The sequence below is a fragment of the Perna viridis genome, chromosome 9 (genome assembly GCF_037379345.1).
Source record: "Perna viridis isolate PV_CMFRI_1.1 ecotype Kerala chromosome 9, ASM3737934v1, whole genome shotgun sequence".
In the NCBI taxonomy this organism is placed as follows: Eukaryota; Metazoa; Mollusca; class Bivalvia; order Mytilida; family Mytilidae; genus Perna; species Perna viridis.
Genome location: NC_142453.1, coordinates 38,267,552 through 38,331,001, shown reverse-complemented (window position 1 = coordinate 38,331,001; position 63,450 = coordinate 38,267,552). Strand labels below are relative to the sequence as shown.

General features: G+C 32.5%; 1 protein-coding gene across 1 annotated transcript; it reads right to left on the bottom strand.

Annotated features, from left to right (window-relative positions):
• Nucleotides 1–14,906: 14,906 nt before the first annotated feature.
• LOC148608394 (BCAS3 microtubule associated cell migration factor-like) lies at nt 14,907–49,899 on the bottom strand. The gene is made up of 22 exons (XM_088544028.1): nt 49,742–49,899; nt 47,485–47,539; nt 46,197–46,272; nt 45,741–45,841; nt 44,515–44,596; nt 43,836–43,899; nt 41,058–41,168; nt 40,465–40,541; nt 39,642–39,718; nt 39,106–39,189; nt 38,406–38,570; nt 37,316–37,546; nt 35,718–35,811; nt 33,596–33,742; nt 32,563–32,838; nt 32,054–32,213; nt 30,197–30,297; nt 25,729–25,826; nt 24,606–24,799; nt 24,164–24,297; nt 23,465–23,635; nt 14,907–16,664 (listed from the first exon to the last, which is right to left on the bottom strand). Exons 1-22 carry the CDS (start codon nt 49,807–49,809, stop codon nt 16,534–16,536), a joined length of 2,697 nt encoding a protein of 898 aa, XP_088400154.1. The 5' UTR covers nt 49,810–49,899; the 3' UTR covers nt 14,907–16,533.
• Between the last annotated feature and the right edge of the window lie 13,551 nt (nt 49,900–63,450).

The window sequence follows — 63,450 nt, the reverse complement described above, 5'->3', positions numbered from 1 at the left end:
GTTCCACTATATATATATGCATGCACTCTTCTTAACCGTGTCCTTGTCCGTATTTATGCAAACTTAAACAAATCCAACATTTTTTTCCTGTAAAAAGTATATATTTTAACAAACCTTACATCATGGAGATCCATGAAAAAAAAGATAGATATCATTTTCTATTTTGTCATGAAAATATGAAGCCATGGTAACATAATAAAAATATATATCAGTTTCCATAACAAATTTTGGGTGCCTTCCCAAAATTAAATGTCAAAAAACAGGTTTTCTAAAATATCAGGCACTTTAAAACTGCCAGAAAAAGTAAGCGGGCCTGGTATTATTGACAAAAAAAACCCAAATAAATAGTGTACCTTTTTCTGATCATTTGTTGATGATTTTAAGTCTTAAAAGTTCGTGCGAAGTTTTGCATTTTTTGAAAAACAGCCAGTTGATACAGGGAAAAGAACCCAATCGGGTGAGGACCTGAATCTTTCCGAATAGCTTGATGCATGCATTTTACACCTCTTTACCTTCACAAGTATTGCATCTATTTAGGTAAGAATGCTCTACTATCCGCAATCAATATTTCCACCAAGTTTCACCTTTTAATTTTAATTTTTACATAATTATGCCGGTCAGTTTTGTGTACGAAACAGTGCACCTCAGTCCCATCTGTATAGTGCAACCTATGTTTAATCTGGAAGCCCAAAATAATAGTTTCGTTCCACAAGTTTCTCTCAAATATAACCCCGGGTCATCAGTGACGTCTTCTGTCTTTTGATTGGCTGAGCGAATGTGACGTTATTTTATTTACTTTCATACGTTCTAATATTCAAATTTAAAGAAAAATACGTTTAAATATTTTTTTCTTCGAATTACTTATATTATCTTTCGATATAAATGCACTATTAGAAATCTCATCTTTGTTTTTTATTTTATTTCATAAGCGGCAAGTCACTCATATTTTGTGCACATCCGTCGCTGGTGACCTGAGTCTATATTTTCAGTGATCCTTGGGTGGCTTATTATATTGACCAGGGAATCAGATTAAACCTATGTTCTGCATTGGTAAAACCAGAATAAATGATCAAGCTCCTAAACAGCGTCTGACGTTCAACATTCACTCTAGACGCTACCACCAGTCCCCTCAGAAAATGCTAGAATCTTGCCAAGTCGGGGAAAGGTGAATGATTTTGCGCGACATTATCCTATTGTCAAACGACGTATGATTTGAATATCGCCCGAGAATTTCGAAAGGCCCGTCTGCAACGTTTAATAAGAGAGGAAACGAACGTCTGCCGCTGCGTGGAGCTTGGTAAATGATATACAAAATTATCGGTCTCACCGGTGTGTGTGTTTTTTTTATCAAGATTTATTGTTTATGCTAAAGTCATGCTTTGTGAACAATTTTGTTTACTTAAATTTGAATCTTATTTTTTTTATTGCACATTTCTTTCTCTAATACAAGTTTAACCATTATGGTTGTGTTGTCATCCAAAAAATCCATATAAAATGTTAATCCTGTGCGTTTCTTTGTGGAATCTAGGCGTTTAAAGAATTTGTTAACGCCAGAGCCATAGTGCATGTAGTTGGTCGATCTAAACACTTTGTACTCAACAGGCTTTAACCTTGTGACATTAACGACCAATTTAGCATCTAAGAAGTCTTTTACTCTCACTTAAAACTGCGGTGATTGCTGACAACATGAAGTTTAGTTCAAAAATGTGTGTAATGATCTGTTAAATAATAGTTACGGGGAACGATAATGACGCCCTCGATTTGAGATTTACTTCCGGTATTGACTACCAGATATACCTAATGGCCGGAATCAGAAAAGCAAAAGTCTTTGTTTCCAGGTAACATTTACGCTTGGTTGGACCACATAGCATCTTAAAATGCATTAAATCACATCCATTTTTTCCAGGTTATCCGGGTTTTAGAACCAAGAAAAGATTATTTAGTCGTTCTTACGCCTGATTTGTCATTTCTAAAACGTTCTTAAAATTTCACGTCACGTGAATATCAGATATATGATATACATATTTTATACACACGAAAAAACTTGGTTTCTGTGATTTTAAAGACATGTTACATGAATTTTTTTTTCATTTTTTCCCCTTCGCTCTTCCCCCTTATTAAACGTCGTGCTATATATTTGCAATGTAATAATAAGTAACGACTTCTTTTTAAATTTTAGCAACGTAGACGAGGTATGGTTAAGGCAGATAATAGATTTGTACAAATCAGCGACAATTCTGTAGCATCTAAGTCACTAACAAGTAACCAGGTACCCTCATGCCAGTGTCAGCTTTCCCAACAGGTTTGTATTTCACAACTTTACACGCTTTCAAACAAAACATTCAAACATTGAAGATATCTACTTACCTGTAACATACCCGTAATTATCACACGCAGGTAACAGCAGCCGTTAATTATTTCAATAAATCTTCATTGGTCATACATACCTTAACACATACCTTACAATGGAAGGTGTTAAACACAGCTTTGGGTATTAGTAAAAGTTTCAGTAACACTCCTCGTGTTGAGTCGAAATTTTAGCTCCCGTAAAGAACATTTGAAACGAGTTCAGGTGGTGGTTATTACCATTTCATGTGTTTCTCACACGATAACCCACTGTTCACCAGTATTTTACTTAGAGACAGGATTGGATTTTATCGGTTGGGTAAAAAGTCACGGTGGTATGTCATAATTATGACGTTTTCCACATGGACATTTCTGGACCAATGTCTCTTTGGTTTGAGATATTTAAAAAGATTACAAAAGAGATGCGTCTTTCTCATGTCATTGTGCTGAGGGACTTAGCCAAGTAGATATGAAATCAATGATGCTATAAATAATATTTCTTCCTCAAGACTCGAGTGGGTTATATCCATAGGGATGCCTCCAATAAAAATAGCCGGTATCTACCCATTTATATAATAGTCGATTTAAATCTAGGTTATACCATGAACCGGGAATAATTCCTCGATATTTGAAGCTTTTTATTGTCTACCATAAAAATTGTGGTAGACAATAAAAAGATGGTTATTATGGTTTCCATGGTTATATTGAGGCCTAAACCGCTGAACTTTCTGATAAATATATGCTATTTTGTGATACTTCAAACCCTATTTGTTTAGTATAAATCATCCTTGGTGATCACATGTATGCAGTGAATGTAGTATGTGATGAAGTTTACAGGATAAAAACGTTGATTCTCATCATGCTGTTCTTCTCATGTCAAAAATCACAATCAATCGTACGCCCATTGTACCCTAGAACCCTGGTACTGGGTACACACATATTAAAATCATTCTCCGCAGTCAGCTACCCAAACCTAAACACTGCAATTTCGGTCAAGTTAAGATGTTAAAATTTGACACTTAGTCGTTTAAAATGTCATAAAACATGGTTTATGAAACAATTATCTACTAGAATTATTACTCTCTTAGTTATGGATGGTAAGCAAGCTTAAATGGAAACAATCACGAATTTGACAACAATAAAATAAATTTTAGAATGACCCGACAGAAGTATTTATTTTCGCCAGTGATATCTCAATAGATCCCCCTGACCCTATCAGTTCACAGTCTGAAATATTTGCTGTTATAATGATTTAACTAACAAACCTGTCTTCGATCTAAGTAAATTAATGAACCCTAATATTAGGAAACAGATAAAGCATTGGCGAATCTCGGATTGGGGTTCCGGATCTTAATCCCCTTCTTTAGATTTTTTGGAGACAAAAATGTCTGTATAAAGCTTCGAACCCCCTTTCCATTACATCACTGGATTAGTGCCTGTAATAGCATCGCTATAAACATGACTCTACCCGCCCACAAAATAAAAACAAAACAACTCAAGCATCCAAAACACAACAAACCAGTAACCCACTCACACACATAGATAATGTGAAATGTATCTTATCATTAATTTGTAACTTTGTTTAGAACGAACAAAACGCATTTCTCAATATTTACATTAATACCAGCAAAATAACCCTGCATAAGAAACAAAACACAAACAACAACAAAAAGAAAACCAAACAAACAGACAGACGAATCAAACAAACAAAACCAATGCAACAGAAATGGAAAACAACCAAAAGGGAAACGACAAAACAAAAATGACGAAAAAAAAACAACAAACAAACAAACAAAAACAAGACAAAATTAAACCAAAGCAAAAATAAAATAAAAGAAACCAAACAAAAACAAATTACATACACAATTATACACACCCCCAACTTATGACAAGAATGAAAAACCGCGAACGAAGACTTCTTTACAAAGGAGATTTTTGGTGTCATGCTGTAATGGATTTTTTCTGTGGGATTCAATTTTTATATTGTTAATGTATGTATTTATCAATTGTAATTTTGTACTGCCTCGTTATTTTACTCCACACACATATACAACAGTCAGATGTTAACCGTATAAACAATATTGTTTAAAACTGACACTCATTTGAAAATATTTTATGGCAGTAAGCAACAGACTCTAATGAACACATCGTCTTTATTTTTTAAATAGAAAATAACAGAAGATCACGAAACGAACTGAGTTGTACTGTTATATAACAGTTTAACATGCAACAGGAAAATTAAAATCTAAATTTGTGGTGCCAAATAATTGAAAAGAAATAAATAGCTTAACTCATTGTACAGAAGTTGACAATTTAAACATGATGAATTAATACAGACGATCTTTGATGAATTGTATGTAAGTGTCGTTTTGTAAACTTGTGTAGTCAAACGTGACGAAAACAGTGCGAACATTTACACATTCCAAAAATGTAAAAGAAGGGAAACGCAAAATTGAATACAATCGGCGAAACAAAAAACAACACACACACACCAAACGAACAAACAAAATAAACACAACACAGGCAAAATTATTTTACATGATTTTCACCTGAATTGAGCAAATAAACTAAGTGGAAGAGTTCACGTGAAATTCACACGAAATGTTCACAAAAAAATCGTGTTTAGTGAATTTCACATGAAAATCATGTTAATTTCATGTGAAATTCACATGAATTTCATGTGAAGCTCAATTAACATGAATTTCACGTGAAAAATATTTGCTTGTGAACAACAAAACAAAGAACAAACACCCAAAAACAAAAAAAAACAAAAACAAAACAAAACAAAACAAAACAAAAACATAAACATAAACAAAAACAAAAACAAAAACAAAAACAAAAACAAAAACAAAAATACAAAAACAAAACAACGATAATTAGAGTCATATGCGAAATTATAAATAAAAAAAATTGAAAGAATCCTCTTAAATTTTGGAACATTGACCTGACGCATTGTTTCTAACTTATGTGTTAAAAATTTCATGTCTGCTACATTACTTCTGTCATGTTTATTGGCCTTTATGCTGAATAGAATTTGGTAAATTAAAAGATATAATATAATATTCTTCTTACCCCGCACGAATTGAAAATAATGGAAAGAGAAATCGTGTGTTTTAGTTCTCAATGTTCTGTAAAAGAATATTACTAACTGACGGAGCTCCGATAAGGACATGAAAAGAAAGAGAAATGTGGGCTCAAATATATATTGTACTCACATCATATACATTGAGCTCACATTATGATATCTTGCGTGCATATGGTATTATAGTGTGTATACAGCACAATTACCATGTGCACACAATATAATTATTTTGTGAATACCGTGATGTGTGCACACTATTAACACATTAGCATTCTATATTTTTGTGAGAAGAAATATGTGTTCTTGGCACGTCTCTTTCAGAACTCCGTAGTAACTTGATTTCTAACTTTTATGTAACGGGTGAGAACTAAATTATACTTCAACTACCGAGGATCGAATACTTGACTCCTTGGTGACATGCTGATGGCAAACTTTCGCGGCTAACGACCAAACCCGTGAACAAATTAGCTGGTGAAAATTTTTATTATAAATATCGTATAATTTGTTGTGATACATCTAATAACCGGAAACATAGCTTCTAAAAATATTACGCGTCTTTTGCAACGATACGCTTAATATCAACAATCAAATAAAACGAAATGTTTGGCCAAACATGATGTATTTTCTTGCGTATGACAAACAACTGATGTTTTATCAGAGAAAAAGCACGATTGTACATATTGTTCATATGGCAAGGGAAGTGTTTGTTTTCAACACAAACATTTTGGTCAGACCAAGTTAAACCTACTACAAATATATTATAGAGAAAATCAAAGAGATTCTCTCACTGATTTCCATGTATGATATTGCGACAGTTCGTTTGTTTTTACCAACCGATTCACTGAAACTTGTTTTCTCGCTGTCTTTGATCATATTAGATGCAAAACAGAAAGTCCACCATGTTTAACTTGTGAGAACCTTGTGTGATGTACGTGTCATTGTTTTTGAAGATTGTGATTATCACCCCCACGTCAATTGTCCTTGAAAAGAGACCACAAAGTGGACATAATACTGCCATCCGATAAATAGTGTGTATTAACTTAATTAGAGGATTGTTTACGGATCTTCGACCATTATTTATCCCGACCATGTTCACATGACAACTTATGTTTATCACCAGTGTTCGACAATATCATTTTGACAAAATACAAGTTGTTTCGTGATCTATAGCGGTGTACTATGTCAAATTTTCTTTACAATTTATTGTTTTATACGGGATTTGCAGTAAAAATGCGTCAAATAGAGCGCCGACATTACTACTAAGTTCGAAAGTCATAAGTTTAAAAACGACACGGCTCAAGAAAGTGGCGCCATTTTACTTGAAATAGTCTGTTTTCAAATTCTGCCCCAATTTATCATACGGAATGGGAACCCGGACTGTTCCAATTCATCATGGTTGTTGAGTGCAGTTTAAGTTCATAAACAAGTAAAAAAATCTAAATTGTTCTCAAGTACTCTAATATACATTAAGATTTGTCTTTGTACTTGAAAATTTAATGGGCAACGAAATTCATTTCCATAATGTATTCTTTTGATGCTGTCATCCTGAATGAAGTTCAACCTTGCTTTGTGAAAACACAATTAAGAATCAGAAGCCATGTTTACATGATGAATTTTAAGGACAATTCAATTCAGTCTTATGAAACCGGTATCAGATTGTCTTCCTGGCATCTTTTTAACTCTGCCAGAAAGTTGTCAATTTCTGTTGGTGTGTTAATATGATGGGCTTACCTGTGGTAAGGGATGAACCCTAAACCCTTTACGTTACATTGAATAGAAAGGCATTTACTTGACCAATCAAATATTTACCTTTTTTCTGGATAAACAAGAGCAGACAGACGTCCACTACTTTTAATAGCCAAAACCTGCTGATGCAATTTAAGACAATCATATTATATTCTAATTTTACCAACAGCATGCTAGAGAGAAAAATATCGCCCTAATTGCTATATTTCACTCGTAAAAAAGAAAACTATAATTTACAAAATGGATAAATATGCCAACTCACTGTGAAAGAAGATGGATTTAACTGATTAGCTCAAAATGATGTAAACTTGAATGACAGACGCTAGACCAGTAGTCCCCAGAAAAAGCAGGTGACGGGACAAAAATTTACTTTTAGCGACACACGACTATGGCCTATGGGCAGCTTTATAAAATGTCCATGTACGTTTTTACGCTACATTTACTAAGAATAACACCTTAAGTCCATGATAATCTAATCTTTTCATTTAAAGCCAATTTTTGGATTTATATGAATTGAAACTCTGATGAAATTCGTGCCTTCATAACACACTGATCGTAAAAGGTGATAAAGGTTTTGTCAGGAGTCTGGGATATTAAGTAGTAAACAGACACTGATTTAAACTTTACACAGTAAGGACAATCTTGTAAATACTTTTACTTAAGTGGTCAAATCTTATTAAATAGGTATGAAAATAAAACTTTAAAGCGTTCATGTTAAGAGAGATCATATCTGTCAACAACATCGAGCTGTCCGAAAGCATGAGAGAGAACAGGGTGTTAAATGGTCAGTACAAAAAGGCATATACACAGTACAAACAAAATAAGCAAAATTAAGGACAAATATGTTTCAAAGGACAAATCTGACAGCACATGCTAAAAGACAAAGGCAAAATCAATTATGAGAAACAGCAGAAAACAAAAATAACCAAACATATCAAGTTAAAACAAACACACAGAGAACTAAAATTGAATACGCAACTCGGAACCTACCAAAAATTAGTATTCAGTATCGCATACGCCAGTAAGAACACACGATTTGTAGTCGGCCATGAAGACTTTCGATGTAGTAAAGTACATAGAAATGGTTCGTAGACAAATTTCCTGTAACACTTGAAAACATCGCCGATTTTGTTTATTACTTCTCATATTTTGAAAAAGGAAAACAAAGGCAAGCAATTTTTCCATATCATATTCACCGACAGATGAACAACAACAAACACCGAGCCCCACCCCTTAAAACATTAGAACAATAGACATTTAGATAAAATTGACAGATAACACACACTCAAAACCAAAACCAAAACAAAAACCAAAATAACTGGCATTGAAATACAATTTTACTTATTGGCCAATAGAAGATACATGAAATTACACCCCTAGAAAAAGCAATTTTCGGAGAGGGTCTTTTAGAAAAGCTACGGTAAACGGGGATTATCTGATTCTTTGCATACGTAGAATTTTAATTCATTTCAACGATTTACATTTTGAGTTAATTGTTCAATTAAAGATTTAACTTGATTAATGATACACAATAATTTATACACAAGTTTCTAAAATTAAGTAATGAATTACAGTTATGGTATAATATATAAGGTCATACTTCTCCTGTATGTTTATAATTAGACATGTTGGCAGACGATAAACCACAAAACTGACCAAGTTATAATAATTCGAAAGAAATGGCGACAAAGTATCGCTACCGGGTCATGTTTGACGCCCCTAGTATGATTTAATGAACAGATTAACTTATTCTATAAAATATTTCTTGTTGACATACGGGAGAGTTTTATTGTTTTCTACACCACAACGAAAACGTTACCACAAATGACACATGTACTTAGCAAGTCCTTGAAGTAGTTTGGATCCATACGAGTTCATTTACAATGCTTTGCAAGATAGAACAACTGCTTTATAAATAGACTGAAAAAATGACAATTCCTTTCGTAGTGAAGACATTCGAATTGGTGAACTAGCCGATATTTTAAAGTAATCATTTTCATATTTATAATATCATGAAAATGACATTCAGCAAAGGTTTTGAGAACACTATGTACAGTGGTACAACAAATGCGTGATTAACCATGATCAACGTCATAGACAATAGACTGACGTCATTTACTAAGCAGATTCAATAACGTCACAAATGGGTTCTGCTTTAGTAAAAGCATCTGTAAGAATCAGGCAGTGGGTGAAACATGGTATGAAAAAAACCCACCATTTTGATAGTTTAATTTGACTTTTTTCACCATCAGAATAAAGGAAAAACAGGCAAGATTTTCTATGTCATGTTGCACCATTGAGTTACAATTTTTTTTAAATGCACTGAAAACGAACATTTCAAAGGCAGATAACTCTGTCTAAAACTTCAATTTTCAAAGAAAGACATAATAATATGAATATTATGTGTAACTAATAAAAAAAACCCAAATCAACTGATATTATACAATAATAATAATAATAATAATAAATAAATAAAATAAACAGTATAACAAAGAAAAATAATTTTACACACACAACAACAACAGCAGAACAGAACAACCCAAATTTATTTAAAAAAAAATAATAAGCAAAAAGAAAAATATATTAACTGTTTAAGTAAAGATATTAAACTTTTGAACCAACTCTACCTAAGGAATTGAATAAATATAGTTCTGATTCTATTTTAATTTTACCTCTAAATAATTCCTCTTGTTGGTGGTAGATGTATACAGATAAGGTCAAAATAAATATTTCTGAGTGCTTTGATGTTTGTTGCAACATGTCTTTGATTATAATATACATGTATACATTCTGTTGGGCTGAAGCAGTTTTCATTTGTAAGAGCCCATTAAAAGCTAATGGAAAATCTTTGACAAATATATCCCAGTGAAACAAAAAAGACAAACACGTTGTATTTGATAAACACAAACCCGTATACTTACATCCGTACTATACCCACAACACATCGCAGAAATTTCAATATTTAAATACTGTAGATATATCTTACACGGAGATATTTTTTTAAAAAAATATTTTTGTGTGTATATTTGAATGAAAGACTACGATATTTTCGTTGATATTTGAATGCATATAACACACAAGCAGAACAATTAAGTAGCAGTCTTTGTAAGAATCATGCAAAATCTTAAAAATGTGATACACCCCAAAAAAGGCTACATATTTTTATTTTTGTAATTAGGTTGTTTTATTGGACTATACTACGAAATGTGTAAATATTCATTCAAATCTGGCTGCTCTTAGGAGATAATCCACATTGAAAATCCAGTATATTCTATTGTATTTAAGTGCCACTTACAGAGTTATCTCTCTTAATTTTGAAATCTACAGTGCATTCTATATAATTCTTATCTCATATGAGCACCGGTTATATGAAAAACCACATGTTAATTTCTGTTTACTATGACATTTCAAACAAAATATCCAAAATAAAAATATGTAGGCTTTTTACCCATGAATCACATTTTGCATGTTCCTTAGCTGGAGTGCTACTTAAAAACAAACAACAAAAACCTACCACAATATACATCTAAAGGGAATTGTAGTAGAAAAAAAATCTAAAAAAACGGACTTTATAATTTAGTACAAAACATCGTGATATGACATGCAAACCATATGGACATATAGGTGCAGCATTTTGAGATAAGCATTTGTTTGCACTTTCGCCATGTTTTGTTGATTTTTTTCTTGATAAATGACAACAGAATGTGACATATATAAGAAACTAAACAAGTAAGAAACATGGATATAAACGCTCAATGTCGTAGGCTTTGTGTCAAATCATCACCTCATTGTATGAAAAATATCTACAATTCGTACGATGAAATATTTTTGTCATACTAAAAAATGGCATGTACATGTTTTCTACCACCGTGAAATATTGACTGACCGAGCGACCTGAACAACACAGAAAATTATCAAATTTATTTGTTTAGTAAATGTTCTATTTAGTATTCTTTATTATTTACACAAAGCTATTATACAAACGATATTAAAATTAAGCGTACGATGATTTCCAATATTAAATTAAAGAAATCAATATGATTTCATGGCTTAAAACCAAAATAATTAATGATAATGATAAAAGTGCATTTCAAAATATTATCAACAAAGTTGTACCAAACATGCAAATTGAGAAATAGTATCTCTTGAGTAGATATTGTACATTATAATCTCAAGTTCAAAAGAAACTATGCTGAATGTTATTTTCGTTATATCCATGAAGTTACCGTGTTATGATGACAAATGTATAAAATCATGAAAGGAAAATCATGGTTTCGCCTCTTTCCGTGAGACTATGGACTAAATTGAGCAAATAAATCCATTAGAAAGATTGTAACAAATACACAATCATTACATGAATAACCATGATCATATTGAGCGTACATATGTAAAACAGACGTGTACCATAATCTATGAAATAAGATGTGATTGTTCATAGCTAAATATGTAGCATGTTATCAACTCCGTAGCATAGATTTGATAGATATATTGAAATAAATCAAACACATTTGACAATGTATCAATGATATTACAGTTACAGCAAATGACACAATGCAACCAAATAAAACCAACAGATGACTGAGTGGGCAAAGTAGCATGTATAGTTATTGATACTCTACACTCACTTACCCTATCGGTGCACCTGGTCCATGCTCCAATTTTCAGAGGAGCCCGAGTTGCTCATTTAGTTTATTTGTACGGGTCATTTTGGCTATTTCATGTTCTTTGTTGTGTGTGTATGTGTGTCTATTTTCCTTCCTAGTATTCATCTTTGGTATATATTCTTTTGATTTACGTTCGAATCTTAGTTCCTTTGTTCACTGTTTCATGTATATTGTTCATTACTCCTTTCTCTAGTGCACTATACAACTACAACTTACACTAAAAAGGGATTTTTTTACGATATTTGAAATGTTAAAGAGTAATTAAGGGAACCAAGATTCTAGCGGAAATCAAAAGTATGTAATCCAGAGACAAAGACTAGACATGGGAAACAGACACACAAAACAGTTATTATTTTCATTTAGGAAAATATTTTACGGGAAAAGAAAAAATATCCAATCCATCATCCGAACGTCATTCTCCAATTTTAAGGGTCTAGGGTAAATTCAGTAACAGAAATAAGAACAGATATAGTGAAACGAAACAAATTCACTGACGAATAACCTTAAAACAAATATAATTATAACTTTCAGAAATCACCAAAATGGATTCAACAAGTGTAAACACACCTTTAAGCAAGCCCTGAAAAGCACCGAAAACAAAAGTAATAAAATCCATTCTAGCAGAACGATGACACTTCTTCAAAATAAACTAAAAAAGAAAATAACGACACGACTCTTTGGTTCATTTAAAAAAAATGTGAATATAAACTTCTAGTATAAGAAAGACTTCTCATATAAGTAATTGGTTCAGACCTTCATCTCAGTTTTAAATGCAGAAAACAGAAACAAAATGCCAATTGCACTTCTTCCTTTATTAGTCAAGATCTACTATAAAATCAGACGAAACAAGAGTGCAGGAAACAAAACGCGTGAAGGTTGACACACACAACTTTATTAAGTGTCCGATGTTTGTTGAACAGAGATGATGGGAACATTTGGCAACCAAGAGGCTTTGAAAATTATTTTTAATTTATCACAAAACAAGTACAAAATTGTGTACGAGTGTTTTTCAAGTGTTTATATTTTGGCCGACTTTTGCAATTCTGAGAAAAGCAAATCTGACATTTTTATAAACAAATTTGACTCAAGTATTTTGCTATATGACATTACAAATAAAATATAAATGACATGTTAGAAAAATCTAACCAACCCAATAAAGCTGAACACAAAAAAGAGGCCGTTGGGATTTTTCGGCTTGACAATTAGTTTACTTCCTGGCGATTTAAAAGATTTTTGCATAATGACAATGCAAGTATAAGCTCAGAAAACTGACCATAAACGTTTAACCTTCAAACTTTCAACCACAAAATTGATAAGGAGCATTTTTCAAAAAAGTATTTTCGAAACGTCATCAGAATAAATAAAGAAAAGTCTGAATTCATCCTTCTAACTTCTTAATGTCATCCAAGGCTGAATACTTCAAAAGAAACCTAATTAATTAAGACCAGAGAAATTAACAGCAAAAATTGTTGGAATTGGAATGACAGGTTCAAAGGTAACGATTAGAGATCACGGAAAACGGGCACCTTATTAATAAGTATTTGGTTTCACCGTCTTAAAACCATTTAAAGAAAAAAAATAAAAAGGACCCGTATTCCTTTGAAAGGTACTGTAGCAATTACACAAGCAGGATTCTAAACCACACTAAATGAGCTAAATTTCCAATTAAAGTAACGAACAAAAAGTAAAATAATTCGATTTACTACCCTTTGGTGGTATTAACCATCATCTGTAGTAACTAGGACTAACAAGGAGAATTATAAACCGTATCATATATCGCATGTTCTGGAGAGCACTATCAGGTCTTTCATCGTAAACGTTTTATCGTTAATAATAGCTACTCTTTTTTTATATTGATATGCTTTTATGATATGGATTCTATTTGAAGTAATTTCTGCAATGTATGACCTTTTGGGGGCCTCTAATATCCTAATACCCACAAAAGAATGACTTTAATGAAAATGACATAATATGTTCTTTCACTAATCAAATACTGCAGGATTCGAATTGGAAATAATGCGATGCGCGTTTTCTCTTCCATTAGCAGGGCCAGAATTACCATATTAGTTTCCATTAGAAGTGGTCCATGCCTCGTTTTTAATGATGTATTTAGAAGCAGTAATCACATTTAGACCATAACCACAAATCAAGTTGTGAATGTTAGGACTGCGATTAATCCATACTTCAATAAGTTTTAGCGTGTATAACTGTAGTTTACGTATAAAACGGAAAAATAAAGAAAATCTTAGTGAAAAATATAATGAACTCCTCTTAAAATTGGCACTGTGAAACTACGCTCTGTTTCAGCGTTTACAATAAATGTAGTTAATTCGATAGTTTCCTACGAATTAAATCAGAATCTTCACAAAACACAACTTACACTGAACATACATCAAACAAATGACTTCAAAATAAAGAAATGATAGCATTAGAAAACATCGGCTTTGATCAAACCTTGATTAGAGGCAATTAGAACGAGAATTCGTACACCATAACGACAGAGTTTGACTCAAGACCGGAAGTTTGTCTCTAGACCGGAAGTCAATTGTCTAAAGCATTGAACACTAAGTGTGTAATTCGTTATAACTAGCGTTTCTAATGGCACAAATTGCGTCGAAAGTTAGACTATTGACTCCTACATAAGAATTGTAATGAAAGCCTTTGGTTTAAAGGCATGGCTCTTTTAAAAGATGAAATTTCTCCAGCAGTGATCAAGTCTCACCTGTCTACCGCTAATTACTTGCTTACCTGTAAATATGACAGGAAAATTGACAGGTAAAAAAGAACTATAGGAAACTACCCCGTAATTTTCCCGACCGATGTTCTTTTAACTAATGGATTTACCAGAATACAGCATCCATTGAACATTTCTTATTTCTAACAAAGCACAATAAAGAGTATGAAGAACTTTCACTTTTAGCTTGAATTCAAAATTTTAATTTAGAAAAGTACCATGTTTCGATCAGTCTATGTTCTCGGTCAGTTATTTTTGAAGTCATCACACATATAAAAAAATTGTGTACATATTAATTGTTGTGTAAATGGCATAATTGATACAAAACACTACGTGTCATAGTCATCTTTTAATGTTCAAATAATCATATATTATCATATTCATAACAATAAATTCAACACAAAACTATAAATCTTACAGAATAAATTTACGATTAACAATAAAATTACTATGTTAAGCCAAAATGAAATATTCATGCACTGCATTCAAACAAATACCATATAAAACCACACTAATTAAGCTATCACCATATATTGCGATGCTACAATCTCCCACTATAACACAATAAAGCCGCTCTATCATCAACAAGGTTAACAGTTTTAATGGACAGTATCAAATAAAAATCTGCATACAACGACCACTTCATAGGCTACCATACAATTGTATGAACACGAATATCAAGTGAACGATAACAAGCCAATTATACGGTCAGCTAAGCCCATGAAGGAAAGCAGTAGTGGTCTCTTCAGTACCTATTGAAGTCCTAAATGTTTTCAAAAATACACAATAAAATCATAATTACTTTGTTTTATACATTTGTTTTCAAACACATATTTAGACATTATTTTATAAATACACTGAATTTGATAAGGTAAAACCAAAGCCATGCATTTTTTCGTACATCATTACCTGATATTCTTTGCAAATCTCTTCTTTAAATTGATGAAAATGGAGCATTCAATTAAAACTAACATAAAACATATTTTAGCAGAAGTTTTCAATTCTTTGAAAAAAAAATAATGATGATATAGGTATAACATTTGTATATTTCAGCCATGCAATGATTTTATTCACATGTATCAAGAATTCAAATGTTTGACCAAATCCTGCATTTACCAGTACATTGTAATGAAGATAAGACAGACCTGGAAGTGACCAGTCATAAGTTTAAAATTAGTCGCAATTAAGACGTCACAATAATTTGATCTATTATGACGTCAGAGCTTACGACTTTACTTACGATTTTTTTTGTGGAAAGGACTGCTCATGCTCACTACGAATTTTAATTAGCATATCTACACATGAAGCTGACAATAGTTATTATAACATTGCCTTTTAATACATTGATTTGTTGAGTCAGATTTACACTAAAATTCTAAGCAAGACATAATGATGTAAATGTTATACGCATATGCATAAAGTTGTTCAGGACTACTCTTTAATATAGACCAGGGCATGATATATATGTATAGGTTGATAACTTGAAAATGCTGACGGTCATGAAAATTGACAAATAAATCGACAGATCAACATGCTTGTAAAGTGGAGAAGTTACAATTTTCATTTCAGTAATGCTGATTAACAATAAACATAGTTTTCAAACTTATAGACATTTTACAGATTTAACCAAGAAATCACAAACAAAAAGAGCTAAAACAAGAAATAGAAAAAACATTTAACAATACCAATAGTTTTGTGCCTATGTAACTAAAGCATGTGTACCACAGAAATATCAGGTTTATACACATTTCAATGCTACATATGGCCATTAAAATAGCATCTCCCAAATTGCAAATATTAAATTGAAATCATTTACATATTTTAAAAGTAATTTTAAGATTCGTTTAGTGCTAATAACTGCAGAACTTGGAGATATCTTTTATTTAACGAAGTCGTTTGTATCACCAAGCGGACTGGAGACGTCCTCCATGAAAGCCCTCATAATTTCAAACAACATGTATTCAGCCTGATGAGTCCTGAGATCCCGTGGAGAAAACATTGTCCAGAATATGTTCTGCATTCCGAGGTATAGATACACTAGTACTGGAGCTAGAACTGGTACTCAGATTCTCATTACTACCATCAAATACTTCTGAAACACAGAAACACAATTACTAGCACTATACATGTAACATTACTATTCGAATTTATAAGATAGAGAAAACTCCATGAATGCAATGAAACAAATAAATTAATACAGTATACTTTCAAAAGGCATTCCAACATTTAATGCGCGAAATTTCCAACATTAATTTGTTTTTGTAAAAAAAATCACATAATTTAAATTGATTTTTGGTCTTCTTACACTGAAACTTGGTTTATATGTGAAAAAAATATGATTAAATTCCCATAACAGGAAGAAATCTTTTGTGAACATTTTGGATTTTTATAACCCATAACGAACAAGTTTCTAAAAATTTGTGTTTACTAAAACAATACAGAATCATCGTTTAATAATGCACGATGTATTACCATCCACTAGAAGACTTGTGTTATTTTATAAGTTGCAGCAAAAAGATAAAATCACCATGAAATAAAATGACTTTTATCATCGATTATGGCGGAATAATACCACACCGAAATATGAAATAAAGAATAATTCTTTACAATTTACGGGTACGTTCGGGCATACAACATCCCATGATTTATTATTAATACAGTTCAGCGTGAACAATTTGTTTGCAGAAATTCCAATTAAAAGCTAATTTGAACCTATTATATCTAAAAGCAAAAGTGTTGTACAATTGTTGTGTAAACTTGCAGCAATATAATACATGAATGGGTCAATTGAAAGTGTCGCCTCTATAAATTTGATAAGGCAGTCAGCAGAATCATTATAACAGTTGAAAACGGGAGCGGTCCTACCTATTATGGGCTATTATGGTGTAACAACTGAATTTTGACACCTGAAAACTGCACTGAATGCTCGAGAAAATAATTTGAATTCATAAAACCAGTGACTTGTTTTGTTTGACGTGTTTTCTCTGTCAGACCTACGACTTCATCAAGTGTGAGAATCAAGCATATTAACTTATTACCGAAAAATTATGAATGAATATTTTCAAATAACTGGTGTGATTTATTAGTCCTTAAATCAAAATTATAAACACTTGTCACCTACTTTTCATAATCAAAATAATTATGGGTATCGGTAATTCTAAAAATGAAGCTAAAATTAACTCGACACGAGAGTTACCAAGTACGAAAAAGTCCATTTAATTCATAAATCAATCACACAAGTTGCTATTTCCTTTATCAGAAATGTCATCTATGATTCTCAGATAAGATGCCACTTCTATCAATCTTCTAAACTTTTATGCCTATTTTTATATAAAATAATCAAAACTTCGACTAAATCAAAGACTGGATTGGCAACTCACTAGGTCCAAATATCAACGGTAAGGTTATTGATTTGCGGTTTTATTACTGCAAATCACCGTGACACTTGGGAAACAGAAAAACTGCTCACACGGACAGATCATAGATTTCTAAAAATAAATGGTCCATGTGAGCACCCACGAGTAGTTCAATTGACAATTATTAGCTTCTGATCTCCACACAAACAGCCAGCAGACTTTCTCTTTTTAATTAAACTATTAAATCCATAGTATTCGAAACGCTTTAAATGCTCTTTAATTAAAAAAAATCTTGTCTAACGCACTTATTCAGGAACAGGTAAACATACTACCATCTAAACTTCTATACGATATAACTGTTAACTCAAAAAGCAGAGAAACTGAACTCATCTAACGATGTAACAGACGAGAAAATCCAAAACTATTTAAAGCAATCAAGGAACAAACTGATACCTCGCATTATTTTAGACTTTATGTTTGGATACATGTTATGCATTTTAAAAACATGTGACCTTGACAAATTCGATCCCTATCATGATTCTCTGCCCTGAGGACATTGTCTTTATATCATAGACCAAGACTCAGGAGATAAATGTATTGTATTTAAAGGTTTTGAAGCGTCACTCGAGAATTCGAGTTTACATGCGACGCATCAGTTAAAGATTATTTGCGACAATCAAAGTAAGATTAACGACGACAAATATAGTCAAGAATATCGCCATACAAAATAATTCAGCCAACCAGGTTTATGACGTACTTTTGAGAAATTATTACTTTTAAACTACTAAATCTAAACTACATGGATTCTTATTATTAATGTTTCAAGACGGTATCAATATGAAAAAAGAATTGGATTTGTTTTTATTTTATTTTTCTACATATTGATAAGGTTACAAATAAGCTGGGTCATTAAATTAAAAAAATCACCCATATTGGAATTAAATAGGTCTAAATATCTTTTTTTGTTAAAAATGATAAAAGTAGTATTTTATTTCTCCCTTGAGTCAGGTTCTAATATTTAGTCTAGTTTCAGGTAAGCTGATATGTATAGAATCCACGATGTAATACCCAATTTTAATTACTAGCGTTGATAATAAACCGCTATTTCATTCCAGATTTTGATGGCCTTAAGATAATGACTGTGCTATATGGTATATATTGTACCTAAGGGTGGCAATTCTCCACGTCGTTCAATCTCCTTTATTCTGCCTGATCTGTTAATTCTTTACATATAGTTACTTTGTAATTAGAGGAGCTATGAAGCCGGGTATTAAAATGTAATAGTTAGAGAAGAGAATCTGTGAGTCTTTACATCAGTTCCTGATTTAATGGCTGCCAATCATAGTCCATACACCTGGGCATCCATAGATTATAATGGTTTTTAATGTTAACTAACTTTCTATCCATGTTTATGGCCAAAGATGGAATTTCCTAATCAGGACATGGTAATATGCTCTATACCAGTCCATACAAAACTCAGGTAAATGACCAATGTCTCCAGTTCTATTATTTTTTTGATTGATAAACAAGTAATATACAATTGAAAAAAATACTGGTATCTAAGCAATAACTAGAAAGCAGATATTTTTCATATGAAAAATACACCCTTGATCACTTTTTTGTCTTTTAGATACTGAATGAAGTCTACCATCTTTTTGTTAAGGGGAAATCTAAATAATAAATCTGAATGTATCTTCCACATTTACACATTGCACTGAATATCTGCATGAAGTTTCACTTTCTATCCACTTTGGCTAGCCATACATTACTGCTTTCAGTTTTATAAAAAAAACAAAATGCTTGTATGCTCACAATGTTATGACAACTATTAATGAATTTATTTCTTATAACAAAATTTATCATTTCATAACATATTGATGTGAAGTTCTATGTTATATGTTTCCATTGCATTTCCAAAGTTTGGAAGGATTGAACAAGCATGAAGCAAGTTCATTTGTTCATTACATGACAGTCACATGACTTTGGTCATGCCGCTGCCTGTATTCTAAGAAGAGATATAATTACATGCCTCATCATCAAGGCATAATGCTTCCATAATGGACAAGCTTTTTAATGTCTATTTTCCCCTTAAAGACATGCTTATAAAAATCTAATGACTTTTTTCTAGTAATCTGAGAAATATTTTAATATCTTGGATTTTTCTTTTACAAACATTTTCAATAGACATTTGATTTCAGAGGCATGTGACACTTGTTGTTACAAATTATTTCTTTTTTGTTTAACACAAAACCTCAATTCATAAATGGAAGAAGAAAGTTGTAAACGAAAAGAAACACTAATTGAGAGAAGAAAATTATGGTTTGCCTAATGTTAAAATGTTCTTGATCTATTAACAAGCATTTGGTTTGTTGAATGTTGTTGCTTTGAATTCATTTTAATGAAGTGAACTTTTTTTACATAAATCAATGTAAACAGAAAAGCTAGCTGATTCATTTTTAAAAGAAATTTGTAAAAGTAATTAAAATAAACATCTCTTTCAAGGTACTAAAGTCATCTTCCATTTCCAGTAAAATCCTGAGGAACATTGATTATAACATAGGGGTAATAATATATGACTAAAAATAAAGTACAAAAATCATGTTCAATGGAAAAAGAACAGTTCAGTCTCGAGAAAATACAACAAATTCACTGATTTTTTTTTTTACAAAACTAGAATAACTTGATACTCCCATTCTCCCATTTGATAACATGCCCTTTGATATTGTAAAAAGGAGGTACATAATGGGAATATGTAATAAAGGTTTAGTGAAAGTTTCATTCAATTCCATTCAGTTGTGTAGGAGGTGTAACAGATAAGAGATGGCCCCCACATGTCCCCATATTCATAAATGAGAAGTTCCATGCTAAACTGTTAACCCCAAATTGATTACGATTGTAATCTAAAATATGAAGTGCACAATATGAAAAAGAACATATGAATTTAGTGCATGGAAGGGCAATATGTCAGCTGAGTTGACAATAACGAAAAATCAAATGTCGTACTCTAGTTAAATGTGGAAAATTAAGAAAAAAAATCATTAAAAAGAAAAGAGTTGTTTAATAAAAGTTACAAAATCACTACTATGATGTAACAGATTTAAACCACTAACTTAATACATGTAGATTGTAAACAGAAAATAAGTAGCTCCATGGAGCCTGAATCCCAAATCTACAATATTTTTAATCATATTTGAACTTAAAAAACACATTTTCAATTTCAATGAACATGGTTGTAAAAAGATATATATGTAGGCATAATAAAAAAAAAAGTCATTTCACAAATTGATATATCTTTCTATTCTTTATGATTTAAATACAAGAAAGAAACAAAAAGGTAAAAAAAATAAATACTGGTAAAAACAGCCAATCTAATTAGAACTAGCTCTACGTTGGGCAAATTACAAGAGCTAATTTTAATTAGATTGGTGAAATCAGCCAAGTTGGATTTTTAAAAAGACTGAATACCTGTTCATCTCTGAAAGAGGATAAGAATAATGAGACTCTTTCCATGAAAAAAGTCCATATTTGAACCTTCACCCAAGTACAAAAATTCTTCTGAATACTTTATAACAGGTGAACCTGGTGTACACCCAACCTTAAATTAGGATTTTTTGTTGGTTTGTTTTTGTTTTTGTTTTTGGTTTTGTTTTGTTTTGTTTTGTTTTTTTTTTTTTTTTTTTTGGGGGGGGGGGAGCATTGAATCATTATTTAATACAAATTTTCCTCACATTGCTTTGTTTAATTTTACTTCCCCCTCCATCCCCCCCAACACACACACCTCCAATCCTGGATCTGCCTGTGTAAAATGATATATAATCATTAGTCATGACATTAATATCTTAAGTTCAGCAAGTATTGATGTTTTAAGCTATCATTCTATTCTATAAATTTCAATTAACTAAAATTTCTGAGGGGATTTTCAAAAAAAAAAAATTATGACAACAGTTCTGTTCAACAATGGAAATAGTTCATAGTTGTATTTCTTCAAAGTCTGTGGTAATTATTTTGTTCTTTTTCACATTCCTTGTTGTGTATGTTTATTTTTCCTGTCTATTCGTTATCCTTGCAATATGTTCTTTTGATTACAGCTAAAATCTTGGTTGCCTTGATTACTCTTTAAATATATCCTACTTGTATTCTTTACAATGTCATGAACTGGTGCATGTTAAACTTCAATTTTAGTGCAATATATTTGAATAAATAAATAATAAACCAAGACATTTTTGTGTTGTCTTTTTTTCATAGTTTTCTATTCAATATATGTTTTCACATTCTTCAATTTGCAAAATTGTTTTCAAATTGCATGAAATCTTTTATGAAGAAAACATTCACAACAGTGGAAATAGGGAAAATGCATCTGCTGTAAAACTTTCCAGTTTACAATGTAAACCTCTGTAGACATAATGTTTATCATGAGGCAACAGGACTACCAAGGTTACTATAGATGTATATCACATCAGTGTTATGTCTGTACAGGTACATATTTTTTTGTTAGTAAGAAGATAAGAAAACGAATTGTAACTGAATGTTGAAAATTAATCACAAAGGGAATTTCTTTATCATAAATATTCAAGTAATAATTAACATGTGGAAAACTCAAATCCAAAAACTGAGTAACATCATATATAAATACTATTATGTACAGTGGTAATTAAAAAATTCAATAATCTAACATTTTATTCTACAGACAAAAAACAATGTCAAAATTTTTTTATTCATTACTTTTTCTTTTACAAATTATTCTCAAGTTTTCAGTGTCTATGTATAGTATTTTGCACGATAAGACAACATTCCCATATGGTTTAACTCCTTTAAAAAATTGGTAATAATTGTAAGTATGATCGACTGTATCTTACAATTTCGATTAAAGTCAATTGAACAATTTACTACAATTTAAAATTTTTAATTGTTAATCAAATACAACAAGAATTTTGTGAAGTCTTATCACAAATTCAGATTTAAAAAACTTAGTCCACCGACCAAAGGGAGGTAACACAGGGTCAATATTTATTTATTCTAGAATCCACTGCATTAGTCTAAAAGAATCTGAATTTTTCATTGTTATCATGTGGCTGTTTAATTTTTACTAATGAAGAACTACATGAAGGTCCCCATATTTGTTGCAATTCATTTTTTTTTATTTGCCTAGTCCCTTGTTGTTCACAAGTTTGATAAACTCTTGTTTACATTAAATTTTCTAGTTTTACCATCAATTCATTACTGAACATAAGACAATGTTAAATGTAGTGAGTAGTTTTCTACAGCTCATTTAAACACAGCTTTTACAATTTATTAAATTTAACCTTTTCAAAAATTGTAAAATTGTTGTCAGTCAAAAAAATTAAGGTCTTTTCCTAACCAAATGTCTAACATTTTTTGTGTCTGGTTTATCATTATTTATTTTTGGGCATGGGCAATTACAATAAAATACTGATCAAATTTCAATTTTCACCTCAAGTACATTCAGGGGGTCATCGATCATAGTTCAAGCCATTAATCAATACACGAAGTAGTACTAAGTTTCCCCATCACTTACCATTTAACATACTAGAAGGTCCACTCTCCTTAGCAGGTGATTCTAACATTGCCTCAGCCAGTGTTTCTTTGATTCTGTCATCATCATCTTCACTACTGCGAGGTTTGGTGATGGGAGACTCTGCCCAGCTACTGTATACATCACATAGGTTAGGAGACTGGTCAAAACTTCCTACAATAATCAATACTGTATACAACTGATAAAATAATATTGTTTGTTTATCTCTGTTTCCAGTTTCTGTTTTGTCTATATACTTGGGTTTTGATGTCTATGCATTGTCCATTCATTTTGATGCTTTTTTTGTTGTTGCCAATATTAGTAAGATAAATCAGAACAAACTAAACAGTCCATGTACCTCTATAAAGTGAAAGAACATGTCGATCTAATTAATAAACTATTTCTTTGTCATTTTCATTTAAAAAATACGCTCAAAGTCAAATGGCAAAATAACCTTTGTCATTTTGATGGTGACAGCTATTCTCTGGCTAGTGCTTGTACTAAAACATTCAACTTACAAATTACAAGGCCTTATCAAATAGCTGTTTCAACAAGAACATGTGGTTTTAAAAGACACAGTGAATGACTTTGCTTCAGTATGGTTATACATAAGATTTTGTTCAGAAACATTTAAAAAATAAACAAAAATTTTATCAATGAACATCATCTAATTCTTTGTACTATTTTCTCTATATAGCTTACCAGCTTCAATCAACAGGGGACTGATATTCTGTCCAGATTTGCCTGTAGGTGGAGTACTGTCACTTCCTGAAAGTCTCCTGTATGCTGGTCTAGCATTCGGCATAGCTACAGGACTTGATCTATTAGGCTGTATTCTACAGAGAAAACAAATGTTTCTATTTAATTACAAATATAGGAAATATACACAGTTTATACTAAAAAGACAAAAGACTGCCTAATTCAAACTTTCCTGGTTGATGACCATTGGGTCCAATCTCAGGAGAAAAAAAGATATCCATGGTAACATTGTCATGGGGTACATTTTCCAGATTGACATCATCATTGGTGACATCTATGCCCTGTATATTATAGCCTGGTGTCAGCGTATTAGACATATTTCAGACTTTCTAGGTTGACATCATGGAGACATCTATACCCTGTTGTCTGTGGATTAAACACTTACTTAAGACTTTCCAGGTTGACATCATCGATGGTGATATCCATGCCCTGTATATTGGGATCTGGTGTCTGTGACAAGAGTGAAGAGGACTGGGCTGATAAAACAGTTGTATTCTGTACATTCTGGTATGTTTTGAAGGAGAATTGTGGTCCCATCCACAGTCTTCTATGTGGTCCTATATGTGTTATCATCTCTACCTATAATACAAACAATACAGTAACTGAACACATGACAGTAAACATTGAAATATTCACTACATTTGTGATAGTGAACTACTCACGAAAATAACCCCCACTCTAAATTTCCTTGTTTAATTTGTTTCAGACATTAAGATTTTTGAGTACAAGATGTTTAACCATGTGAAATGTTTGACCCAGCGAATTGTGAAAATAACAACCAGCGTGAAAGTTTCAAGTTTACAGTATTAATCTGTATGGCAAACTATGTGATACATGTTTTCTTAACAGCAAGATTTTTTTTGTTATTTAGTAAACATGTCCAACATTTCCATGGTAACTTGTTACACAAAGACACCCCTAGATGAAGAGTTACCCCTATTACTCTAATAGGGTTAAAAAATAACACTATACTTTTGATTTAATAGGTTACGGTATCCATTTGCACCATGAAAACTGATTTGTTCAAGGTGTCATAATTTTCCTTTCCTCTTTCGACAAACCCGGACTTTTTATGAGAAACTCGGCAGATGTTTCTAGAAAAGTAGAGGACGCTTACCCTACCGGTGCACCTGGTCCATGCTCCTGGGTTGTGGAGTCCGGGTTGCTCATTTGCTTTTGTTACTTTGTATGTATGATTTTAGTGACTTTATGTTCTTTGTTGTGTATGTCTGTTTTCCATGTCTGGTCTTTGTCCCTGGATTTCATTCTTTTGATTACCGCTATAACCTTGGTTCCCTTGATTACTTTTCCACTCAAGTTTTAGTAAATGAACAAAAAGTTAATGAATGTGAATGACAAGGTCACACCATCATATGTCTGCAATATTTTTTTTGCAGTGGATAAAAATTGGAGAATGTCAATCTTCAAATTGAAACTATGAAATTTATGATATTATCCAACTCAACTTGATATTCAATAAAAGTTACATCAGAATATAATGTACTCACCTGAGACAGCCACTGTTCCTCTATATCCATGTCTTTCCCACCAAAGTCGGATGATAGACTCTCCTTAGAATCATGTCTGGGTACTGCTGAGATCTCATCTAAACAGTACAATATTATAGATTAACATACAAATTTGCAAAGAAAAATGACATGGAAATAAGACCATCACCTTTTATCTTTTGGTTGTTAATATATATTCAAGCACTATAATATCCATAATTTTAAGAATTTTGCACATCTTTTATTTTTAAAATAAGTTGTCTGAAAAAAGAAAGATATTTCACCTTTGGTTTATATGCCAGTATTATTTTCTTTCTGTGACTTAACCTCTTGTAAAAATTAACCATACCAGCCTTTCCCATGATGAAATTCATCTACATGTATATACATTGTCACAATATCAGTCCAGTAGTTCATAAAATCTTTAAAAATTAAACTTGCATAGAAACATTCTGAGTTAGGAGTTCATATAATATTTAGTAAGGATGAAAAAAGCATCTCATTATACAGTGCAAAAGATTGCTATTTCTTATCAGCAGGTATATTCATGTGTATAAAGAAGCCAATAGGAGCACAAGTCATGAGTTAGGCTATATCTAGTCAATTGTGAGGAATACAGATTTAATAACTGCAGTGCAACAATGTTCTCAGTATAAATCTGCAACAGCACAGTACTTCATAACATAATAAAGCTTTTAAGGCTTTCCCCAAAATTTAAGCACATGTACAGCGCTCATTTTGCATTCTACCTAAAAATAGTTTCAGATGGCATAGTGCTAGAAATCATAACAGTTGGAAGAACAGTGCTATAATGGCCCATCAAATGGAAAACACTGTATCAAATTATTACCAATCTAATGATTGCACAATTCCAAAATATCTTTTTTTTTTCTCACAAGTTTTATCTGTAGTTAAAAGCCTCAGTGGAGTCAATAAATTACTCTTGATGATGTGATGCATACTGTGTATTTCTATTAGTATAGATTCAACTTGAACTTTTGAACTTTTCTTTTTTTGTTGGTAATTTTATACCAGTGCCAACTCACTTTTCATGCACTATATTTCCTGTTTACCAAAACTTCTTATACTATAAATGCTGTTAAGGAAAGAAAGCTGAATAAAGATTCAGAAGTTTTAAAACTTATGATGCAACATGTTCAAATAGCCTAGCCATCTAGCTTACGAAAACATGTTTATTAAAATTTTCAAAAATTATGTGTGGAATATAAGAGACATCTGAAACAGTCTTACAGTAGTCTGCAGGATAAAATCTAGGAATACCCTCTACAGATTGACTTACATTATTCCCATAAATAAGGTGAATAACTATTTCCCACCTGACTTTAGATACATGCTATACATTATTATGCATATTAACCATACTTCACCTGTTATTTTATCTGTTAAAAATATTAAAATAAAAATATATTCATAATTTCCTCACCAAGGAAAAACTTAAAAAGAGCTGCGCTTTAAGTGCATGATACGCCCATTGCCTTTTTAACTTGTCCTTCTGCTTTTAATGAATTTATATGATCAACTAGAAATACTGTGAGCCCTGTCAAATACCCTCCACCCCAAAAAAAGTCAATAAAAAATGCACAAAAAATTTGGCACTATCAAGGCTACCTCAAATTTACTCCAAAGCTAGAGGTTTGTCTGGCAAGCTATTTTCTGACTCGGGGTATGGAGGAACGGAATTCCAACCTCTTTCATTGTAGGAGTACCTTAAGTTTAACTAAGTTTGTTGTATTGATATTTTACCCATACATTTCTATCTTGTTCAAAACACACTTTTCTGACAAGGTTACCAAGTACCTTTTATATTTATTAGTCGATCCTCATAACAAATGGTCCGTTTTCAATGATTTCTAAACAAATAAATTTCCTTGGCCTTTCCGCCTTTTTTTAAGTATAAAAATTCATTACACGGAAACGAAAAATCTGAAATTAATAAAAATCGAAAGGGAGCTTATGTCAATAGATATGAACAATTCACCAAAGTTTCATAAAAGTTGGTGAAAGTATTTTTGAGATATTGTCTGAAGTGTTGACGATGGACGGACTGGCAATAAAATTAATCTGAACAATCAAAATGAATTTAAACAAAAAGCCTAAATGTTAAAATGCTTTGTTCACAAATGTCAAAACAAATTAACTATGAAAGTTTTATTTAAGTATTTCAGAAAATTACCTTTGCCATTGAATAATTAATTTCCTGGTGTGTGTACATGTGTATTGTTTTTTTTTTCTTTATGTATCATTGTGTTATTGTCAAGACCAAAGGCAGATCAAGGCTGGGCATGTACCCTTCTGTTTTTTGGAAAAAAGAATTGTTGAAATATAAGAAAATCACTTAAAGGTGTACCCTTCAGTGTTCAGTCAGAGCACCATTTCTTCAATTCTTGTATTGCCCTGACAACAGACAGGATTAAATACCTATTTCTCCTATGTTAGTACTTCATTTCACATACTATCTATATACAGTCTGACAGTGGAAACAGGCATCTGATGATTGTTTTTGTGACATTATTAACACTAACTGCCAGCAACATATATAAATATTCAACTAAGACCCATTATTGAAATAGCCATTTTGATGTTTGTCCTTGTCTTCAATTCAAGATCATTTAGTGAAGGATTCACTTTTGTTACACCTTCACTATTTGAATATCCATCCAGTCAGGAAAACTTGTCAGTCATAAAATTAATACAAACAAGATGTTGATGGAGCAACAGACAGACAGACAGACCACCAAATGCCTTCCACTTGTCAAATCAAGGAAATAATGAGATGTATATGTACTCACCATATACTCACTGAGGGCTGGTGAGTAAGTATGGCCTCACAAGAGGTAAACAGATAAATACACTCACCACAGAGAACTTACTATTGTTCAGCGAGTTTGGCTTCAGATGACAACATATAGCGGTAAACAGATATAAATCGAATGGGAGCAATCACCTTGTCTGTATATATGTACTCACAGGGTTTTAGGTAGGATTTTGAGGGCTTTATTCACTTTTGCATAGAGCACGAATGACATATTATGGGCAGCAGAATTTTGTAAATAAAAGTATCATAAACTAAAGACACAAACAATCTTAATATATTCATTTTAAGTTTACAGATACAGGCATAACAATAAATACAATAAATATTACAACAAAATAACTGTTATTTTCTATAAGAAAACATGTGTTACTTAATAAAATAAAATAGTTACTATTAGAAAAATAGTAAAATAGAAATTTTTGTACATCATGACAAAGTTTTGATGCATTCAGTCTAAAAATAGCTACTATTTGACAACAGCTACTATTATGGTATGATCTGACACTCAACTAACAAGAGAAAATCCTCCAGTCCTTTGCCAAACACCACACCTCTAAAGCCCTCTTCAACCTAAAACTCCTCAAATCAGAAGGATAGAGACAGATCTTTAGAAGAGAATTGATTGATGAAACCTTGAGCCTGTTCCTAAGATAGGTCTTGATCAGATAGTACCTACTAAATCCTCTCACAGTCACCAGAAGATAACACAGAAACTAGACAGATAGAAAGGAGGTTGGCCACATTGGCATAGTCAACTGTAGAATGTTGCACTCTGTAAGCAGTTGCTGCGTGATATCTTACTGCTGGGGGTAATTTTTTAGTGACCTTTGTCCCAAGATCATGAGTAGAATTGAAGACGTTCGAAATCATTGTGATTTTGTTTCAAGAAGAAAAGAGAATCATAAAATAAATATCTATTGTTGATTAATACTTTCTTACTGTCAACTATTGCATTAAAATTAATTGAAATCCATGAGATGACCAGTCACACATCAGAGACATTGTTTTTGTGTGCATTTAAATTTCTAAAAATAGATAGCTATATATATGTTGCAAGGTTCGTGAAGGTTTTTTTTTATATGGGATTAAAATCCGTCGGTATCCATTAAAGATCAAAATCATTTAACATGACTAATCCTTCAAATAAGGATATGTATAAGTTATATTTTAAACGTACTTAAAAGCAGAAATGTCTCGAGTCAACTCGAGGCTTTTTTTGGTGGTCGAAAACGACCGGCTGAAGTTGAGTGAGAACCCTGGGATTATCTTTTGTGGTCCTAATGATCAAACGATTGATAAATTATTGTTATTTTAAAGGATTATTATTGATGCACATATCAGGGATGCCAGGTTAACAGCAATAAAATGTACTTCACACATGTTTGACCAAGTAATTACCAAGCTTGGGGTCATAAACTTGTCAGAGCGGAAGGCCGGGTGACAATTGACAGTTTTTAACAACATTTTTATTTAAGGTGATGAAAATTTATCTGAAATACTTTTTGAATGGAATTTTTTTTATACACTTTACAAATTTTAAGTGATGAAAACGATCTTAACCATTTATGTCATTTATGAAATCCTTTCGTAAATGGCGAAAATGACAAGCGCTAGCTAAATCGCTGTACTCACCACAGAGAGCTGATGGTTGTTGAGAAAGTATGGCTTCACATGATAACAGTAAGGGGTTGTTGTTGGTCAGAGGTGGTTTTATCTCTTCTGATGCTTTTGGTCTGAGAAGAAAATTCATTAAAAATAATCATAAATCTGGTTTTAATGTAAATTAGTTATTTACACAATGAATATTAAGAAGTTCTAGCTTGAAAGAGATGACAAAATTATCTGTAAACATGTAGGTTCATTAAGTATAAAGGTTAAAAAGATTAGATAGCAATAATTGGTAAAGAACACTGAAGATAAAAGCAATAGCTATAGGAAGTGTGCCAGAGACCTTTTTATTCCACAAGTCCATGGTATTTCTACAATGAATCCTGGCTGCTCATTTACTTTTTTTTTTGTTATTTCAAGTTCTTTGTTGTATTTATGTCTATTTTTCATATCTCGTTGTTATACTTGAATTATTTTGATTACTGTACAAATCCTGGTTCCCTTTTGGTTCCCTGATTTTGTCATTATGCTGAGAAATGTTTCCATACCTTAAAGTCCCTCTTCATAATAGTTTTATGACTACAACTTAGTATACTTGTTCATTTATAATTGTCATGCATTCATGGTCTAATGTGTACATTTTAAGCCATGTCCTGCATTATCTAAAATGAGGCAAATGATTCCACATGCATGCTGTCAGCCTAATAATATGAAATTGGTAGAGTGTGGCACAACATAGAAAAAATATAATTAAATAAATTCTACCTTGACCTTAAAACAATTTAAATTGCTTTTTACATTGCAGGATAAAACCAATAGTGTGGAAAAATACAGCCTGTTTGTGTACTTTGTGTGCAGGATGTAGAGAATGATGGGTGAATCCTGGCATTTTACATGGTTCCTTAGTCTCATGCACACACAGGCTGTATTTTACCCTGAACCTTAGTCTCATGCACACACAGGCTGTATTTTACCCTGAACCTTAGTCTCATGCACACACAGGCTGTATTTTACCCTGAACCTTAGTCTCGTGCACACACAAGCTCTATTAAACCTGTTCCTTAGTCTCATGTACACACAGGCTGTACTTTACCCTGTTCCTTAGTCTAAAGCACACACAGGCTGTATTATACCTTGAACCTTAGTCTCATGCACACACAGGCTGTATTTTACCCTGAACCTCAGTCTCATACACACAGGCTGTATTTAACCTGTTCCTTAGTCTCATGCACACACAGGCTGTATTTTACCTGTTCCTTAGACTCATACACACACAGGCTGTATTTTACCCTAAACCTCAGTCTGATACGCACAAAGGCTGTATTTTACCCTAAACCTCAGTCTGATACGCACACAGGCTGTATTTTACCGTGTCCCTTAGACTCAAACACACACAGGCTGTATTTTACCCTAAACCTTAGTCTCATACACACACAGGCTGTATTTTACCGTGTCCCTTAGACTCATACACACACAGGCTGTATTTAACCTGTTCCTTAGACTCATGCACACACAGGCTGTATTTTATCCTGTTCCTTACACACCGGCTGTATTTTTCTACAATACTCTTATCGTGTATACAGTTATACATGTACATAGGTTGTAGATAGAATAGTCAATTTGCTTCATTTGAATGTGCTGATCAAATTTTCTTGTTATATAACTTGGAAATAAATGTAATATTGTGAAAGTATTATTGTTTGTGAGGTTCCAATTTTTGTGGTTTTCACGGGTCTGGTTAATCATGAAATTTGATTCCCAATGAAGAGGAAATTGGAACCAAGGAATAAAAGTACCTTGACAGTAGTTCCTATACCCAACTATTTGACTGATAATAATAGTTTTATAGGTTGGTTCACATACTGTTATCGTCATAGTTACCTCTGAAGATTCCACTGTGTATATCCAGTAACAACTAGCTCTAAAGGACTGTCACCTGAAACCTTGTCTACACCTGATTTAGCCCTTGGCTCCAGTATATACTCTGACAGGAAACCAGTTTGACTCATCACAAATAGTGAATCTACGACTCGTTTCCCTTCTTCAAAATAATATAGTATTAGTATACATTGGATTAGTATCAGTCTGGTTTATTTTTACAGTAATTAGTCATTTACAACATTGTATCCAATAAAGTTATCAAAAACTCCAAGGAATACAAAAACAATCTTAGTTTGTAGTGTTTAGATAATGATTTCAATTGCTTTAGTTGTTAGGAAGGAAAGGAACAAAAATGTATCAATAAATGGATACATTTTTCCGGTTAAGGTGGGCATGTTTCTAATAAAAATTATTTTACGGAAAATAAAAATAAGTAAGTTGTTTAATCAATTAAGATTATCTAAACAAAGTTATTTATTATTTGATAAGAATACATTTTTCAGACTTACCTCTATGCTCAACAGATACATTAGGGTTTCCACCAATCCACAGTCTAGGTGTAGAGAAACAGGCATTAACTACCAGTACATTGTCCTTGCCCCCTGGTGATGTGTGGGTGGGACTCTGTGACTTACTCCCTAGACCTGTAGCTAAGATCAAAGGTTGTTTTATCTGTGCCATGGGGTAAGTCTGTGTAGCATGGGGGTATGGAGGCAGTCGAGGATTTTCCAGGTTGTTGTTCAAAGCATTTTGTCTTATAAGACTTGGGTAGTTGTCATAGTTACCTGAAAATGATAATCTAAGGTAAAAAAATTGATAGTCAAAGAGCAGGCATAATACAACATAATTCTGGATTCAGATTTTTCACAGCTCTATTTTTTCAACTGAAAGGCATAATCTAGGCAGTGAAAGGGAAATATATGTCACTTTAAGAATTAAACATACCAAAAAATTGTGAGCTCATGGTTTTTCAAGAGAAGAAAAGTCGCTGTGCAGTTTGACCAAAAAAGTGGTAACTCTAGAGCTTCAAAGTAAATCACAGGTTATAAAAAACCATTGAAGCCATAGACAGACAGACCAGTATCTAGCATGACATATTACATCACTATTAAAAGAGAAGACCATGTTATTGTGCAAGTCATAAATATCAAAACTAATCTGTTAAATGTTCATTAAAATTAAATTGAAGCTTTCGGTAAAAATCAATAAAATCTGGCTATGATCTTCCTTCAGATAGGAGAGCTCTGCAAGACGGCTATCCACTTATATTTCAAAGGTTTCGAACTTTGCATAGCCTTGAGCATTTTATAAAAGTGCATTTTGCATTAAAGGTTATTTATTTTTTGTTTACGTGGGTATAATTTATCATAAGAACCTAACTTAATGAAAAGGTGGTATTTCCCTTTTAGTTTAATAATTAGATAAGAAAATTGTAATGAGTGCTAAAATAGGGGTCACAGACTGTGTCTTATGGCATGATAATCAGACCTACCTTATGGCACGATAGTCATACCTACCTTATGGCAAGATAATTAGACCTACCCGATGTGGAACCAGGACTACCAGATAAGATTGGACTATGTCTATCACTTCTAGCATGATCCATATCATCTATACCAGCACTTTTATGAAATCGACTAGCTCTATTCACTACCCTGGCTTTACAGTGTGTTCTTACATTGATGTTACCTGATGGAATATACATTTATTATTGTCAGTTAACACATGATACATCTAACAATGAGCAGAAAAACTGTGAACAAAGATCATTTAATTGATATCTACTTAACTAATGACAAAGTGTTTTTCTATGTGAAAGTTGCAAATTGTCTCGGATTAAAACTAAAATTTAGATGCCTAATTATATATGAAAATGTAATAAAAATGTTATTAAAGTTACATTTAATTCCATTCAGTGGTGTAGGAAAAGTGATAGGAAGAAATGAGAAGGATACCCCATTGCTGAAGTACAGATGGAAGGGCATACACCATGATCACTATATACCCCAATATGGAACCGAGGGTATAAAAACCATACACATGTATCTATACTAAAAGTTTAACTTCAGGAAGACGAGGCTTTATCTCAGACGGTAGAGTCTTGACTTACATTTACAATGCAAGAGGTCATGGTCTGAAGGAGAAATTAAGAGAATGCAAGACAGCGAAATCTCAGGTACCCAAGGGTAACATTTCAATTTCTCTAAAGAGGTTCTGTGAGTTAAAGAACATTGAAATCCTACCTGAGGGTGTCTGAGATTTCTTGCATTTTCTAGCAGTGTTTGATTCTTTTCTTCACTTTTAGATTTAATTTTGTGATTATTACACCAATTAAGTATGCTCTGCTTGCCAAAATGTCTTTAAATTTAAGGGACATCATAAGACATTTTATTGTGACGTCACAAATATCATGTGGTTTATCTCACCCACAGGCGAGGTAAGGATATCTCAGAGGTAAAAAAAAATAGAATTACTCTTGTCTATTTCGTGAGAAATTGTTGTGAATTTAAAATTTGCTTTCTTTCAATCAGACCCATTGAACAAGTTCTTTAATTGGATATCGACTGTAACAGATCTCATACATGTATTGGTTTATTAAGTATTGGACCATTAATTAAAGTTGCTAACCAAAAAATCAAGTAGTATTAATTGTTGATAATGAGAAAAAGAGTGACAAAAATATAACCATTTAAAACTAGAAATACTGTGAGCAAGATTACAAAGAATATCCCCTGCTTCAAATGGACTTGAATGTAAATGCTTATTGGATTATCTCCCTTTGGTGTCATCAAACAGTAATTATATTCTATCATGCACATCTACATATGATGCCCAACCATCCTATAAAATTTCATTAAAATCCCTTGAGCAGCATAGGAGGAGTTGCACTTACAAGGTTTTACTGAGTAAAACCCTTAATATGGATTATCTCCCTTTGGAGTCCTCTGACAGTAATTATATTCCTTCATGTACATCTACATTTGATACCTAACCTTTCTATAAAATTCATCGAAATCCTTGATCGGTTTAGGAGGAGTTGCACTTACAAGGTTGTAACATTTAAAACAATTAACTTGGATTATCTCCCTTTAGAGTCCTAAGAGCGATTATATTCCTTCATGTACATCTATATTTGATACCCAACCTTTCTATAAAATTTCATTAAAATTTCTAGAGTGGTTCATGAGGAGTTGTGCTTACAAGAAATGTGGACAGACTGACAGATGGACAGATAGACGGGGTGATTCCTATTATACCCCCTAAACTTTGTTTGCAAGAGGTATAATAACTGTTTATAAAATACAGTTATGCCATTAAATAGATAGGAAATTGTTCCTAAGAAAAATGCTACCAATATATTACTTTTAAATGGACAGATGAAATGAGATAAAATAGTAAACCCCTTTCCCTTTGGGGACAACATATAATTTAGAGACTTTTAAACTATTGTTTTGAAAATAATTTCTTCCTTAAACAAAAATCGTTTCATATCTTTCACTTCAAACAGGAAAAAAGATATTATTCAAATGTATAAGGTAAATGGTTACACACAATCCAAGCTTGCTTCTGTTAAGAAATTATGTTCCTTGAATGATCAATCATCAACAGGTGACTTTTTTCACCCACTATGCAAAGTTACTGAGTGACTGCTTAATTATCTTACCTCCATATGGAGTAACAGGAAATACATGAGTGGTACCCCTATGGGTACTAACTGTGACCCATCTACTGTCTTGACTAAATGCCATATCTATCACCTAAAAATGGAAAATTCATGATGAAGTTAAAGCGTGTTTATTAGTGAAAATATATTTGGTCCATTAATAGAATTCTTTAAAAAGCATTTTTCTCCCTCAGATTTAGAATTAAAACTAAGGAGAGATTCAAAAGACAGAAAAATCCCTAAATCAGTTCTATGCAGAACATCCTAATGAACAGTCATACCAAGTTTGGTTCTAATTGGTCAAGTAGTTTCAGAGGAGAAGATGTTTGAATAAATTGTTAACGACAATGACGGACGCCAAGTAATTATTTCAAAACAGTTTCTCATCGTATAACTTCAATATTATCTAATGGAGAAACTTGGCACAAATATGTTTTTGGATCAAATAAAAATCTTTCTAAAGATTACTACAGTGGAACCTCAATATGTCAAACTCTGAACAGTCAAAATCTTAATCATTCAAACTAATTTCTGAGTTTATGTAAAACTGCCCTTACTCCTATACAATTTTACCTCAGATTACTCGAATGAATGAAAATCTTGGGGAACTGAAGGTTTTCAACCAGTCCCCTGGATAGGGTTCCAAGGTTAAATCCCTGGATAGGGTTCCAAGGTTAAATAACCCTAATGTCTCAAAGTAAACTACTTAGTTGGAAAACTGATTGCAAACCATTATTGAAGTTTGTTTTTACAGCAATTATTGTGGCTTGTATAATTACTCATTGACACCTTCATGATTGATTTGTGTAAATGTATTTAATCAATCCAAATTATCTAGCTCCCATAGTGAGAGAAGAAACAATATTTTTTATCACACTATGGAATCTACACCATCAGTCGTATTGGATATTTAGATAATAATGATGAAAGTACATATGAATTGTATTTGTTGAAATGGTATCTTAACATTTTATTACACATCAAACACGAAAGTAAGCGTACTTCAATGACTACATGCGTTTGGATAATGAATCTGTAATTATATCATAGTGATGTAGTGCACATAGTTTGACAATACTCCTGATTGTGAGTCATTCAAGGCAGCATGTTATGTACTAATCATGTTTTCGATTTAGCAAAAAATAAAAAGTAATTTTCCCTAAAACACTTGGTGTTCAGTATTTCAAACATAATTTTCAACACACAAAAACTATATTTCAATATGAAAGGTAAAACATCGCAAAGTACCCTGATAAATTCAACAACATGTACATGTAAAAGTGCAACAAAGTAATAAAAGGGGGAAACAATCATTGACTAAACTTTTCTGTGTTATACTCTGCCCATGATTACTCAAACATTGGATAACTCAAACACATTTGCCTGGTGCCTTCAACTTAACAAGGATCGACTGTATATTCTTTCTGCAGTGAGTAGAAACATTAGTAATAGTAATATATAATCATAACACTGGGTGAAATAATTATCATCTTTCTCATGTTTACCAGTTTTCTGTCTACAGGTTGATTTTTTCACATGTTATATTTTCCAAACAATATGCAAACTTTGTTGCAGTTTGAGTAACAGCTGGTACAAACCTTAGCAGTTGTGTCCCCTCTATGTAATGTATACAGATGATGGACAGCCCCTAATGAGGAGCTACATGGATGTGCCATTATCCTGAATACATGGAAATTATGTCCTAGTTTACAGGCAGTCAATAACAGCGTTCCAGCAGGGTCAAATATCATGTGGGAGATCGGCTCATTGGCATGGGCATGGAAATGGGCAACAAGTGTGTCATCTTCACCATCATCTGATACACAGTACTGAAATAAGATGTTTTTATCATAATATAAACTTTTATCACATAGATATGTCTCCTCTGTTGCACATAGATGCTGTGCACATCATATGCTGTGACTTTTTATGAGCAACTCGGCGGGTGTTTCTAGAAAAGCAGAGGACGCTTACCCTACCAGTGCACCTGGTCCATGCTCCCAGTTTTTAGTGGAGTCCGAGTTGCTCATTTACTTTTGTTACTTTGTATTTATGATTTTAGTTACTTTATGTTCTTTGTTGTGTATGTCTGTTTTCCATGTCTGGTCTTTGTCCCTGGATTACATTCTTTTGATTACCGCTATAACCTTGGTTCCCTTGATTACTCTTTCAAAACTGAATTGATGGTGACAGTGTTTTATATATTATGGACAATATATAATATCAGTTCAACCATTTGACACCTTCAAAAGTGGACAGATTCCTCAGGTATTGTTTATTGTTTGGAACTGTGACTAAGTGATAATCTTAAAGTCAATAGACTTTGAGTGCGGGGGCATATGCACGCAATGGATAATGAATTGTGGTAGAGTGATGTTAATGCAAGTGCATACCAAGTTTGATTGACATAGCTAAAGTGGTTCATATCAGAAAACTGAACGAGAAAATTTGAAAGTGGATGCTGGACTCAAAATATCTTAGTCTCGCCTTCTGCAAAATTCATCGCAGACGAGACAAAAACCAATTAAATGTTGACACACAAGAAATCACAAGTACCACACCAAGCTGGATTTGAAAAATGTAAGATGCAATTACAGACCTTGAAATGATTTGTAATGTTTCAGGTAAACAAACATTTATTATGACATAAATTAACACATTTCTACTGTTTTCAGACATGAAACTTACATGGTCCCCATGGATGTTCTGTAAATCTACAATAGAAACTATGCCTGGTCTGTTCCCATTATCTATCTGTGTGGAATCTGACTTCTTTGGAGTGGTAGATTGTTTACTCCCTGTCAAATTACTCACCACTGCCTCACCAAACACTGACAGACCCTTAAAAGCTCCCTAAAAACATAAGAAATAAAAAAAATTATTCAATTGGTTCATTTCAATCATTCTATAACAATTTTTTGCTTACCAATAGAGGTCATTATATACATCAAAAATACTATAAACAAAGAACGAAATTTATTTTCCATGCTTTAAAAATAATGAAAAGTATCATTTTTGAAATATTTAATACTCTTTGTAAATCATAAAAAATGTGAAAATATGAACAAAGAAATGTTAGGAGAATGCACACTACAATATTGTCTTGAGAAGACATTATTATTATATACTAGAAGAGATGAGTCTATAACATTCATTTTGGAGATGCCCTTCCTGTAATGGAACACCTAAATTCAATGTAATACTAGGTTAACCATAAATGTCTGGCTTAATTAAAGTGGCAGAAATGAATTGGATACACATACTCATTAGTAATACTTATATGTTGAAATTTGTTGGCATAAGATGTACAAGTTTTTCAGTATCATCTGCAGAGTAAAGGGTGTCAAATATTACAACAGTAAAAGTTGATATTGTATATGGTATAAACCTTAGCAGCACTGATGACTGTTGCAGCATAAGACTGAGCACCATCTCCAGACATCCCACCAAAGGACTGATGTAGGGGAACTAACTGTGAAAAACAATACAGTTAGTACTTCATCCACATTCCTATTCATATTTTGTTAACATATTCTTTTTCTAATGAAATGTCATATATTAATTAAAAATGTTTCTCATATACTTTATATGTAAAAAAAATCTAAATTCTAGGTAAGTATTTTCTATGGTTTGATTCAATTGCTAGGGAAAATCAAATTCCAAAGTAACTGATATCATGATTTTAGTCTTTGCCTATGAGGGACACTGAAATTTTAACTCAAATAATGACTCTATTCTAGATTTAAAGTTCAAACACTTCACAATTATGTAGGTCATTTCTGACAGGACAATTTTGAGTTGTTCTTGTTTCAGACATCTGTACATAATACCTACAGGATGTTGCTAACCCTTTTTCCTGAAATTCATACAAGTCTTTCTTCACAACAATTTTCAGTCTTTGACAAGATGCTAATATAGACCTACTCTTTTATCGGCATAAGCCAGCCATCTACTACCAAGAGCTACTGGGTTGTCTGTAGGACCAGGACTTGGGTAACAATCTGTAAGAGAGATTTTGATCAGCTCATACCTTAGAATTATTTTGATAGACATAATACATATATAAATATTACTTGGTAAAAATGTTTTTTTTTTGTATATTAAGAGAGTCTAGCAAATAAGGAAGAAGTCAAATAATGATGTTATCCAAAAGGTTCTGAACAGAAAACTAATGTTTGTTAAAAAAAAAAAATAAGTTGTTTAGATGTATTAGGGAACTTGAATTACTTGGTAAAAGAACAACCCTAAAAAGTATCAAATTTTAAAATCTTCATATGAAATTCTAAATTCTGTCAACTGGGGTTATATTTTGAACAACCTTAAGTGAAATATCCTTTGTAGATGTTAAAGAAATTATTTTTGTGGCATTTATTTTCTTAATTCAAAAATACCAATCATATGATATAATCACAACACTATTGCAAATTTCAGTATGCTACACACTATATTAAACACTTTAATATTATAAAGTGCAGTCAAATGCTTTCTTATATATTCATTTGTAGATTTGATACTCTGAACATATACATCAATGCAAAAATGTAACAACTGTATTGTTTCGTGTTTTCCGTGTACCGCCTTCTTCGCAAGGGAGATTGACAAAAAATTAATTACCATGTAAAACATACATTGGGAGGCGAAGAAAAATCACCAGCAGAAGACCACATGGAGATAAAAGAAAAAATTGAAAAAAAAGTGTGAAGAATACATGGAAAAATATGGTATTTCTCTCCCATATGAACAATACCTGTGATCCAGAATCTCTGTTTCAGAGTGGCAGCATCAAATACACATATCTTTTCTTTGAACACCACAACCACAACTCTGTAATTGATACACTGGTTTTTAAGTTTTTCATCCTTAGTGGTAAATAAACAAACTGATTAAATTTCAATGAGACAATGGTGTAATAACTACACTATACTGCAGTGTTTCAGTAGCTAAAAATAAAAGTATGAAACACCTGCCTAGAATTTAGACACACTTCTGTCTATCAGTAAACACTAAAAACTACCTCATTCTTAACCAAATCTTTTCAAACTTTAACAAAATATTTTCAGACAGAGGGTCAGAGGTCAGAACACGATGTACAGGCAAAAAGGGTCAGAGGTCAGAACACGATGTATATTTGTTTTACAGTTATGGATTTAATAATTTTTTAACATTATTCATGTAAATTGGGAATTCTGGGAAATCAAATTTCAATATTTTAAGTACCTTTAAAAACTTTGAATTTGTAAAAAAACAACTTGTTTAATCAGTAATTAATAATCATATACTAGAAGATCTATCCATTTCTGATTGTTTTATTCAGGCCAACCAGTATATTGTCCACATTACCTTCTATTGCACTCTATATTAACCACTTGATAACTTTTGAAGCTGACATTGTGAACTTCATCTCCTGTCTTCAGTGAAACAAACTTAACTGCACAGTATGGCTGACCAGCACTGGAAAAGCAAAAAACACACACTAAAAACTTAAAAACTTTTATTTTGTTCATATGTAATGATATTTTTTTATAACTAGAGGCTCCCAGGGGTTTTAATCGCTCACCTGGTTCATTTTTCACTTTTCAAGGGCAATAACGCTAACAAGGAGTCATCCTACAACATCAATTTGATGCATAGGACTATCATATGGATCATTTCATCAATCAAAAGTTTTTTTCTATCTATTATAGTTATCAGGGATGCAGCTTCAATTTACTTGATACAGATGGAGCAGTCAAACCCTGAACAGTTGGGGCAACATTCAAGCTTAATACAGTTCAGAGTTTAGATTGTGATTAAAAGTTTAACACATGATATCCATAATAAAAAAAAAACTAACAAGGAGTAGCCTACAACTTTGACTCAATAAAGACTTTTGTAAGCTAAATCATAAGGATTATTTCATGAACAAAAATTTTGTTCTACTTATAAAAACTGCAAAATATACCATTTTTCGCCTTCAAGGGCAATACCTCTATGAAGGAGTTATCTTACAACATTGACCCGATGGAGACTATGGTAACTTAAGGCTCTCCAAGTTGAAGCAGGAAGATCACATTTAATTTCCAATATCTCTCATAGTTTTTGAGATATGTGTAGAAATTGATGACTTGTCTAAAAAAAGGCAATGGTAGCCATAATTTATGCTTGATCTAAATAACCAACATAATTATTCACAAAGTAAATACCCTGGTGACCAAGTTTTATAATAATCCACTGAATGGTTTCAGAGGAGATTTTTTAAAGAAAAGTTAACAACGACAAATGGCGATGGCAATAGCTAACATGGCCTTAATAAGGTGAGCTAAAAAAAAAGATTGGAGAAATGCGTTCATAGGACACTGATGTTTGGTCATGTATCACCTAAAATTTGAAGATATATTAAACAGGAAATGAATATGGCACTAAGATGAATGTTGGACACAAAATATAAACTAAATATTGCCCGTAACAGGACTAATACCCCCATAGCCTGTTGAACCCTATACATTATAGAAAAAATGTGGACATGTGATATAAATTAGACAAAATTTTTATGGGGGATAATTAAACACTGACACCCAATTTTGCTGCCATTTCTAAAACCCCCAACTCCAAACCAAAATCAGTACTCTTTTTTGTTGTTGACAACACAATGACAGAATTTGACAGCAAATTTACTTTGAACATAAATTCCTGACAATATGCACATCCTAATATGGTAATTAAATACCCCACTAAGTTCCATTACAATACTCCAAGTTGTTGAGGAAGAGTTGCAGACAACACATGAAACCAAGTTTTGGTGAAATACGCCTAAGTCCAACAGACATTATTTCTACAATTTTTGCCCAAACATAAATTCCTGATAATATGCACATCCCAATATAGTAATCTAACACCCCATTGAGTTTCATAACAATCCTGCAAGTCTAAGAGGAGGAGTTGCGGACACACAAGACCATGTTTTGCTGAAAAATGTAAGTTACTACAATTTTTGTCAAAACATAAATTTCAGACAGTATGTACATCTCCATGTGGTTATGTTACATCCCACTAAATTTTACAACAGAGCTGTTAGCAGCTAAGAAAATGTTTGAACAGACAGAAGGACAGACAGATGGTTGGACAGAATGACAGACAGGATGAAAGTACCTATATAATCCCCCAAACTTCATTTTCAGGGGATATAATAAGGATACTGAAGCTTCAGACCAAATCTTAAAGACATAAAAAGAACCGGTCAAGCTGAAGCTACATATCAAATTTCAACTTTTGCTGATAAAGGATTGCTGAGATTTGCCAGAAGAAAAATTACTGGAAAAAATCTTTCAGCAGTAAAACTTAATGTGCCTGATATCTGGTGTAGAGCATAATACAATTCAAGTTAGTTGTTGTTTTTGTCGAAATCATCAAACTAAGTTCAGAATGAGATGTAATTTGATGACTTAATAGAAGGATACAATTTACAAATTGTTATTTTGCAGAAAAACACCATAGACACCTATAGGATTCTCCTGAACAACAGACTCCTATAGGATTCTCCTGAACAACAGACTCCTACAGGATTCTTCAGAACAATAGACACCTACAGGATTCTCCTGAACAACAGACTCCTACAGGATTCTCCTGAACAACAGACTCCTATAGGATTCTCCTTAACAACAGGCTCCCATAGGATTCTTCAGAACAACAGGCTCCCATAGGATTCTCCTGAACAATAGACTCCTATAGGATTCTCCTGAACAACAGGCTCCTATAGGATTCTTCAGAACAACAGACTCCTATTCGATTATCCTGAACAACAGGCTCCCTTACGATTCCCCTGAACAATAGACTCCCATAGGATTCTCCTGAACAACAGACTCCCATAGGATTCTTCAGAACAACAGACTCCTATAGGATTCTCCTGAACAACAGGCTCCTATAAGATTCTCCTGAACAATAGACTCCTATAGGATTCTCCTGAACAACAGACTCCTATAGGATTCTTCAGAACAACAGACTCCTATAGGATTCTCCTGAACAACAGGCTCCCTTAGGATTCTCCTGAACAATAGACTCCTATAGGATTCTCCCCAACAACAGAGTTCTTCACTTGTTATCATTAAACTAGAGTTATAAACCATAACATTGATAATCTACCTTGAAGTATCACACACAGCTATCAATGGTCGTCTGTTGGCAAAAAGATCATTCTCACCAAATACTGAAAAAAATTATCCATACGTTTTTGAAAGTTAAAATTCAAAAGCACAATTTTCTTTTTAATACAAAATATAAGAAACATGGATCCATTCTTGGTTTTTTTCATTTCTATTTTTTCTTCCCTGTTTCCACTTTTACATATCTCGTATCTTATAGAAAGAAGTATTTTAACAAAAAACTCTTCTTAGAGAATTAATTCCTATTTTTTACTTTTGTTACCCCAATTAAACCATACCTAGTTCATCCTTGTTTAAGAAGGATTGAGGAGTGCACACATGATATCAGTACAACCTTTACATAGAATTGCAATTTTACCGAGTTCTATCAATGACATACAGACAGCATTTTACCGGGTGAACTAAGTGGATATTGGCAACATTGGAAGTAAATAAACATGTAAAATAGAAATTCTAATAGTGAAATCTTAAAACAAAATAACAGAAATTTTGCTTTAAAGCTAGGGAAAATCATGTTTGTGCCAAAAAAGACAAATAAACTTTGATGGAATGATGAACTATGAAAGCTAAAACCTTTGAACAGAAATGGACAATTTTGGTCACTAATTTAGACAACAATGAACCTTTTAAAGTCTAATTCAATTTTCTGTATACACTACCTGGAGAAGGAGATGGTAGAACTCTAAGTAACCTGACTGGTCCCTGCCTCACAGAATATACCTCTTGGGCTTCCCCGTTAGGCTGGAATAAAAGACCAACCATAGGTATTGACAGTGTATGAAAAGTATGAAGTAAGTTAGATTAGATAGTAAATCAGTATCTTCAAATTCTTCAATTATGTAACAAAAAATACCTCTTAAGATGACAAATATAGGAAAATAAAAGAATCAAGCCAACTATTCAATGCTTTAATGTGACAGAAAACATTTTTGACTTTTAACTATAGAAATGCTAATTCAAGCATTAAAGGTAAACTAAGAACTTTGGTTCTTTGTGTATCAAGGGATAGGTGTGGATAGTTACACTGTGTATTGAGGGTTTGGTTTAAATAGGTATATTGTGTATTCAGGGTATATTTAGATAGGTTCTCTTTGTATTCAGGGTGTATTTTGTATATTCATGGAGTATTTAGATAAGTATAATGTGTATTCAGGGTGTATTTAGATAGGTATATTGCGTATTCAGGGTGTATTTAGATGGGTATATTGTGTATTCAGGGTGTATTTAGATAGGTATATTGTGTATTCATGGTGTATTTAGATGGGTATATTGTGTATTCATGGTGTACTTAGACAAGTATATGGTGTATTCATGGTGTATTTAGATAAGTATATTGTGTATTCATGGTGTATTTAGATAGGTTTATTGTGTATTCAGGGATTATTTAGATGGGTATATTGTGTATTTAGATAGGTATATTGTGTATTCAGGGTGTATTTAGATGGGTATATTGTGTAGTCATGGTGTATTTAGATAAGTATATTGTGTATTCATGGTGTATTTAGATAAGTATATTGCATATTCAGGGTGTATTTAGATACGTATATTGCGTATTCAGGGTGTATTTAGATAAGTATATTGTGTATTCATGGTGTATTTAGATAAGTATATTGCATATTCAGGGTGTATTTAGATACGTATATTGCATATTCAGGGTGTATTTAGATAGGTATATTGCGTATTCAGGGTGTATTTTGATAGGCATATTGCGTATTCAGGGTGTATTTAGATAGGTATATTGTGTATTTAGATAGATTCACTTTGTATTCATGGTGTATTTAAATAAATTCACTGTGTATACAGGGTTTGGTTTAAATAGGTTAACTGTTCAGGATTTGGTTTAATAAGTATACTGTTTATTAAGGGTTTGGCAAAGATAGATTACCATAACATTCCATAACTGTACACCATTGCTGTATCCAAGAATCAGTAATAGAGGGATTCCTTTGTTCTCCCCAACTGTAAAGTCAGGGTTCCGTGCTATATCTATAAAGAAATATAAACATGAGTAATGTTGTTTGTGAACTATTTTTCACTTACTTACTTACTTACTTACTTAAAAATTTTATACATGTCCATGGGAATAATCCAACACTTTTCTCAAATGAAATTAAGGGGTGTATTTATAATATTAATAAATAATAAGCACCTTACTTTGTAAAGCTCTTTGTAAAAAGATGGTCACACAAAGAAATGGTTATCACTACTGTACTTTCCTAAAAGATAACAACAGTGGTCTCTTCTTCAAACCAAGACTTATCATGCACTCCTTTCAGTTTTTGTTACCAAAATGATGCACATGTTTATATATTACCATTCATACTTGTACACATATAGTTACCATTAATATCAGACTTTTCAAATCTTATCCACTGAATCTTTTCCTTGTCATCAACCTTTTGACTTCCTGTGTAGGCCTATAAACAGAATTAATATGGAGTAGGCATTGCCTATAAAAGCAAGTGCCTTGTAATTTACCATACTTCAAATTTCATTTTATCCTCATGAGCAGCTACAGCAATATCCATTTCTTTTAAAGTTTAATAATTTGTATATAATATATCTGGACCAATGTCAGTTCTCTTAGGAAAACAGCAATATTTACACAATCTATAATGTAAAGAAATGCCCATCAAATATTTTAGACTAACGTCTATTTCAAGAAGTTAATAAATGCCTTTCCTTTCTAAGAATTTCAGCTATCATGCTCTGATTTGAATAATATGATCAAAGCTAAATTTTCTTTTTATTTGATAAAAAAATAAGAAAATACCTCAAGAATATCAGAAAATATTAACTTATTTTTACTGAGATGTGATCTTTAATCAAACACTTTATTTGTTTGCTTAAGAAAATGTTAAAGTTTCTACATAAGGACAGTCACTTAACCATAGAGATCACACCACTTTGTGGTGCTCACCATAAATAAGGAATGACAGGAAACCATAACAAGTCTTAAAAAAAGATGTCAGAAGAAATACGAGCGAGAAAGATGATGTCAGAAGAGATATGGGTGAGAAAGACTATGCCAGAAGAGATACGGGTGAGAAAGATGATGTCAGAAGATATACTGGTGATAGAGATGATGTCAGAAGAGATACTGGTGATAAAGATGATGTCAGAAGAGATACAGGTGAGAAAGACGATGTCAGAAGAAATACAAGTGAGACATATGTAAAAAGCATTTGTATTTGCTTGTGATGCCAAACTTACTAATAAAGAATTTTACTATGAACCAAACAATTGAAATAACTTAAGCAAGGTCATATTCTTGTACGTCATTAAAGATAGTTCTTAGTTTTTTTATAACCAAAATCTATGATGTATTTAAAATTGAATAAACATGAGATTTGTTAAATGTACATTCATCTTGATGTATTGTGTACTCAGAGAGAAGTGTTTGAGGTAAACAACCATTACAATGCGATATGAATCAGTGATCTCTACAGGGCCATACAGCAATACATTGCCCTAATGCTACTTTTTTTTATATGGGGATGCTATCCCAAAAGAACTACCCATTGGGTCCTATACAAATATGATGCTATAATTTTTAGATGCAAGATGCTATATTGAATTTCAGGGGTTACCAAGATGCTATCTGTAAATCTTGTGAATGTTGTCATTACCTGTGGAACAACATCAGATATAAAGTCCACCACATTTTCCATCACAGTCTTGTCACTGAAATACATAACTAGTTTAAGTAGCATACATGTATCATATACTTAACTAAGTAGCAATGTGAATAACCAAAATCTGACACTTTATGCTGAAAAAAAGTAATATTGATCTAGGGATTTAAAAATAACACCAGCAGCCATGTAATTCTGTAGTTTCTTATCATGCCTGTTTATTAATAGTAGGCAGTTCATTTTTTTGCATACTGTGCACTTTTCAATATTTTTTTGAACATACATGTACTCATCAACAGCTACATGTATGTGTGACTGCTGGTTGATAAATGACCTTTCATGCAAATCTTTCTATACGTAACATGTGTTTTGTATTTTGGAATACAGTTGGAAGCACATAAATTTACCTCACCTTTTTCCAAACAATTACTAAGTTTAAAGATGCTGCTTCAAAAAACAGTTTAATGCAATGAAGGATTAGTTGTGCAGGTAAACAGTGGTTTAACCTATTTCTGGTGCAACAAATTTCCAGTGCAATTACAAATGCAGATTTTTTTTATAACAAAGAACACGGGCCTGCACCTGTGGATCATACATCATCAAGGTCAGATCAAGGGGAGTTTACCAACATACTCAAATCAGCTCAACATTCAATATACATGTTTGGTATAATATTCCTTTTATAAGTTTGCCATTGTAATTTACTGTACACCTCTAAAATCCTAGTATGCATTCAAAATTAAATTAAAATTTGAACACTGATCTTCAACCTACAATAAAATAAACAAAACTGATTAATGGTTTGCTATGTACGAAGCATTCCTCACTGAAGTCAGATGATAATGAAATGTATGTATGACCAACAATTTCACCTTTGCACCAGAACTAGGTTAGACAAATGACAATAACAACAGCCAATGACCCTGGTCATTCTTCAATTCCTGAAGTAGGTTAGCATTTGCAATCAATATTTTTTTCAAAATTGAATATGTAAAAATATCCAAGTTACATGTACATGTATATGTATAGAAACAAAACATATCCATCAATTTTTAATTTGAATTTTTATTGGAGGCTTAATATATTGACCACTGGAATGGGGATAACCCACTATACTGGGGCCTCACTTTTCATGGTACTTATTGTTTTCTAGACTGAGGAAAATAGACCTCTTGCTTGTAAGTGGGTTTTCATATTATTTTATCTGAAGTTAGTAAATGTTTCATTAACGATTTTTGTAGCAGTCTTCTATAAAAATCTGTGGTCTAATCTTTCTTTGCATAAAACTTATTTTTCTGATGCATCATATCTAGGAAATGCTATGCCTTAATAATTTTCTAGATACACAGGTTTGTCTGTAGGCAGAATGAATTTTGCAGTAAAATTGAGGGTGTATTCAATGTTCATTCCAGACCGCGCCTTTACCCCATTGACCCAGATATTTTATGTATGGCGCACAAAAAGCACTGCATGTAGGCACTGCAGGTGATCAGTATTCTGTATGTCAATCTCTGAATTTCTGGATTTTTATAGGTTGCATGCGCAGATGCATTTCCATATTTACATTGCCAATGCCTTGACTATTTCATAGTAAACAAGAAAAATGAAAGTTACAAATTTTTTAGCATGCGGTTCAATACTACTGAAAGAAACTGCAGATGGTGCCCCATGGAACATGGCTGTTTCCCCTGACCCTGCTGACGGCACCTAATAAATATGGACATGCCCAGCGAACCTGATGAATTTCGAGTAAAAATGGAAACTGAATATCCATAGGCCTGGGTAGGATATGAACCCAATAAGAACAGAGAGATTCTAAGTGGTGCTGCAACAACAAAATGAATGACGATTTGAATCTGCAGAATGTTATAATAAAATATAATCAACATCTATCAAAATCTTTTTATTCATTCATGGAGGTCTATAACCTAATAATGAAACTATAAAGTGTATACAAACAACTTACAAAAATGTATTTGTTGGTTGAATCTCTCCTGTTATCTAAAAATGACCCCTATCATATCATACAACCACATTGGCCCTTTTTTCTGAGAATGACCCCCTGTTTGACTGTCACGAGGGGCAGTGGCCCCATTAGCAATTTTCTGGAATGAACACTGCATATTTGACGAAAGGTTATGATGAACATTAAAATGGGTTAAGGATATTGATCCAGTCATCTATAGTCCATACTCAGTTCAGGCTAATTTTATAAACAATGTGGAAAATATGCGATAAATCAATCAATTACCTAAATGGCTGTGGTCTTATCACATTGTTGACGAATCTTATATGTTTTCTGGGTGATTCAGCAGCCATTTGAAAGTTCAAAATAGAATGTAAACAAAGATATGTTCTGCAAAATGACGTCAGTTTTGTTTTGACTTGTCCGCGAAGTAAAGTTCTTTTCCGCTTCCGGTGTATAATGTCGGGAAGTTGACTGTGGAAACTCAGTGCACAATCCGTAGTTTTTTATCGGCTCCATAATTTTTTCATTAGTGGCATGATTTCGGGTCAAAATTTAGTTGGTGTGCGTTTTGTCACGTGACACGGAATAGTTTTTGCTCTATATTGTGACATTGTGACACGATATACTTTTTGCTCTATATTGCAACGAAAAAATTGACAGCATAATAGGACACACCTTGGATCTGACTATGATAATCATCATTTGATGGTGTTTTTAGACATCTGGTTGAAGAAGATTTTTTCTATTTCACTATGTATGGATATAGAATGTCCACTCATTAATCTGAAGCTCTGATAATGTCCAGAAGTTCGATAAAACGAAGTTTTACCGGCTCTCTTATATAGAATGAATCACTAAATAATTTTAGTTAGTTAATTATGTATTCATTCACTTAATCACGATCGAGTTACAAACACATTCACACAGAAATGTTTAGGTAACAACCTTCATTCGCCATAGAAGCCTAATTCATTTTTTTTAAAATAAAAAACAAGTGGTTAAAAAGTGGTAGTCCAATCATTATGCATATATATTAGAATTAAATTAATTTTGAATTTGGCATTAAACTCTTTGATATTTGCCTACTTCGGCCATTCGCCAAAGCAAAGCTTTAAATTTTCTTCATTTCCAGGAACAGCAAATTTAATTTAAAAGGTATAGATTGAGAAACGAATGCAAAAAAAAAAAAAAAAAACAAAAAAAAAAAAAAAAAAACAGTCCGGAAGGCTATTAAATACAATAACATTTTTTCACTCTTTTGCAACTTATTTAATAGTGAGATCCAGCGTTAACCAAAACACCTTTGAAACTTAAACTGTTCATTATATAAATCTTTCTACGGGAAAAAGGGTTGGTTACGGATGAATCTCTATGTGCATTCAGCAAAAAAACTTTCAAAATTCACGCCAGACGTGTAATTACCCTTGAAACCCTAATTACACTGTAGCACGTAGAGTAGATATATTGATTAAATATCTACTTTATGCCAAAGAATGATCGTTTTCTATCAAGTATTTAATCTGAAATAATCTTTGATCAGACTTCGATTTTGATATAGCCACTGCTATATATGCACATGAATGCTCTAACTTGGAACCACATCTGTTTATTTGGGAATCTCTTTTACGGATTATAAGCATTAATGTTTAGAAACCAGTATCACGCTGTCTAAAGATAACTTTGCTTGCAATAAATGTCGCAACGCACTTTATTCCTTAATGCGATCTGGCAAAGTTGGAAATATTATTATGATATAAAGCGCGAATAAAGCTTTTTACTCGCTCCTTTTTTAGTTTGTATGTCGGAAAATCAAAAGCCATTTGCTTTGTTTGCCTGTGAAAAAATCCAGGCTCTGGGTATTTATCTAATGCAATGATTAAGCACAGTTCTACCTAACATAGTTTTTTTCAAGACTGTTTTCTCTACCCCCCTCCCCCCGAAAAAAAGCCAATGCATATACATTTAGAATTTACAATGTGCATATATCAAAAATCCCCCTGCATGTCTTCGATAATGCAAAATTTATATGTAAAATGTTTGTTCAGTTTTTACGCATTATTTTTGCTCTAATTTTTTGTAAATAATGTAAATTTTGCAACATTTCTATTGTATTTAATGTACACCTACACAAGTAAATACATAAAATTCCCGTATTTCAAAACTGTTACTTGATAAATTGCTGCGATGCACCACTCAAGAGGAGCATGGATGTACATGTAGGTTCTTCAAGTTCATGTGTAGATATATGTGCTCAATAGCCTACATTGTAGTTTTAGTATTTGTTATGACAGGTCTAATCTATTAAATATTTGTGCCAACCGGTCCTGTCGTGCTTATTGTAGTCAGTAGTTCAGCTTTTTGTCGTCTTTTCGACTTTTAGGGTAATTATTTTTGTGTGAAACAAGGTTGTCTTTTATTTCAGTTATCTGTACCCAATGTTGAGTTTGTATTTAATCCATGTCTTTCCAAAATTTTGTTATCCGCCTCTTGAAAATCTTGAAAAACAAAAGCAGGCGCGTCCCGGTTGATGGATTTGATGGGGGTGCAATAATGCCTTATACATGGGTTGTCAAGTTATATTGCCTTGCTGCGAACCATCTGAGGTTTATTGCCTTGCTGCGAACCATCTGAGGTTTAGTTGTAAGATAATCCATGTGATATTTATTGAAATTAGTTTTTTGAACATGAATTAAAGACATGCCAAACTTTCATGCATTTTATCGGAGATACCTTTTGCTTAGATGTTAATCTTCGAAACCTCTAGAGAAGAAGACCCCTCTCTTGAAATGTTCCGTAAGAGGAAGCATTTTCATGACATAGTTTAGCTGTCAACTCTTTTTGTTATAAAACTATACTAGATTTTGTGACTATTTATTTTCATACATTACAACATTAGATTGGAATTAAAAAAAAAAACAAAAACAAAAACAAAAACGAACTGTTATTTTGATCCAATATCTAAGCACCATAGCTTCCCTTTAATGTAAACAATATTTATTGATGACAACATACAAAATATACTATTAATGTACATATATTAACAATTAGGATTCAGAAACAAGCTCAAAACTTTTATAAATCTGTTAAGATAAACATACAAAAATTAAAACAAGTATAACAGCATGCTCAGATTGTTTCGTAGAACAAATATATAGTATTGAATGTCATAATTTATAATTATTATGATTAAACAATAAGTAATAAAGTGTAAATAATGTAAGATATTTAAAGTTAGATAACGAAATGCAGGATATACTTGCAGATTATTAGGATGTGAAACATTTTGTCTTAATTATGAAATTTTGTACCAACAGAAATATATCACTATTTTGTTTGTCGGTTAATTCATTTGAACCGTATAATAGGAGCTTTTCGTCAACAGTAACAGATAATTGTGTTGAAGGATCCAGCAAATCTCTTCGTTGATTTCTGTATAAGGGACAAGTTAGTAAGAAATGACTATTAGTTTCAAGCGAACCGCAGCGACAGTTGGGTGAATCAGTTAAAATCCTTACAAAAAAATGGGAATTTAGAGAACTTGAGTTCATGCGCATGCGTGTGTGTAACATTTGACCGAGACGACACCCGATGTAGAAATAGACTGGGACTTTGTTGTTGAGATCTTGAAGTTTCCTTTTAAAAAGCGAAATTGAATTATATGTCCTTATCTCAGGTTGAAGGAATTCCAGAGTTTGATAGATGAAGGTAGGAAATAGCCCACATACAGACTGACTGGTGATTATATGTAATAAATTGTCCGTCTGTCGAGTATTATGCTCGTGTTTACTACCGACACAGTTGGGCACTAAATTAACAAGATATTGTGGGGCTGTATTGTTGACCATTTTATGAAAATATAATAATTTGTGTCTCTTACGTCTGTCTGTCAGTTTTTCCCATCTAGTTTCGTCATAGAGTTTTAGAATGTTGGTTAATTTTGTTCCACCTGTTACAATACGAGCAGCGTCTAATTGTACATTTTCAATTTTATCAATAATAGTTTGGTTTTGATTATCCCAGGTTACATCTGCATATTCCAAAATCGGACGTATAAAAGACAAGTATAATTTTTCAAGACTAAATCTATCTAAAACTGATTTTAATTTTCTGAGAATGTTGATTCTTCTGTACGATTTGTCAATTATGTAATTGCAATGGTCAATTCATTTATCATCACTCGATAAATATAAACACCTAGGTGCTTGTGATTTTCAACAGATGCAATTTCGTGACCGTTCATTTCTAGTGAAGGGTGAATAAGTTTATTTACTTTACAAGACACAATCATTGTTTCAGTTTTTTTTGTGGATTGAATTTACTAGCCAATCTTGAGACCATTTATAAATTTTTGAAATATCACTATTTAAAGTTTCAGCCGCGCTGATAGGATTATCAACAATAACATGTAGGCTTGTGTCATCAGCAAATAGTTTGATTGTTGCTTGAATTTCGTCCACAATGTCGTTTATAAATAATAGGAATAACAAGGGTCCAAGAATAGACCCTTGTGGTACTCCAGCATTTATAAACAACCAATCCGAATGTGACCCATTTAAAACAACCCTTTGAGCCCTAACCGATAAATAGTTACGAAACCATTCTAATAGACTACCCGATATCCCTGATTTTGTAAGCTTGAATAATAGACAATTGTGCCAAACTCCATCGAAGGCTTTACTTGTATCACAAAAGACAACTCTTATTTCTTTCCCAGCGTCAAGAGCTTTTCTGAAGTCATTGGATATGTTTATTAATTGGTTCACAGCAGATTCCCCTTTAGTAAATCCAGACTGATGTTCGGATAGGAGTTGGTTTTCTCTTAAATGATTACAAACGTGTTTGTATACACAGCGTTCCATACATTTCGACATAGTACACAAAAGGGAAATTGGTCTGTAGTTTTTTACGTCATTGGGTTTACCAGTTTTAAAAACAGGAGTGACATGCGCTTTCTTCCACTGAGATGGAAAGATAGATTTTTGTAAAGATTTATTGAACAGTTTGCAGAGAGGTTTGCTAAGTATGTGTGAGGCTTCCTTCAATAATCTAGGATTAATTGAAACGGGACCAGATGCTTTTGTACAGTTTAAAATACTAAGTACGTCTTCTATTTCAGTTTCATTTAGAGATAGTTGTGAAAGTGTATCTTGTACATGGACCCGGGTATTGGGCAAATTCGCGTTGGTTTAATCTAAGTTAGACTGTGCTGAGAAAAACGAATTGAATTCTTTAGCCTTATCAGTGTCATTGAAAACAATGTGATCTCCTTTTAACGAAGGAGGAATACTGTTATCTTGTTTTTTCAAACCACTGAAACTTTTTCCACCAGTTACTACTACACGAATTACTGTTAGAAATTTGTTAATAAGAGACTGTTTATATTCTTCTTTGGACGTTTTAACCAGTTGAGTAACTTTGTTTCTAATTTTCCTAAATTTTTCCAAATCTGAAGCATTATTATATTTTTTTGCATGTCTATGAATACGATTTTTTTCCTGACCGATCTCTTAATTTCATTTGACAACCAGGGTGGTTGAGAATTACGTATTGATACAACTTTATTGGGTATATTTTTATCTGCAGTAGTATAGCTGATGTAAGATTTTCAGTGATTTGATCGGTATTTTCATTATTTGTAATCAAGTCCCAGTTGACATCCCGGAGATCATTTTTATTAGAATCATAATCTGCACGATCGTATAGCCATATTTTACGTTTAAATGTTCTACAATTATTTTTTGGTAGATTAAGAAATGCCATAATAGGACAATGAAAACGATTTTGTTCCGTTAGAGAAGGACCGACTCCGCTATACGCAATTGCGTTCGTGTTGTTTGTCATTATTAAGTCTAGAATAGAGGAAGAGTTTTCGGTAAAATGTGTTGGTTCATCAATCACTTGATTCAAAGAGAACTGAGTCAAAAGTTGCTTAATTTTTTGAGTTATGATTACAGTTTAACTGGTTTTCATTGAAATCACCAGTGATGACGATATAATTATTATTCATATTTAAGGCCGAATCAATGCTATGTTCGAGTTTTGACCAAGTCTCTTGTGAACTATTTGGGGTATGTAAAATGTTCATAATAGAATTTTTTTACCATTCAAATGAAGTTCAATGCATAATCCTTCTAATCCGGCAATTTCTAGATCACATCTACGGCGCGCGTTAATATTATTTTTAACATATACAATGACACCTCCACCTGCCTTAGCATGTCCTCGATCGAGCCGGAATGGGCTGTGATAATTATTAATTTTAACAGGATCATCTGATTGGTTACTATTTAACCAGGACTCAGTGAACCCTAAAATATCGAAATCACTATATTCTGCCTCAATAATATAAAGTTTTTGATAAATACTTTGCGCGTTAAGATGTACGAACGAGAGAGATGATCGAAATAATTCGTTAAAATTAGAGACATCATCAGAATTTACCGAGCTTACACTGGATATAGTGTCATTTAAAGGTCCGGGGTTAGGTTCAATTCCAGACAGTATAAGAAGAATGAGAACGACGATCAACATAAAAATATGGATAATTTAGGCCTCTCCTTACATGGGAACTTAGTAATAGGCACTGAAGATGGATTGAGAAATTCAGAAAAGTTTTGTATGTTAGTTAACACGAAGTTGATCAAGACGCTAAAAGTAACGGCACGTTTTTTATCTTTAGAAAGGATATTGAGTTGATACAAAAGACTTCAAAGAATGATACTCGTTTTTTCTTAGAAAACATGACAATAAAACGACCCACTCTTACTTGGTATTGATCAATACCGATACCTATTCAATCTAAGTCACACCGGGTGAGTAGAACGGAATGGAGTAAGAGCAGACCGGCCAACAACAATATGTGCATGTATAAATGCATTTCATCTTGAGTAACTTATAAAACAGAAAAACTGAAAATTAAATAAATGGTGAACAAGGCAAATGAAAAAATATATACATTTATAAACAAAGATAATGTTAACAAAATTAAGGCAACGGAAGTTGACATGTGATTGAATGTAAGATGATTAATTTCCATTCAAAAGAAATTCTACAGGCGTGAAATGCGTGAAATGACGTATTGAACAAATAGTCCAGATGGTTACGCATCAGTTATGAGAATTACTATCGGAGCTTGGGTATAGTAAACTTTGAATGAGATGAATAGACAAGAATTTCATCTTTGTACTGGTCAATTGTAGCCTTATTTGTGTAGTCAATATCTTCATGTAAAAATTCCTTAAGCTGAAGTGCAATTCTCACAACATCAGTTTGAGACAGCGTTCAGGAGATTGCTTGTATAAGTATACTAGTTTCTTGTTCAGGTTGGCATTGTAAGGATGAGAGACCAGCTAGTACTGGAGAGTGGCGTATAACAGTGGGATCAACGGCAATAGGCGAAGAACCGGTTTCAGTTGGAGAAGACATTATATATCTTTTACTAGATTCCTCCGGCACTGGTGGAGTTGGTTTGCTTTGTCTGTGATTTCGCTGACTAGTATCAGGAGTATCTAGTACAACTGATTGTCATTGCTATAGTTATAATTATGGATTGTAAAGGGGTATGGAATGTTTACACTATTTGGATTTATGTTTATGTTTATAGTTTACCTGACAGATGAATGACAATGACGAGTAGAGTTCACTAATGCTCATAATATTCCCAATACACATCCAAACATAATACACAAGTCAGTTCACACATTAAAATGTTCGTTTTACTTCATTGTTCAACTTCCTCTTACGTGAATAAATGACAGAAAATTACATTTTAGTCCAATTTTTTCTAGAGCTAAAAAAAACCCTTTTCATCCCTGTCATTACAAATGAATGCTGGATATTTCGAAAACGACAGGTTTTATGCTTCCACTGGGGTCAAGGCCGTGGGAATGTGATGAAATGTCGGGATGCTCCAGCCGAAAGCGGGAGAGTTAATACCTTCATTGATGCATTTATTCCAAACTTTCCCACATCAGTTTACTACTATTCGTAATCATAATTCCAATGAAAAAGTGTCATTTTTATTTGTCTCATTTTTATATTTTAAAAAACTTCGTAAATATAATAGAAATTGTTGATTTCACTAGAAGTAATGATGAGTTTATCAGCAATGATGAGTTTATCAGTAATGATGAGTTTATCAGCAATGATTGTACATGTAAGTGCTTTTATGTTTTATCTATTGTTCTCAGAAAACACTTAACACATTGCTCAGGGATTTATCTGTCTGGCTGTCGTTAAGAAAGAGAAACACCAGTGACTTTAAACTGGTTGTCATGAAGATATTGTCACTCATGCAGTGTTACCATGTAGTTGAGGAGGTAACGGTAACACATGCTTTGTATATTTATGTTTTTGTATATTTGTATATTTGCGTGTCTCATCTGTGTTGATTCCGTTTTAAGTGGAACATGCTCTGAGACTCGATGATCACCGAATTTTATGCAAGTTTCATTCAAGTATATAACGCTTTTTTTACGGAACGGGAGACAAAAATGATTGGTTGCTTATTTAAATTTTATGAAGTGTAAAAGTAAAGATACAAATGTAGACATTCTTTACAGGAGTAAGTGCGCGGCTGTCCCAATTCGAGACTACTCAATTATTTTTTCCTCACATTTACATCGGGTACTGAAGATAAACATTATATTTTAATGCCTCCTCAATTTGAAGTTTCAATGCTTAATTCATGCGCAGACATAGACGCGACATAAAACATTTCTCTGGCTGATTCTGGAACGCAAAATCGTAAAATATTACCATTACATATATGATATGGTCATAAAGATCATATCACCAATTAAAATAAAAACACAGGAGACCAACACTAAACAGAAGAGAAAAATCAATGTATCATTCTTTGTATGCGTCTCTGATTTTACCGACGATCTTCCTCCGTTTATTGTTGCTATATATGTCTAACAGATAGTGTAAAACATAACACTAAGGTTTAATTGTTTTTTTTTTTTATTTATTCAACATATACTGAATACGTATATGTCTTTATTGATCTCTTTTGTAAACGGAAAAGATGAACAATTTTTAATATATATTTTTTTCAAGTCTTCTAGTTGGCGCTAAAGAGCCTTATGTACCCCCATCCTTTGCCAATATAAGCGTCAATAACATTGGATTGGTTATTTTGGCAACATTTAATGGCGTTTAAATTTTGTTAAATTAGTATTAAACTATCTTTATTATGTTACGATTCAAATGTTGGTTACTATTATAATATCCTACCCATTCAAAAAAGCAATAAATAAATAAATAAATACATAAATAAATAAAGAAATAAAAAGATAAATAAACCATCGCCTAAAACCGCGCAACTGTGCGCGTGGGTAAAAAATTCCCATTTTCTTTCATCATTTTTATATTTTCTAGAAAATAGGGGAAATTCAAAATGAATTCTGCATACTTGTATTGTAAATTGTAAATTGTAACTTTAATTTGAGATCTGATTGCAATTCATTGTGACAATTCTATCTAACAATCTGATATTCTGTATTAGTGGGAGTCTAGCCCAATATTTCATTTATGAATATAATTATATGAATAAAATTTAATCACCATAAAAAAAAAGTAGGACTTGAAATCCAATGGGGCAAATTTTTGTTGAAGTTTGCGAAGGTGTCATTTTACCTTTAAAATTCCGAATCGCCTTGCAAAACACGCCTTTACTAAATGTCTGTAGTTAATATTGATGTGTTATTTTACCTTCCCGCGGACGTTTTATTGCAGGAAGGTCCAATTTGTCGAACTTTGAAGAATAGAACTACGCGCTGTAACAGTTTTAAATTCACATTCAGTAATGAAATTGTGGTTCGCTAGAGATATAGTGACTTCATTGCGTTTACTTTTGTAACTCATTCAAAACTCTTACTACATGTATCTGCTGTTGGAGCATGTTTTAGAAAACAACCGAATAACCATTCAGTTACCACAATCGGCTGACGTTCATAGTTCATTTTAACTGACAAGTTTTGAAAGCTGTGATGGCCGAGTGGTTAAGGCGTTGGACTCGAAAGGAGTTGGGTTTTTGGATGTACCATGTTCAACGTGTAGACAAAGTGTCGTCCGGAAATTATTCTGAATTTGGTGAGTTATTCGCCACATATGTGTTTATAAACAGTTGTTGAAGTTTATTTTGTATTATATGACTGTATGTGATATATATTACAGACTAATATTCGTTTAGTATCCCCTTTTCCTGCGTTTTCGTTGCAGGAAAAAGGGGGAGGAAAGGTGTGTTTGATTTGTTGTTTGCTGATCTAAGTAAACCCCAATGGCGAACTTTGACAGCAACGGGGCAGAAAGGTCCCAACGGAATTGGTTCAATTCTAAAGACAAATTTTCTAAAGAGAAAACGGTGTTAGTAAGCTGTGTAATTGATGGTTTTGGTGCAGTTAAGGCTGAAAAACTAATTGATGAAATTGAAAGTAAATGTGGTATAGGTAGCGTTGTGGCATGTGTGATGAAAAATGGAGTTGGCTTTGAAGTGGTGTTTAGAGAGAGACAATTGATGGAACCAATTCTTGGTGAATTAAACCTTGATGGCAAAATCTGTAATGTGAACGAACTGGAGGCAAAGTTCAAATATGTTTCGATATTGAATCTTAGTATGTATGTTTCAGATGAAGAGATTATTGACAGATTTTCTAAAATTGGTGTAGAGGTTGTTTCTCCAATAAAGAAGCATAGAATGAAGTCCAAAATTAATGTTTATGATGGCACTCGTATTTTCAAAGCTAAACTTCCGCCTAATATGGTAGCAATACCATACTCCATGAAATTTTCTGTAAATGAAAAAGAAACAGCTTATTACAGGGTTATACATAACCAACAAGTCAAGGTCTGCTCTGGATGCTTTAGCCCAGAACATATGCACAAAGACTGCCCTGAATTTATATGTTTTGAATGTGGTGAACAGGGCCACATAAGTAGGAAATGTTTGAAAAACAAGTGTTCGTTTTGTTTTCATAAGAAAGACAAATGTAACTGTGGTGTTAGAAAGGAATTGCACATTGACAATACATACTCACCATTATCTCAGATGGAAAGTTTACAGGAGACAATGTCTAGAGATAACATTGCAAAGAAGGGAGATGTGAAAGATAGCAAGGAGTGTGACGAGAATATTGATTATATTGATGAGAATTGCAATGTAAAGGAAAATAGCTGTACGAATGTTGATGATATGACTGATCAAAATGAAAGTACACCTGTAGATCAAAATGGAAATGCAAAGGTGAATGACGATGCTAGTCATTATTCTGAAGATGCTGGTAAAGTTGTTTCGAGAGGAAGTGCTCTAGGTGTTGCTAACCTTAGCACTGTTGAACTTGGTGATGATGGTAATGGGGATGACATAGATGATGAATGTTTTGAGATGGAAGATGATGTGATTGATGACTGTGAATGTGACGAAAAAGTAAAGGCAGATACAAGTACAAAACAGGATAATGTAGTCTTGAACAATTGTAATACTCAATCAATTGAATTTGTTAAATCAAGTGTTGAATTTTCTGCTGAAAATATTTTAAAAGATGATGTTAAATCGGATAGATTAGTTGTAGATGGTATTGTCTCCTCCCTGGAACAAGATAAAAGCAGCCAGGATGGAGTCAGATATTCATATGATTCTCTAGATGAGATTAGTATGGACACTTTTCCTTTGACTAATGAATGTCTAGGGGCAAGTGGAGATGATTTTACTGTCGTTGAAAAGAAAAAGAAGTATTTAGGTATCAAAAGAAGGAGTAAGCTTAAGGTTACGCCTAATATAAAGGCAGCAAAATTATCAAATGTACAAAAAAATTTGGTAAATAAAAATGGAGAGTCCTATTGTTAATATTATTATATTACTTTTTGTGATGGCTACTTATAATTTTATAAGCCTTAACTGCAATGGTCTTTGTGATAGAAATAAAAGAGATTGTATTTTTTCATTATGTAGTGAAAGGAAATATGATATTGTATGTTTACAAGAAACTTTTTGGAATAATGATACATTTGAAGATTTAAAGAAGGATAAGATTTTATGGAGTGGTGATATTTTTGCAAGTAATAGTAATTGTAATAGACAAGGTGTTGCTATTCTTGTTAGTAAAAGTCTTAAAAATGTATTTAAAGTTTGTGAATGTTTACCTGGTAGATTTATCCATATTCAAGGTATAATTAATGATAGAACGGTTGATATTTTTAATGTATATGCTCCTAATAGTGTAAGTGAGAAATGTCTTTTTTTTGAAGTTTGTAAAAGTAAAATTGAAGGAGATGGCTATGTTATAGTGGCTGGTGATTTTAATACTACTCTGTCTCCTTTAGATAAAAGTGGAAAAACTGCTTTTTATGCAGATAGGTCTGTGAAGCATCTTACTAGTATAATGAATGAAAAATGTTTGTTTGATGTCTGGAGAGATAGAAATATAGGTGTTCAAATGTTTTCACGAAAACAAGTTGTTCAAGGTTTTTTAACACAGAGTAGAATTGACTATTTTTTAGTTTCTAGTAATATTAAGTCTTGTATCAAAAATATATTTTATAGAGATACCTGTTTTAGTGATCATTGTATTGTGAGTATGAAGTTAGATTTTTCTGAGGTTGAAAGAGGACCAGGGATCTGGATTTTTAATCACTCCTTATTAGCTGATGAAGAGTATGTTGCTAGGATCAGAAAATTGTTAGAAGATGAAATAGGTACAGATTTTTATAATTCAAATCCACTCATTTGGTGGGACAATTTGAAATTTAGTATCAAGAGAATAAGTCAAATATATGGTAAAGAAAAACAAAAAGAGATTAACAGACAATACTTCAAATTGCAAAATAAATTACAAGAACTGTCTGTGAAGTCTGCTTGTGGTATAAAAATTGATCATGTAAAGTACTTAGAATTAAAGAGTGAACTTGAGACTATAGAAAAACATAGATGTAATGGTGCTATATTAAGATCTAAATGTCAACATGCCTTAGAAAGTGACAAAAATACTGCTTATTTTTTAAGTTTAGAAAGGTATAAACAGAATAAGAATTTAATATGTACTTTGAAAAATTGTGATGGAAATGCTGTTAATAGTACTGTGGAATTATTAAATGTTGTACATGACTTTTATGAAAAATTGTTTTCATGTGTAAATACTGACAATGATGCAATTAATGACATGTTAGATTGTGTTGATGTTAAAGTTGATGATATTGATATTACTAAATGTGATGATGATATATGTATTGATGAGATTGTACAATCATTAAAAGGAATGAAAAAGGGCAAAACGCCTGGCTCTGATGGATTAACTATTGAATTTTATCTTTATTTTCTAGATGAACTGACGCCTGTATTGAAATATATTTATGATAGTATTGAAGAAAATAAAGTTTTATCTAGATCTATGAGATATGGTATGATAAATTTGATATATAAGAATAGAGGTGACAAGTCTATGTTGAAAAATTTTAGACCTATAACTTTATTAAATGTTGATTATAAAATCTTAGCAAGAGTAATGGCTAACAGGTTTAAGTTTGTATTACCAAAAATTATATCACCTACTCAAAGTTGTTGTATTATAGGTAAAGATATTTCTGACACTACTGCAAGTGTTAGAGATATTATTGATTTGGTTGAAATGGATAATTTAGAATGTTATTTGTTGAAACTTGACCAGGAAAAAGCATTTGACAGGGTTGGACATGAATATTTATTTTCTGTCTTGCAGAAATTTGGATTTGGGGAGAAATTTATTTCTTGGATTAAAATATTTTATACAGACATTTTCAGCACTGTCAAGTGTAATGGGTTCTTATCCAAATATTTTCAATTAAAGAACTCTGTAAAACAAGGATGTCCTATATCAGCTTTATTATATGTATTAGTAGCTGAATCATTGAGTACAATGATTAAAAAGAATAGTAGTATTAGAGGTTTGAATATTCCTAATACAAATGTTGAAGAAAAGATTTTTTCACATGCTGATGACACCACTTTAATATTA

Excerpts from the sequence above, each read along its gene's own strand:
- LOC148608394 (XM_088544028.1), bottom strand. The coding sequence starts at position 49,809 with ATGGCTGCTGAATCACCCAGAAAACATATAAGATTCGTCAACAATGTG. Across the intron at positions 46,273-47,484 it reads TATCTGATGTTGTTCCACAG|GCCTACACAGGAAGTCAAAA; the intron begins GTAATGACAACA and ends TTCTGTTTATAG. Across the intron at positions 38,571-39,105 it reads CAGTCATCAGTGCTGCTAAG|GGAGCTTTTAAGGGTCTGTC; the intron begins GTTTATACCATA and ends TTATGTTTTTAG.